Here is a 70970-nt window from a genome sequence, read left to right on the forward strand (position 1 = left end):
CTAAGCGCGAGAATACTATTATTATCGACCTAGACGAGCTTACGAGGGCTAAAGATATAAAGAAGGTGTATCGTACGTAGTATAAGGCAGCGGAGAGCAAGCTAGTAGAGACCGAGACCAAGCTCGTAGTAGCCGAGAAGCGTATTACTAAGCTTAAGGAGTAAGAGAAGGACCGTAGCCGGTCTAAGGAAAAGTAAGACCTACTACCTTAGGGAACCGAGTCTAAAGAGTTACTAGAGCGTCCGTAAAATAGAGGCAAACCTAATAAGAAGAAGTCGGACCCGGATTTATCGGACTTATTAGACGACGAGAACGACGGTAATAAGGGCCGTAAGAATAGCCGTAAGGACGGTAGTCGTAAGGGTAGGAAGAATCGCCCGAGTACCGACTTAGATAGTAACCCTATCTCCGTATATACGACTTACGACGCCGATATAACTACTAGTATCAAGTCCTCTAACGAGCTAAAGGCCCCTACTAAGTTCGACCTAAAGAGCGACGATATTAAGTTCTAAGAGTAGTAGCGTACTACCGAAGCTAAGCTCTAAGCCTCGAAGTACCGTACTATAAAGGACTCCCTTTAGAACGTCTAGAGCTAGTTAAAGAACGGTATAGAGACCTATATCGACTTAAAGATCCCTAGTCCTACTAAGTCTATAGAAGGCACGACTACTTAGTACGCTTCTATAGATAAGATAATAGAAGATCTAGCCCGGCGCTACGGTGCTCGTAATGCCTATATTAATGCTATAACTAAGCTTAATAGTCTATAGTAGGGTAATAAGGAGAAGTTTAGTAACTTCTACCTATCCTTCCGTAAGTACGCCGATATCGTTAACCTTAATAACGGCGCGAAGAAAAAGAAACTCGAGAAGGACTTCCTACTTAGTAAGTTGAACTCGCGCTACGACAACCGTATTATAAACGAGGACATAGTCAACATGACCCTTAAGCAAGTCGTGTCTACGCTATATAACTACGAGGACAAGTTTAAGGCGTTCGACCTTAAGTACGGTAAGACCGGTAATAGTAATAAGACCTAAGGTAATAAGAAGACTACTAAGGGTAACGACGATAAGAAGGATACGGCTTCGAGTAGTAGCGGTAATAACACTAACCCGAACGCTAAGACTAAGTAGGCTAATCGACCTTAGGCATTTTAATATATCTAACCTTTAGATACTACTCGCGCCTAGGAATGTATCGATCAGAATCGGTACTTAAAATACGAATAAGAAGGTTACCGCCGTGTCGATACCGATTAGTACCCCCTTCGAGATGTCGCCCGCCGCCTATTTACGCTAGGCTATAACCTAAGTAATAACCGCCGTAACGGTAGTAATAGTAGTAACGCCTATAATACCGGCGGCGCGGGAAACGCCTAGTCCACTCCGTAAGCGTAATACGTAGTAGACCGTACGAGTTAGAGTTACGAGAAAACGAGAAAAAGTATAAATATAAATATAGGCCTCCTAAGGGAGGTAAGGTTTTAAGTATATCGGTATACTCCCTACTAGCTATAAACTACTCTATAGATAAACATAATCCGGTAATAGCTTCTTATCTAGTTATACTATATATAGATAGATAGATAGATTTGTCATTCCCCTGTTCTAGGACCCTATCCGGCCTATGCAGGTATATATCTATTGTTATGTACAAAGGGAAACCCGAATAGGTGAAAACCCTTCCCGCCCCCGACTACTCCTTGTCTAGATTAGCTTTCCCTCTGAACGTACGTAGTCCATGTCACTACCCCGTTAGCCCCCGCTCCTAGCCGGTCTCGTCGCGCTGCGTCGTGTCCTCTCTTCCTGCACTGCTCCTACTAGGCGGTACTGTTCTAGCCAGCCCTTCTCTAGTATCCAGTTCGTAATGCGCCGTAGGTCTTCAGCGTTGTTAAGAAGTGCCCCAATCGTCCGGTTCCTCGCCTTTGCCATCCACTCCCCCCTTCCTAGCGACCACCTCGGACAGACGAGGAGTGCGTGCCGTACGTTCTGGGAGCGATAGCCGCAGGGGCAGCTAGTATTCGTGTATCCTGGGACCTTCCTCCATGATAGGTACCCCTGGAGGCCGATGTGTTCGCTTCGCAGTTGGGTTGCTATGCTACTCTGTGCCCTCGTAAGGCGGTAGTGGATGAGCTTCGGGGGGTGCTTGACCGCGGATTTTGTAGCTGACCATTCCTTAGGTTGTCCCGCTGGCTGTTATACTATATATAGTGAATAGAAAGATCCCTACTCAAACCCTTTATAATAATAGTACTAACTCTACGTACTTTAATATCGACTTTACGTATAAGAACAACCTTAATATAATATAGCTACCTAATCCGTTAGGGCTAATATTAGTAGATAGCCGACCTACTAGTCACCTTATTACTTATAGAACAACGGCATAGATTTAGATCGGTAACTACGTAGAGACTAGGTCTAGCTACTACGTATTACTAGAATACAATATAGTCCTCGGCCGTCCCTAGTATAACGAGCATTAACCTACGTTCTACTATACGTTAGGAACTATAACCCTATTCTTACTATATTGTCGACAGAACTATATACTCGGAACTGAACTAGTATACGTATAGTCTATTAGCAATAAGAGTATTATACTAAGAGGCGTTCTTTAGACCGAGATACTAGTACTAGAGAGTTCGCGACCTTAAGCTCTATCTAATTACGCTAAACCCTACGTAGAGGATAAAGACGAACCTATAGTAGTATAGGAGACGTATACGACGAAGGTAGTAATACGACATACCGTCGATACCTACGATAAACCGGAACCGTCTTACTACGTCCGCTAGCTACTACCCGCCGATAGGGTTAAAATACTTAAGCGCCTAGCGCGCCGAACGAAGAAAGAACTAAAGGTCGAGACTGAGCCGGAGATCGACATTAAGCCTATTAATATAGAAGCACTTCGGCGTATAAGCCGGAGGAAGAGCTATAAAGTATATATAATATAGATGTTTAACCCGAAAGAAAATCCTAATAAGTAAGTCGCGCGCGACGCGCTATCCGCGTATATACTAAAGGCTTTTGGTATAAGAGCGAAGCTAGTACTAGGAGGTAGCGCGGCGATATTAGTAGATACTAATACTTAAGAAAATATAGATAGATAGAAGGAGCCCCGGGGTAACTATACCTAGCGGTAACTTAACGCCTCTACTATATTAGCTAACGACTATTAACGTTTTATAAACGGTAAGGACAAAGACTAGGATCCTATCTCTTTATTACTAGTAGAGTTTAGGGAAATAGCTACGCTATTTAGCCGTAAGGAAGTAGATAAGGTCCTACCGCGACGGCCTAGTATAGACTATAAGATCAAGCTAAAGAATAGTTAGACACCGCCATTTCGAAGACTATACTCCTTCTCTATACAAGAGAACGAGGTGATTAAGAAGTAGATCGACGACTAACTTGAGAAAGGTTTTATTTAGAGAAGCGTATTACTAGTAGTAGTACCTATTCTAATCGTTAAAAAGCCGGGTAGAGGGCTACGAGTATACGTAGACTATGTAGCTCTAAACGCGCTTACGACGAAAAGTCGCTACCCGATTCTACTATTTTAAGAGACCTTAGATCGTATTACTAGCGCGCAATAGTTTACTAAACTAGATGTTATCGCTACGTTTAATCGTATCCGTAATGTAGTAGAAGACGAGTAGAAAACGGCCTTTACTACTAGATATAGGTAGTTTAAGTACGTAGTTATGCCTTTTAGACTATATAATGTACTAGGAACGTTTTAGTCATTTATAAACGATATACTAAGGGAGTTTCTAGATGACTTCGTATTATATTACCTTAATAACGTACTTGTCTTTAGTAAGACAAGAGAAGAGTATGTCTAATATATCCTAAAGATTCTACGAAAGCTAGATACCGCCGGGCTCTAGTTAGATATTAACAAATACGAGTTCTTTAGACACGAGACTACTTATCTAGGTGTTATTATCACAAATGAGGGCATTAAGATAGACCTAGCTAAGATTGAATACGTTAAGAATTGGCCTATACCCGCGAATTTTACCGACATCTTGTCGTTTATAGGGTTTACTAACTTCTACCGTAGGTTTATTAAGGAGTTTAGTAAGATCTACTTACCTATAACGAAGCTTACGAGGAAGAATGTCCTATAGGACTAGTCTCTAGTATATTAATAGGCGTTCGAGGCGTTAAAGTAAGTATTTATTAATACGCCTACCTTAAAACACTTCTACCTAGGGCGAGAGACTATTCTAGAAATAGATACCTTAGATTACGTAATACTAGTAGTACTCTTATAACGTAACGAGCGAAGAGTATTACATCCTATTACTTATATATCTAAGAAGATAGATCCCTAGTAATATAACTACGATATCTACGATAAGGAGCTCCTAGCTATTATAGAAGCTTTTAAGGAATAGTAACCGGAGCTAACTATTAACGAATACGGCACCGACGATTATAAGAATCTACTAGACCCGGAATCTAAGGACAAGTAGACGCTTATATACTCCGATTATAAGAACCTCGAATAGTTTATAAGCACGAAGCAATTGAACCGTAGACAAGCTCGCTAGGCCGAGTTTCTCTCGTAGTTCTTCTTTAAAATCGTCTATAGGCTAGGAGTTTAAGGTACTAAGCTAGACAGCTTAACCCGACGTTTATAGGACTTACCGAAGCCTAGAGACCTAGATAACCTACGAAACTAATAGTAGTATTAGGTATTACTAGGCCTAGATCGTATCCTAAACCTATTATCTACTAGAGTGTTATCGGTATATATCAATAACGTTATAACCCCGCTTACGACCGCTATTCGAGGACTCTATAGGTAACTAGAGGCTAAGGAAGCCGTTTAATAGCTAGAACGAGATAATCTATATACCTTACTTAGGAAGCACCGTATCAATAACCGTTATATAGCCCTAGTCGGAGGTATAATATACATTAAGAATATATATAGTAGTTATAGCCTATTCGTTCCTCTAGAGTTAGAAGACAATCTAGATAAAGGTGAAATCCCGGTACGTACTCGTATCGTATAGGCTTTCTACGACTATATAGATAGATATTTCATTAAGCTGTTGTAGTGCCCTTTGGCCTATATAGCTATGCTATCTTGTTTTCGTATATATAGAGGGGAAACCGTGTTAGTAAAAACCCCTCCTCCTTCCCGCCTGTCTTTTCCTCCTAGTTATTGTCTTAATTTTCCCTTATTAGGGGTACGCTAGTGTCATAGGCCTACCCTAATGACTACCCTATCTGCCACCCCCTAGCTTCCGCCTCTTATCTATCCACTCCTCCGTCTCGCTAGCGAGGCTAAACTACTAGAGGTATCCCTACTATAGTATCTACCGAGAGATTCGGCGAATGTTACCTTTGTCCCTAATGATTGACTTGTAGTCTCTCCTTCCCGCTTAGTGCCTCTAATTTCCCCTACCTCTCGCCCACTACGGGCATCGTAGGAGTATATGTTCTAGGTTTTGCGATAGGTAGCTATACTAGTAGGCTGGGCTATAGATGTCTAGTACGCGTCTTCTAAATAGGTAGGCCCTTAACCTAATGTGTTCGGACCTGATTTGGATCGCTATACTTGCCTCGGCCCTTGTTAGGTCCCTATATAGCTGGTAATTGTGTCTCTAGAAGGCTCGGAGCGCTATCGGGCCTATTGTCTTAGAAGGCTTCTTTTTCCAGTCCTACTCCTATAGGTAGCTCGCTATCTGTTCCGCTAGGCTTTGGGTCTTAGCCTTGCTCCCGCCGGCCTAGCGAGTCCTACGCTCCTCCTCTTTTCGTGCTAGCCATTCGGTGCTTGTCTATATAGCCGTAAAGGTAGTAAGGTCATCCTCTTTTTGGCTTGTCCTATGTCCGGCCCCTCTCCGGTAGTAGCTTTCTATCTTATTCTTTGCCTCCTAGATCATAGTTTGTACTAGGTAACCTGTCGTCCTTGCCGCGTATTGAATTCTTATTCCCCGGATGTACTGGCCGATTAGTAGTGTTCCTGTCTCCATTTCTACCGTGCTTATTAACGTTGTCTTGTATACGCCTAGTACCCTACGTAGGTTGCCTACCTATGTCCTGTTTAGGGGTTGCTCTATCCGTTTCGGGATCGGCTTACCTACGCCTCCTGTTCCCTAAATCTGTGCCCCGGATAGTATAGCTAGTCTGACGATCGCCTTATACATTACTCTTGCCTTGTCGAATGTTGCTCCCTATATAGATGCCGTAAGTCTCTTTATCGAGGCTTCGTTGACTTATGCTCGACTCTAGGCTTTCTTAACCTATATATTCTAGCTTAGCTTCGGGTCGAGCTAGATCCCTAGTACTCGTAGCTCCGCTAATAGCTTTGTCTCGTAGCCTTAGATTCTTACCGCCGCCTTTATATTATAGTGTGTTCTCGCTTTACTAAAGTGTATAAGTTGGTACTTTTTAGGGGCGAACTAGGCACTATACTTCTTTACCTACTCCTCGCATTTCTTGTGCCTATCTTCGAGGAGGCGACAGTTCTCTTCTGTCGAGTCTAACTAGGCTAGGATGTTTATGTCGTCTACGAACCCCGATGCTAAGGTTTACGGAGAGGTGAGTAGGGGGATTAGATTAGACATAAATATCAGAAATAGGATAGGGGAGAGAGTAGATCCCTAAGGTATTCTAGTCTCTGCCTTTACCAAGTCGGACGTGTACCTTTCTAGGACTAGGTATGTCGTCCGTTCCTAGAGAAAGGAGTAGACGAACGTCGTTGCCTACTAGGGGATGCCTTTCTACTGTAGGATATATATTAGCCTTTAGTATAAGACGTTATCGAAGGCTCCTACAATGTCGAGGGATAGTAAGGACGCCGCTCGGTTCCTACCGTAGTGCCAGAGGGTCTGAATTTACTCCGTAATTAGCTCTATTACTATTAGTGTCGATCGCTAGCTTCTTCCCCCTATCTGTATTACTAGGAGTACGTAGTTGTCCTCGGCTAGCTACGTAAGTCTCTAGGCTACTATCTTTTCTAGGACCTTCCCTATCGTGTTTAGAAGTGCGATTGGTCTGTACGACTTGGGCTAAGTATAGTCCTCTTTCTATAGCTTACGTAGCACTACTATCATAGACTCTCTATACGGCTTCGGGTGATACCCTAGCCGTAGGCACGCGGTAAACAGGTTTGCTAGGCTCGGCGCGATCTCTTCTCTATACTCTTTTAGTAGTATGTTTGGTATCCTGTCTAGGCCTAGGGCTTTCCGTCCTTTTAGCTTACTTATAACTCCTATTACTATATTAGAGCTAACCGCCTAATCTATGTCTAGGGGTTCCGGGTATATGCTCGGGTCGATATCCGTAAGGTCTGCCTCTACTTACGTCGAAAAGAAATGGTCGGCTAATGCTTTTGCCTTGCCCCGGGGCGTAGCCTAGGCAATCCCTTCGCGGTCTACGATTAGGGGGAAGTGAGGGGTTTGCTGCTCTTTAGGTAGTCGTGCCTATTTAGCAAGTCTCTACATCTGTTCCGGTAAGAAAGGAATCGTATTTAGCAAGCTAGCTACGAGATAAGGTGACAAGTCTTAACCGCGCTTTCCTACTTATCTAGCACTACCGTATAGCCTCGTTTCGAGAGGTTAGCCCGGAGCAAAAGCTTCCCTCTACGCCCTCCCTCCCTGTTTACTCCTTAAGCTAATATCCACCTCTATAGGCCTAAGCCCTTTAGTGCTCTCTATTGACCGACATACGTATCCGTCCTCTCGGGCTATACAGACAGTATCAGCCGTCGCTACTAGTATATACTACGCCCTAGGTTTTGACGCCCTTGGCGTTACCGTAGCCTATCTCTAGAAAGCGGCCGTCTATACCTCGTAGGTTTGCTCGGGGTATACACCACGCCGGGCAGCGTACTCCTTACGTTTCTACCTACTAACTAATATGAAGTTCCTTATTACCCTGCCCTCGATCCTCCCCGATTATAGAACTAATCCACTTGTATTATACGTCTTTTCCCCGTCCTAATAGCCGTCTTTTCCTTACTTAGGCTATCGTCTTTTCCTCGTTACAATCTACTATATCAGACTAGGTACGTTGTGTAGCGGGACAGGTAGTGCCTTAGGCAAAACCCTCGTTCCTATACCGGGTGTTTAATAGGCCCTTATAGGCTTCGTCGCGTGTCTACCTACCTACCGTATTGCCCGCTAGCAAACACTAGATTGTTTCGTAGTCCGCTCGACGCCGTTATATAGTCCGCTCAGTTGTTGTTCTATAGTCCGCTCGTCTAATGTTCGTCGCTTAGCCCGCTCGGTTTACGGTCTCCGGAGGTGAAAATTCTACACTTATACTAGAGGTGTCCTGTCGAGCGTATAGGCCACGGTTCCGCGCCCTTCTTATACGTAGAAAGAAGAGGGACTCGCTCCCGACACGAGTACACGCTCGTCGGATAGTTTTTATACCCGTTTTGCTAGTAGTCCTCTGTTCGCCGCGGCTTCGCCTACGTTACGCGCCCGTCGCGCCTACGACGCTCTAGCGTAAGAATACTTGGCTCTCTCGTAGCTAGACGAGAGGTTCGTAGCCGACACTACGTATAGGTGATTCTCGTCGTCGACCTTCTACGACTATATAGTAGCTAGTTACTTAGGGGACGAGAAGACGTATAAATTAGTAGCTCGTAACTATACCTAGCTAGGTATCGTACGATTTATTAAGAGCTATATACGTGCCTACCGCGCTTACCGTACGAACAAGAATACTAATATCTAGTACCTAGGGCTATTAAGACCGCTACTAGTACTATTTAGCGCTTAGAAGGATATCTCTATTAACTTTGTAGTCAAACTACCGAAGGGAATAAGCGTAGTCGACGGACAAACGTACGAGAATATTATGACCGTTATATACTGCTTAACTAAGGAGCGACACATTATTCCTATTACCTTGATAATAGTAGAGCATTACGTACTAGTATTCCTTAAGTACGTATTTAGTAGACATAGGCTCCCGAAGTCTATTATCTCGGATCGTAGTACGTAATAGGTTTCCGTATTCTAGCGTAGAATATACGCGCTACTTAGTATTAATCGAAAGCTATCTTTGTCGTTCTACCTAGAAATAGATAGACAGTTAGAGAACACGAATAAAGTAATAGAGCAATATCTACGTATCTTTATTAACTATACCTAGGACGACTAGCTAGATTAGACTTTATTAGCTAAGTTTATAGCAAACAATATAGTGTCCGTAATAATAGGCGTCTTACCGTTCTATACTAATACTAAGCGTAATCTAAGGTTCTCTAAGTTCGACTTAGACTTACCTATACTACTAATGCTATATAAATAGCGACAAGACGCCGAGTCCGCGGACAAGTTTACGACTAAGATATAAGAGATATACTAATACTTACGACAGTAAATAGCCTTAGTATAAGTAGTCTAAGCTAAGTACGTAAACTAGACGCGTATACCTATACTACGGTACGCCGAAGGCGACGAAGTATAGGTAAGCACTAAGAACTAGACGATAGAGAGACCTTCTCGTAAGATAGACGTAAAGTAGTCTAGACCGTACGTAATTACGGAGGTACTACCGGGTAATACTGATAAAGTAGAGCTCCTACCTACTTTAAATATCGATAATCGCTTCTACTTATACCTTCTTATACTAGTTTATCCGCCGGTTATAGGACAGACACAACCCGTACTACTACCGATCCGAATTATCGACGACGAATAATACGAAGCCGATCCCGCCGAACCTAAACAATAGGAAGTTAAGTAAATTCTAGACTATAAGAAGAGATAGCCGCGAGGACTAATACCGGTAGGAGGTAAATAGCTATATTAGGAATACTTAGTAAAGTATATTAGATATAATAAGCTATCCTATAAAGCTACGAACTAGGTTATTAAGACCGCCGCCGCCTCCGTAGCCGACTTTTACTATAACTACCCGAGAGCGACTAAGCTACCTAGTTTTTAACTACCTATAGACTAGATACCGAATAAGAATGCTATAGGTATACGTATAGCGCGCTAACTAGCAAAAGTAGCGATAACTCTAATACCGGTAGAACGAGGCCTCCGGGCTTATAAGAAAGAGAGCGATACGTATAGTCTAATAGATAATAAGGTGTTTACGAAGGTAATAGGAGATATAATAGATACGAAAGATATAAGAGGAGAGGAGAGTGCTCCGGAGCGTACTCTAAGAGGGGGGGGTAGTATTACCGTACCGGCGTATATTTACTTAAACCCGCGGGTACATACCTAGACCTCGGGCCCGCTAACTAATCCGACTAGCGGCTTAGCGCCCGTATATAACTCTCGCGCCCTCCGCTCCTCCCTTAGATAGAACATCTATTCGACTTGTACCTTACTCGACTACGTACTTATACCTACTTATAATAAGTAGTAAGTTAGAGGCGTTTCTCGCTTTCTAATTAGACGCGCTACTTTTGTCGCGTACGCGTACGCTACTACTAGTAATAGGGGTGTTTCTCGCCCTTACGCTATTAGCTAATAGGAGTCCGAGAAACACCTATTAATAATAGTACTAGGGCCGTACCGGTGAATAGTAGATACTTTGCCCTAGCTTCGTTATCGTCTATAGTATTAGTAGCTACTAGTAGCCGTGTTTTACGCCTACTAGCGCTTCTAGAGAGGTGTCCGTAAAGATAAAGCCGTTCGGTATTCGTTTCGAGATAAGGTAAGGCCGCTACTACGGGCTTCTTAGGCGTCTATTAGCCCGTTACCTCCTAATACGGCTATAGAGGGTACTAAGGTACGTAGGTCTACGCCTTCCTTAGCTATATTAAGTAGCTGAACGAAGTGCTTATACTTCTATAGTAGAAGTAGCTTAGTTAGCCCGTCTATAGGTATGTCGTTAGTACTAAGATACTTGATCTTAATGTCTCTACGCTAGTCTTGCTATCAGAGCTAGTAGTAGTAGATATTAACGTAGCGTAGCTTCGTATTAAGCTTTTGCCCTTATTAGTTAATAAGGCGGATAGTCTACGTATTATCGTAGTATAAGTAGGTACGCTAATTGAACTAAAGGTGTATCTTAGCGAAGACTCGTTCCTACTATATAAGCTCTAAGGCGGCTTATAAAAGCCCGAGTAGCTTAGCCTCTATTAAGGACTTAGTAATAGTGATTTGTTTAGATGCCTTATAATCTACTAGTTTACCGAACAGTGTAAAGACCTAGCTCTTTAAGCTAGTGCTATTATTATTTATACCGTAGGACGCGTCCGATACTCTAAAGAACTCGTAGTTACTACCAAGGTGTTCTAGTTAGCTATAAAGGCTAGTAATATATTTACTAGCGCTATATATAAAATAGAGGTTCTTAGTCTCTAGGAGATAGCGTAAGTACTAATCTATAAGCTTAAGGTATGTCTTAGTTAGCTTAGTCAGATACTACGATAGTATAGATAAGGAAAAGGCGATATTAGGCCGCGTATATATAGCGGCGAAGTTAAGGGATCCTATACGTTATTAGTACGTAAGGATAGCGATAGAGGTAGGTTAATAACCCTCTAGAACGGTCTAATTAAGGTGTTAATCTACTAGTACTATCGTTTTACGTACATTCGTAGATATACTAAATTTGGCGGCTAGCTTCTTAATATAGTCTTCTTAAGAGAGCTATAGTAAGCGCTTGTTTCTATCGCGCGTAACCTTAATTCCTAGGAACTAGAAGAGATTACCGAGCTCGTATATCTCGTACTTAGTAAGTAGCCGCTACTTAATATTAGTAGTATAGGCCTTATACTTACGGTAGTAGAGTATAACTAGGTCGTTAACGTAAAAGAAGAACATAACCCTATTATTATAGTAGATATATTCGGAGTCCGATAGGGATACTAGTCTAAAAGAGGCTAGCGTCTCGGTTAGGGAGTTATACTATAATAAAGGGGACTCCTTTAGACCGTAGAGGGCCTTAACTAGCTTAAGGGCGTGTCTATCGGATAGCCTATCGATTCTAGGAGGTAGTTATAGATATATAGTATATAGTAGGTCCTAGTTTAGGAAGGCGTTAATAATATCGAATTGTTCGGCTTTTAGGTCGAAGCTCGGGGCAATAGTATAGTAGAGGCGAAATATACTTACTAGTAGTATAGCGGCGTATATGTCTAAGTATATTCCTTATAAATCGCCTCTTACGTATAGCCTAGCCTTAAAGCTCTTTAGTATACCGTACTTGTCTAGTTTATATTTATATACCTACTTTAGCGGTAGTAGTAGCTAAAGTCCCTCCTCTTACTAAGTATCCTAATCTTTCTCTTCCTTTATTACCTATCTAAATGTGCCTATTATTAGGGCTTTAGTAAACTCCTTAGCTATAGCTTCGATCTACTATTAGGAGAAGCGGTGTTTTATAGCGGCTCGGTAGTTAGAAGGTTCGGGCGGAAGGTTATCGCGGTATATAGAGGTAGTAGTATTAATACGCCTTAGAGGGCTATTGCCTCTTCGTATAGGGCTTCGATCGCTTTTATCGCGATAGGCGCGTATTCTAGGTCGTATACCGGACATCTAGCCGATAATTATATTAGCGACTATAATCTAGTATAGTATATAGTAGAAGTAGGCCGTTTATAGGCGCTTTCTGTTCTCTATAACTATATAGTTAGACTCCTCTAGTGTGTAGAGCTCTAGCTCTAGGGGGGAGAGTAGTATATTAGACGCGTTATTTATTAACGCGTCTTCTAGTAGTGTGAATATAAATGGATATAGCTCGCGATTAGGGTCCGTATTACCTATAATCTCCTTACGGTCTTCTACGGTAAGGGTATCTATTATCTACTACTATAGGGTATCGTAGTAGTTAGTAGTGTTATATACTAACTACTATATATTGTCTTGAGTTACGTAATCTATTACGTACTCGATTTGCTAGTCTTTTTAGTTATATATTACTAATTCGAGGTGTTACGGCTAGTATAGTTCTTACTTAAGGAGCTTTTAGTAAGCGTCTCGAGGTTATTAGGTATACGGCTACTAAGCCTATTCTTCTACCCTCTCGGCCTATACTATGTCTTACTCTTAATAAGCGATATATAGGTCGTAGTATTGTTTAGGCTCTTTAGCCGGTTCCGCTATTACGATGTTCTCGATAGGGGTCGTGTACCCTACTATTAGGCGTAATAGGTTATAGAACGTGGTCTTATCAAAGAGGACGTCCTTAACTCGTATAACCCTATCTTTTGATAGGTCCTATACGCGGTAGATGTTAGTAGAGTCGTATCCTATAAGGTAGCCTATAAGCGCTCTCTCTTGGAGTTTCTCGCTCTTACTAGGCTGATCTAGTCTATAGATAAACACGTATATAAGGGAGCTATACACTACTATATAACCTACGTTCGGAATTCGTCCTCTTACTAATTCGAATAGGGTCTTCTAGCCCTTTGACTAGATAGGGGATCGCTAGAGGATGTATACCGCTACTATAGTACATTCTAGCTAAAGCTTTTCCGGGAATCGTACGTAGATACGAATGGTTCTACTTATAGTAATGATCAGAGCTCTAGCTCTTTCTACTAGGTCCTACGTAGGCGCGTATTCCGCGGTTACGTACTATTCAATCTTGTTATTATTAATGACTAAGAGAAACACCTTCCTAATAGCGGGCTCGTTATCGCTATAGAAGTATACGAACCTACGACTAATAAAGTTAAGAAAGCTTAGTAGGCTATTAAAGCAAGCTAACACCGATTACTAATCCCTATTCTTAATAGTAAACTAGAAGTATCTATAGGTATCTAGATCGTAGAAGTAGACGAGGTACCTATTACTGTTATAGGCGATAGTAAATTCTACCAAGTCTATAGCTATATAGCCGTATAGGGTCATTACCCTAATAGGCTAAGACCAATTATGAACCTTATAAGCTTTACTAAGCCTCTATACTCTATAATCTATAGTAAGGGGTATGCTTAGACTATCGTTAATAATTACCCCCTTAACTCTATACGGTAACTACGTAATACGTTTAGCGCTAATATAACTAAAGATCTAATACTACTAGCGGCTAGAGAGCTTTCGGTATTTAATAGAGGTCCTACTAGACGTAGCTATACCTTTAGTACCCCTAGTACTATTTATAACTACGAGAACGGTACGGTTACTATCCTCTTAAGTAGTTAGTAATACTACGCTATTAGTAGGTTTATCTCCGATATTTGTACCCCTACTAATAGTACTAATAAAGTGCGCGTTACGTATCTTTTTAGTGACCTTCGGTAATACTAGGCCCTCTTTTATAGGCTATTAGTAAATAATAGATAGATAGATAGATTTGTTATTCCCCTATTCTAGGGCCCTATTCGGCCTATATAGGTATATATCTACTGTTATATACAAAGGGAAACCCGAATAGGTAAAAACACTTCCCGCCCCCGACTTCTCCTTATCTAGATTAGCTTTCTCTCTAAACGTACGTAGTCTATATTACTACCCTGTTAGCCCCCGCTCCTAGCCGGTCTCGTCGCGCTACGCCGTATCCTCTCTTTCTATACTACTCCTACTAGGCGGTACTGTTCTAGCTAGCCCTTCTCTAGTATCTAGTTCGTAATACGCCGTAGGTCCTTAACGTTATTAAGAAGTGCCCTAATCGTCCGGTTTCTCGCCTTTACTATCTACTCCCCCCTTCCTAGCGACTACCTCGGATAGACGAGGAGTACGTACTATATATTCTAGGAGTAATCGCCGTAGCAGTAGCTAGTATTCGTATATTCTAGAACCTTCCTCTATAATAGATACCCCTAGAGGCCGATATGTTCGCTTTGTAGTTAGGTTACTATACTACTCTATACCCTCGTAAGGCGGTAGTAGATAAGCTTCGGGGGGTGCTTAACCGCGGATTTCGTAGCTAACTATTCCTTAGGTTGTCCCGCTAGCTAAGGGCGTCTACTATACCCTATACCCTAGTTGTTCTACCTCTCTTTCTATAGTTACTCTATAAACAATTTCTTACCTTCCTATCGTATTACTAGCTATTCGTCCCTTACCCGGTAGTTCGGCTCGTTTCCGGGTCGAATGCCCTTATACGCTAGTACTAATCTGCGGGCCCTTACGACTATACTAGCGATGACCTTCTATACTAGGTACTATACCGACTTACCTAAGTAGGAGGTCCGTAGTCCCTAGATATATAGGTCGATCGGCAGTATAGCGGTCTCGTACTTAAGTATCCTTATTAGTGTCGACTTATATACCCCGGTGACCTTACTTAGGCATTGGTTTTGGATCTTCGCTAACGGCGCGACGAGTCCCTTTAATAGGTAGGCCCTCTTGCCTAAGGACTATACTTAGCTACTATAGGTAAGGACTGGCCGTATAATAGCCGTATATAGAAGTCGTAACTACCGAAAGTCCTCCCCCTATATAGACGTAGTAAGCCTCTAGTATAATACTATATTCTGTTTAGCTTTCCGTAATATTGCCTATACGTACTTCCTCTACCGTAGCGCCGGGTCTACCTATAGTCCGAGGATCCTAAGCTAATTCGCCGGGTTAGTTATATACCCCTATATCTAGATAGAGGCTTGTATATTATAGAACCGTAGCCGGCGCGTAAAGTGTATTAGATTGTACTTTTCTAGGGCAAACCGAGCCCTATACCTCCTAGCCTAGTCCTTATAGATCCTATACTTCTCTTCTAGTAGCCTATAGTTCTCCTTAGTCGAGAAAGACTACGCTAGGATATTCGTATTGTCTACGAAGCCGCTCGTAGCGGTATTCTAGGATTCTAGGGCTAGGAGTAGCGTCCGTATAAAGAAGAGGAATAGGATAGGTACTAGCGTTAAGCCTTCCGCAATTCTAGTATAGACTACTTAAGATAGGCTTTTATACTAACCGACTAGGATCGACGTGCTACGGTTTTAGAGGTAGGACCGTACGAAGTTAATAAGCTACTTAGGGAGTCCTTTCGACCTTAGGATATAGAGTAGCCGCGGGTATAATACGTAGTCAAAGGCTCCCAATATATCTAGACTAAGTAAGGATGCTACCTTGTCCCTATTCTTATACTAGATCGCCTTTACCTAAGAGGTAATAAGTTCTATCGCGGATAGCGTCGATCGCTATAGGCACGTACCTATCTAGGTGTCTAGGAGTAGGGAGTATTCCTCTACTACCTCGGAGAGTCTCGTTATAACTAGCTTCTTAAGCGTCTTCCTAAGAGTATTAAGGAGCGTAATTAGGCGGTACGACTTTACCTACGTATAGTCTTCCTTTTACGGCTTACGTAGGACTACTATCGTCGATTGTTTAAATACTACCGGGTAGTATCCGGTCTATAGGCAGGCGTTAAAGATCGCTACGACTACTAGGGCTAGTTAATCTCTAAACTTCTTTAGTAGCTCGTTTAGGATCCTATCCGGCCCCGGGGCTTTCTTCGCCGGTAACTTCCTAAGTATAGCGGTAACTACTCCCTCGGACACCTCCTATTAGACCGCGATACTAGGGGCTAGGGGAGTAGAGCTGTTTATATCGCTTAGATTAGCCTCGACTAGGGGCGGGAAGAACTTACTAGCTAGTAGACGCGCCTTAGCCTCGGGGTCGCTAACCGGGCCACTAGGCGATTATAGCGCTAGGATAGAGAAGGAGGGGCCCTATATAGGGTCCTATCGGGCCTATTTCGCTAGCTTCTACATCCTCGCTAGCTTACTAGCGATTTCTTCTACTATAGCCCTCTAGCCGACTACTTTCTCCCTCCGTATTATAGCTTTCTTCTATTAGTATACCTCCCTATATACATTCTAGGCCTCCTCGCTATAGCTACTCGTCTATACCCGGCGGGCTCTCTATACTTCTCTTACTACCGTAGTATACTTCGGCGTCTAGTATAGTTTAGACTATGTCGTTAGTTAGGTAAGGGGAACGTAGAGTGAGGTCGCTTTTCTTATTTCGTCTATTAACCCTTAGACTACCTCGTCTATCTCGTCTTTACTATTGTATTACTACTACGCGATCTAGACTAGCCTCTTAGAGTTATCGAGGTACGCCTAGATGTTGGCCTAGTAGGCCTTTCCCTAGTTTAGCTTAGGGGTTCTCGCTAGTCTACGTTATATCTATATCGTAATAGAGATCCTAACTAGTATGTGGTCTAACGACGCCTCGAGTTTATGTTCGATCCTATAGTAGGTTACTATATAGTAGTGGCTATCCGAGATCTAGGAGAGGTCGATCGTGCCTTAGAGTCCCCTTCTCTTCTAGGTGCCTAGGTCCTTTAGGGTATTAAGGGCAATTACGTTACTCGCTATTAAGTCGAGTACTTCGTCGGCTATAGGGTGCGGCTATATAAGGCTTTCCTAGGAAGGGTAGTATATATTAAAGCCTCCTACTACGATGTGGTACCCTTGTCTCTTAAGCGTACTGTCTTAGTGTCTATAGACTCTAAGGTCGCGGCTCGACCTCGAGGCTAGCGGTTATATATATAGGTTATGTATCTAGGTACTACCTACGTAGAGGGAGGTAATATCACCCCCGCCTTCTTCGTCTATATAGTATACTACCTCCTAGTCGGATTCTAGTATGTCCTTACTAATATAGAAATATACGCGGGGTCTACCGTCGCCTCGTAGGTATACCGTATAGCCTAGTGACTTATAGGTCGTTAGTCTCTTATAGTACGTGTTAATCTATAGCTCCTAGATTACTAGGACGTAGTAGACGTACGGGTCCGCCTCGTATAGGAAATAGTTCTAGACTATATCCTTACTATAGTTAAGATTATACTAGATAATACTAAGCGTGTCGAGGCTAGTTATCGTTATCGACAATCATTTCCTCTATAATGTCCTATATCCTACTACCTTATACGTCCTAGTCTACGCCTATCGGCTATATACTAAAGGGGAGCCGGGCCTAGTTAGATTCCCTCGCCGTAGCTAGTAGAGTACGTAGCCTCCCGTACGCCCTAGGTTATACATCCTTTATATTATTCTCGGCCCTAGGGCGCTTATACCCGACCGCCGCTAGCTAGTTCCGGTATAGACTAGCCTTACGGTCGCTTTAGAATCTTAGGGCGACGGTTCTATTTAAAATTGCCTTGTTTTTTGCTAGTTTCCGCTATAGGCATTCCGCGCTATACGATAGGTAGTGCCCCGGACAGTTCGCGTACCGTCTCGTAGCCGATATATAGTCCCTAGATATATAGTCTCCTATATAGTTCGAGTAGGCCTACTTATTTATATACGTATAGGTTTATTGTCTATACTATTAGTATTTGAAGTATTAGAGGATACGGAAGGATAAGGAGTACTTTTCTACTATCTTAAGGCTATATTACTAGATTAGGCCTTGTTCTATTACTAGATCCGCCGCTTTCGCGTCTTATAGCTATACGATTAGCGCCGAGGCCTTCTTACCTTCTAGCCATTTCCTATAGAGCCAAGTCGCCTTCTAGATTAGAGAGTTAAGAGTGACCGGGTTGTCCTCTTAGAGAGTACGTAGGTGACCTTAGTTAGTTAGGTCGAACTCCTTAGGTATGTCGTAGACTAGGATCGTAAATTACTTCGTTAAGACCTTCGCTAATGCCGTAACCTTAGATACCTACTATAGCTATACCTCTAGGTGCCTCCTAGTAGTAGTAGAGCTAGTATAGATCTATAGAGTACCGTTAGACTATTAGTTCACTACGACTACCCCTAGTTAAATAATTCGTTAGGCGAGCTCCTTATTCGATAGCTTCGTAACTTCGGCCTAGTCTTCCTTTACTATAATACGGATCGTAACTACGTCGTACGTTAGGCGGGGGCCTAGTATCGAAGCCGCGACCGATACCTAGCTATAGGGGTGTTAATTCCGGGTAGCCTTATTAATCGCCTAAGACGTCGGCCTTATTTCTTATTGTCCTCGGTAATAAGATAGTATAAGCGCCGTATATAGCTAAGCGATTATCCCTATAGAGACTAGTATAGGAGCTAATCGTCAGTTTCTATACTTTTTACGTCCTCTATTAGTTACTACTAGTTGTCTTAGGAGAGCTTCGCCTATAGAGCCGTAGGCGCCGGTAGTGCCGTAGTCTAGGCTACTATTACCTAGGAGTTGCCTAATATAGCTAGGCACCTCCGCGGCGTTTAGAGCTAAAGAAATAGGGTGAAGAGAACTTTAAGCTGTCTAAATTAAATAAGGTGGAACTCCCGTAATTCTAGGTGTAGTGGCCTACTTTATAGATCGTTAGAATAGCCTTAATAAGAGCTCTCGAATGTGTCGTATTTAGCGATATAAGGCGAAAATCGGTCTTTCTTAAGTATTAGGTAGTCTATACCTTTAGATACTACTCGCGCCTAGGAATATTAAGCACCCGATATAGGAACGAGGGTTTTGCCTAAGACACTACCTATTCCGCTATATAACGTACCTAGTCTAATATAGTAGATTACGACGAGGAAAAGACGATAGCCTAAGTAAGGAAAAGACGGCTATTAGGACGGGGAAAAGACGTATAATACGAGTAGATTAGTTCTATAATCGGGGAGGATCGAGGGTAGGGTAATAAGGAACTTTATATTAGTTAGTAGGTAGAAACGTAAGGAGTACGCTACCCGGCGTAGTATATACCCCGAGCAAACCTACGAGGTATAGACGGCCGCTTTCTAGAGATAGGCTATAGTAACGCGAAGGGCGTCAAAACCTAGGGCGTAGTATATACTAGTAGCGACGGCTAATACTATCTATATAGCCCGAGAGGACGGATACGTATATCGGTTAATAGAGAGTACTAAAGGGCTAAGGCCTAGAGAGGTAGATATTGGCTTAAGGAGTAAATAGGGAGGGAGGGCGTAGAGGGAAGCTTTTGCTCCGGGCTAACCTCTCGAAACGAGGCTATACGGTAGTACTAGATAAGTAGGAAAGCGCGGTTAAGACATCTTACCTTATCTCGTAGCTAGCTTACTAAATACGATTCCTTCCCTACTAGATATATCGGGAGCCTTTGACTACGTATTATACCCGCGGCTACTCTATATCCTAAGGTCGAAAGGACTCCCTAAGTAGCTTTTTAACTTCGTACGGTCCTACCTCTAAAACCGTAGTACGTCGATCCTAGTCGGTCAGTATAAAAGCCTATCTTAAGTAGTCTATACTAGAATCCCGTAAGGCTTAACGCTAGTACCTATCCTATTCCTCTTCTTTATAGCGACGCTACTCCTAGCCCTAGAATCCTAGAACACCGCTACGCGCGGCTTCGTAGACGATACGAATATCCTAGCGTAGTCTTCCTCGACTAAGGAGAACTATAGGCTACTAGAAGAGAAGTATGAGATCTATAAGGACTAGGCTAGGAGGTATAGGGCTCGGTTTACCCTAGAAAAGTACAATCTAATACACTTTACGAGCCGGCTACGGTTCTATAATATATAAGCTTCTATCTAGATATAGGAGCATACGACTAACCCGGTAAATTAGCTTAGGATCCTCGAGCTATAGGTAGACCCGGCGCTACGGTAGAGGAAGTACGTATAGGCGATATTACGGAAAGCTAAACAGAATATAGTATTATACTAGAGGCTTACTACGTCTATATAGGGGGAGGACTTTCGGTAGTTACGACTTCTATATACGGCTATTATACGGCCAGTCCTTACCTATAGTAGCTAAGTGTAGTCCTTAGGCGAGAGGGCCTACCTATTAAAGGGACTCGTCGCGCCGTTAGCGAAGATCCAAAACCAATGCCTAAGGAAGGTCACCGGGGTATATAAGTCGACACTAATAAGGATACTTAAGTACGAGACCGCTATACCGCCGATCGACCTATATATCTAGGGACTACGGACCTCCTACTTAGGTAAGTCGGTATAGTACCTAGTATAGAAGGTCATCGCTAGTATAGTCGTAAGGGCCCGCAAATTAGTACTAGCGTATAAGGGCATTCGACCCGGAAACGAGCCGAACTACCGGGTAAGGGACAAATAGCTAGTAATATAATAGGAAGGTAAAAAATTGTTTATAGAGTAACTATAGAAGGAAAGGTAGAACAAGTAGGTTATAAGGTATAGTAGACGCCCTTAGCTAGCGGGACAACCTAAGGAATAGTTAGCTACTAAATCCGCGGTTAAGTACCCCCTAAAGCTTATCTACTATCGCCTTACGAGGGTATAGAGTAGTATAGTAACCTAACTATAAAGCGAACATATTGGCCTCTAGGGGTACCTATTATAGAGGAAGGTTCTAGAATATATAAATACTAGCTGCCCCTACGGCTATTACTCCTAGAACGTACGGTACGTACTCCTCGTCTATCCGAGGTAGTCGCTAGGAAGGGGGGAGTAGATAGTAAAGGCGAGGAACCGGACGATTAGGGTACTTCTTAACAACGTTAAGGACCTACGGCGTATTACGAACTAGATACTAGAGAAGGGCTAGCTAGAATAGTACCGCCTAGTAGGAGTAGTATAGGAAGAGAGGATATAGCGTAGCGCGACGAGACTAGCTAGGAGCGGGGGCTAACGGGGTAGTGATATAGACTACGTACGTTTAGAGGGAAAGCTAATCTAGATAAGGAGAAGTCGGGGGCGGGAAGGGTTTTCACCTATTTAGGTTTCCCTTTATATATAATAATAGATATATACCTATATAGACCGAATAGGGTCCTAGAATAGGGGAATAACAAATCTATCTATCTATATAGTACGATAGACGGACTATACCTAGAGCTAGGCTAAGTAATTAGTAATGTTACTAGGATATAAGGAGCTAGCGTTAGCCTTCTACTAGAGATACCGTAATAAACTAAAGCCTACCTTCGACGGCCTTAACGAGCCGGTAACCTAATATAGTATAGCGTTAGTCCTTAACCCGTATTCACTAACTCTATAAGACAACGGCTTCCTATCGGCTAAAGGGGAATTAGTAGCGCTACTTCCTATAAAGCTAGGCTATAGTTACTAATACTCCGCGACACGTACTATATATAATAGATAAGCTCTTAAAATAAGTAATAACTATTAGACTAGTAATAGTCTACTATACGCTTCGAGCACTAAACGTAGTAGTAACGTCGTAGGAGCTCCTTCTTTAAGGAGGGGGGGTACTGTTACGAGATAGCCCTTTTACTTACTTTACGTACTATCCCGCGACATATCGACGTTATCGGCCGTAACTCCGCGCGCTAGCGCCCTTCTAATTTCTTTATCTATTCGCCTTCCTTTAGACCCCTTAGATAGCTCGCGTAACTATATATATCTTTACCCGACTATACTATAGCCCCCTCGCCCGTAATAGATAGCGTATATCTACGTATAGTATTATTAGTATTAGTATAGATACGTTTTAGAAGAAGGAAAGGTATTCTAGGATTTCTTAGTCTAGAGACTAGTAAACCCTATTATATACTCTAGTTACATAACGCTTAATCTCCTATTCCTTAACTTAATAACCTATAATTCCTAATATTCAAAACCATTCACTATATAGTAATCGATAGGTTAATCTTACGCTTTCTTTTCTAACGCTACGGAGGTTAAGTTGGCGTAGCAATAGGTACTAGAGTTATTGATACTCTAGTAGTAGTAGTAGTAGTAGTAGACTCTCCTTCTATTAAGGAATTAGTTAGAGTATCTATAATAGTACGAGCCTTTTTTAGTTTCTTCTTCTCTCGGATCGTATTAAAGCAACTAGTAGTAGTAAAGTTCTAGAGACTATAATAAGTAGACTTTAGGTTAAAAGATAATATATACTACGACTCGCGTCGACTCGTAGCGGCCGGAGATACTAGAGAGCTCCGACTCGCTAGAGGCGACGACGGAATAATAGTTAAAGCTAGTAATACGATAGTAGGTACTAGCCGAGTACCTCGATAGAGATTCTTAGCTCTATAATCTTTATAGAACCTAGTAGAGTTATTATACTTATAACCGCCCTTAAGATAGTATTGAGTCTATAGCTTCTAAGAAGCTATACTACTAGAAGAGGAGGCTAAGGAGTATAGTAGGGCGAGCCTTACGAGTACGGCTACGAGTATATAGAGCGGGTAAGGGTAGATATATAAATAGATAGGACGATATTATAATACTATTACCTACTTCTAGTAGTTTATTAGCTACTTTAAATATAGCCCGAATATAATTAGTAGGCTATAGCTCGTTATTATCTCTTAGCTAATAAAACTCTATTAGTATACAACTCTTATTAAAGAAAGCTCGAGCTACTAGCCGTAAATAATTATAGGCCTATAGGTAGAGCTTCTCTCTACGGGGCGGAGAACTAGACTCGCTACCGTATAGCCGTGAAGGGAAGCCTCCGGCCTATAGTATTTCGTTTACCTAGAGTATTGTATTCTCGAGTAGGTACGCTTCGAGATCTACAACTTATATTAGTACTACGAGTACGGCGCGAGTTAAGCTTAGAGCTTTAAGCGCTCTACTTAACAAACTCTATTCTACGCCGACTAAGTATATATAGAGTAGCGGAGATTATTTACCGCTTTTTAGATATACTTATAGTAGCGGTATCTAGACTCGTAAAGTACCTATAGAGATTACTAACCAAACTAATCGACGTATTCCTTCTACTACTATAGAATCGGACTCTTAGTAGTTATATCCTTTTCCTTAAAGTTGGTACCTTTAAGCTATAGATATAAGAATAAGATTTCCGGTACGCTAGGGATATATAACTTAGTATTATAGTTACGAATAGAGTAGGAATTCTAAGACTCTATAAACTTATCTTCTATAATATATATTATCGGAGTACATACGGTAAGGAAGGCGATTTGATCTACTACCTCTATAGAGTTATATAGGTCCTCGTCCTTTATCTAGTTAAAGTAAGTACGCTATCGATTTAATACTACCCTTACCTATTTACCGTAGAGATATTCTATAGTATTGTTAGCCTTAGTAGTATAGAACTAGAAGGCGTTATTAAACGCTAGTACTTTACCGGCCTCTATCTTATATACCTAAGTATAGAGGTCGGCTAGTATAGAGGTTTTGATACCTATATTAGACCGGACTATTTAGGGTTACTATCTAGTTATAAATATAAAGTTGAAGTACTACGTAAAGGTTAAGAACTTCGTCTTTACGATAGTACTAATATATACCTATAAGACTATATAGAAGAATATATCGATAGCGATATATACCTATAAACTAAACTAGCGCTCGAACTTATATATAGCGTCGATAGATATTATATCTCTAGGACTAATTACTTTTAGACGAGTAGTAAACACTCTAGCCCGCTTTTACTAGGGCTAGCGAGATATAAACAGTAGAGCTACAAGCCTTAATACGATCTTATAAATACAATTCCTACGTAGAAAGGTTAGTAAGTATTGTAGCAAGTATAGTAGCGAGTATAGTAGTAAGTATAGTAGTAAGTATAGTAGTAAGTATAGTAGTAAGTATAGTAGTAAGTTTATCCTAAGTATTATCCTAAGTATTATCCTAAGTAGGTACGAGTCCTATAGCGAGTAGTAGCGAGTCCTATAGCGAGTCTTATAGCGAGTCCTATAGCGAGTCCTATAGCGAGTCCTATATCGAGTCTAGTAGCGACTCCTATAGCGAGTCCTATAGTAAGTCCGGTAGCGAGTCTACTTAGGAATATAGCTACTCTTTAGAGCTTTAATATATAGTTTATTACGTATATAATTTATCCGTATCTTAACTAAGTCCACCGGGCTAGATAGTCTAGCCGTTTAAGTATTATATTATTATCTAGAGTTACTAGTAAAAAACTCGACTACTATAATAGCGGTAGATTCGATTAGAGTATAGTATAGGGGATTCTTTTTATCTAGTCCTTTAGATATAGTGGAAATAGCCTATATATTCTTTTAATAGCCTCGTACCGGAGGATCTTAATATATAAGTAAAATACGGGTTATTTCGTTAATAATATTATCTTATAGCTACTCTATAGCCTACTAGTAAAATAGCTAAGTCGTAATACACCTCTTATCTCCGCTATTATAAGTAGATTATCTATAGCATTGGAGGAACTAAGCGTCGCTATAGGGTAATATTATTAATATATTATTTTTACTCTAGATAAATAACTTAGTACGATTTTTAACTCGTAAGGTACTTAGAGAACTACTGATATCTTCTTTTACTCTATAATAGATTTTACTACTTCGCTATATCTAGGTCTAGTCCCTAGTATTCCGATTATAGAAGAGCCTTACGAGTACTACCGTAAGTCGCCCGTATAATATAGCGAGTATACTACTTTTAGAATATATATACCTACTAATATAATAATACTATCTCTAGATATATCTAGCTAGTACTTTATACTTATAGCCCTATCTTCTACTATACAAGAGTACCTTATGTAGTATAGTCTTAATCGTAGTATTAACCTTATCTATATTCTCCCTCGATACCCTTCTATAGAGACCTATCTTATATTATAGCCTTATAAGCTAAACTTACGAGATAGTAAAACTATCTAGTTATAGTATAGCTACGGTCTTCTTATCTCCTATATCGTACTACTAGAATAACTCTATAATCCGACCTCTTAGTATAAGCTCTTTATCTCTTAAGTAGTTCCTTTTAGGGTAGCGTATAAGGTCTATCTAATATATTTAGCGCTCGTAGGTACGGGTTAGGATAGTAATGCTATAGTTCTACTATAAGGACCGGATAATATCTTCTTAAGTCTTGCCCTACTATATCTAGGTAGTAATCTCGTCTCGGTAGGGTTCTAGTAATAGTACTAGACGTAGTATAATAGAAACAATAATAATAACGATATAATACGCGCTACGAGTCTACCTACGAGTATAGCGGTAAGTCTATAGATGATAGATATAACTTTATAGATTAATAAAACCATAAAATGTTAAGAAAGTCGGCTTGGCGGAAAGTCACGCTTGGGCGATCGCCGTTGCTGGAGCGCCGGCCGAGCGCGTCACAAGCGCGAAGCTCAAGGTTCATTGATTGTTTGTCGGCGAACATGACATTTGTTCCACTCGTCGTCATAAACCACAATGTTCGCGGGCCCAGGCACACCCAAAGCGCGCTCAATACGCACTGCACCGTCGACCACACCAGTCGTGCCCGTGCCATCGTATCTCCTGGACACGGTGCAGTCCAACACTCCGTCGGGACCTCCGCCGGGAGGTCGATCGGCCTTCAACAGCTCCTACAATCCTGGCAAGAAGAACGCCGGTTATGGAGTGCCGGACGAGTCTGAGTACTATGAGGATGAAGACGAAGACGTGGAGGCCGAGGACGACGACCTGTTTGGGAGGCAGTCTCTCTTGAGCTCGCGTGGACCAGCCCACTCACTGCGAAGTTCAATAGGCGCATCGCAGTCGCGAGGCATCAAACGAGACCGCGGGGGACAGCCAAAGGAGACGCTGGAAAAGAAGCACGGCCCGGTCATGAGGTTCAACACCAGAGGGAAGAAAGCGGCCCAGCTGAAGGAACCAGACCATGTGATACTGGAGAGCGAGCGCATAGTCGACGACGTGAATGCGAGGATACAGCGACAGCCTGGCCAGCGTGATGCACTTCTTGCGGATGCCGCTTCACAACTGACAAAGCTGTGGAGCAAGGCCTCCAAGTCAGCCACCAAGCCCGGCGGCATTGGACCAGAGTCGAGTGATGGACTGACCAAGGCAAATTACCTCGCGAGTCTGTTGCTCCAGCTCTACTATCCGCATTCCACCAAGGCGACGCCCGCGACTCGGAACCCTCGATCGCTAACCACAACCGAACAAGCGCCCACAGCTGTGCCCGTACCGAAAGCGCTTCTCGAATGGCTCGAGACGTACCACGTGCCGTTCCCGGACGACTATGACTATGTGCGAGACTACAACCCAGCTCCATCTGCCCAGGAGTCGTTCTGGGACGTGGTGCTGGCGAACATCCTCCGCGGCAAACTCGGTCGTGCTGTAGGCTTGCTGAAAGATGCCGGCTGGGAGCACGCATACACGGCAGAAGAGGACCATGCATACGAGGGCTACAACGATCAGCAATTGGAATACATCGACGAGGCGGTCGACGACTGCGTCAGGGTGCTTGAGGCATGTCCTGGTCACAAATACGATGATTGGGATGTTCGGAGCCTGGATTGGACCACATACCGCCAGCGTGCTAATGCCATGTTCGAGAAGCTCGTTGTTCTAGCCGAAGGTGATGGCGAGCAAGAGGGGAACATGTTCGAGCGCAGTGTGCGAGGTGGAGGTCAGAGCCTTTCAAGCTCGGTGCGGAAAGCAGAAAGCAAGGTCCCTTATACCATATACGACAACTTGAAGGTTGTGTACGGGATTTTGTTGGGCTGCACTGAAGAGATACTGATGACAGCACAAGACTGGCTAGAAGGCTCACTGTACCTGACTATCTGGTGGGATGGCACGAGCGAAGAAGACATGGGCGCAAGTCTCAGCAGGAGTAGTATGCGAAGAAGCGCGATACAGTCAGATCGTTTGGTGGACGGGTTCCCTCTGGATGCATACCGACGGAGGTTAGCACGAGCTTTTGACGACATTACAAAAGACGTCGAGGAGCCAAACAAGAACGAGAAGAAGGATCCCGTCTTCGAGGTCGACACGCTGGACTCGATACAGCTCGGGCTTGGATGCGTGCTCGAAGGCAGCGTCACAGAAGCCGTGGAGCTACTTCGGACCTGGAGCATGCCAATCACCGTGTCAGTCGCAGAACTTGGTACCCTCGGCAGATGGATCCCTTGTGCACGACCAAGGAGTAGAGGTGGCTTCGAGTTTTCTAGGGACAATCTCTTAGGCATGTCCGCTCCTGGAGCGCCGCCACCGGATGACCTCGACCTAGATGAGCTTTTGAGCGAGTACGCAGATCTGTTATCCGCCAAGAGAGAGGTAAGAATCTTCGAGTCCTGTCGCACTGTACATACTGACACTTCCAGGTTGATGCGAAAGAAGGCTGGGAGCTCTCAGTCGCGGTGCTGAATCGACTTGATCAAGCACCGGCTGCAGAAGATAGGATTGGTGATCTGCTACAACGACTTGACTTAGCAGAAGAAGCTAGAGTTGGCAAGGTCTTGCAGGTCTGCGATGAGCTTGGTCAGGTCGAGCAGCGTCGACAAATCGCTGAGGTACGTTACATGTCCTTTTGTCAAACTCGAGATCAAGCTGACATGATTACAGCGCTTTGCAGACTCGCTCGATGAACAAGGCGTACAGGCAGCTGGCACAATACTGACGTACTACGCTCGAGCACAAGCAGATACGAAGCTGAAGGAGAGGATATCAACCCTGACAGCATCATGCCTAGCACAATCCGCTGCATTCCCACCGCAAAACGAGCTAGACGAGACTCTCGCCGCTCTCATCAGCAAAGACCGACCAGCAATGAAAGCGCTTGCCAAGGTTGACCTCGAGGCGGCCACTCTGCTATCGTCACAACTTAGCGGATACGCCACTCTTCGCAAGTACTACGATCTCCGCGACCAAGAGATCTACACCTCACAAGGCATCCCCGTCGACCACCCACTCCGATCCCTCGAGCGACGCCGAGCAGCCGCATCCGCCCTCTTCGCCATCATCACAAGCGCCGCAGACTGCATCTCCGGCGGTCTCTACGACCCAGAAGTAGAATCCGTCATTCCCGCCGACGGGATCCTAACTCTACTCGGCGAAGCCCTCCCCCTTCTCGGCCAGCAGCTGAGAATCTTCACCGAACAGCACGTCTACACCCTCCTCGCGATCGTCGAAGCCTTCCACGCAAGCCCTTCGCGGATACAGGAGAATGCCGATAGCTTACTCGCCACGACTCTGGATCTGTATAAAGAGGAGACGAGCACGGCGTCTGGGGTGTTCAAGAAAAAGAAGTCGAAGACGGATTTGAGTGCGAGTAGTAGTTGGGATATGATTGGCAGTGTCATGGCGCAGAGCCAGAGCGGGAAGGGCGTGAAGACTGAGCGCGCTTGGGATTGGAGACGGGGTCTTGTTGGGAGTGGGGAGGATGTTGACAGAGCTTTGGTCGTACGCTTGGTGCGAGAGGGACTTGTTAAGGAGGTTGCTGGTGGTTGGGGTGGGAGGCTGAATTGGTAGAGTTTCTAGAGAGATTCTCGACGAGACGTGAGGAACTCGCAGTCATGATATTGCGGACGCTCCACGGTTTGGCGAAGCTCTTGTCAGCATGGGGCAATTAATGGAATGATACAAGACCAGATCTGGTTCGGTAGATGATGAGTCTGATTCGCCGTTCGAAGCTCTACGGAATACTGTCGGCCACTCTGATTCTACAATGCAAGAAAGAAGGACAAATGCATGACCGAAGCCAATGCGACTACCCCTAGCACGAAGCACCAGTTGGCACACCCTCGCAATCACTGCTCTTCTCACCGCCAGTGATGCTGACGCCCGACCAAGTCCAATCGCTGCACGAAGCGCACAGGATGTAAACCTCCTCCGCATCATCCGCGACCGATCCAGTAACATCCGAAATCGTCAAGTCAGTGATCGGCACACCATCAGTAGGAGTACCAGTCGGCGAGCCGTTCTCGTAATCCTGCTGGATGACAATGCCGTACTTGGCAATGCTGCTGAGCGTAATTCCAGAGTATGTAACATTCTTGACCGAGCCCGTCGCGTCGTAAACAGTCTTGATCCTCACACCATTGTCCGAGTCCGAAATCGTGTTATCCGCAATGTAAACATTGGCAACATCGTTATCGCTGCGTCCACCGACAGATCCAATCGACAGACCATGTCCACCCGAGCAAGATCCGTCCGTGAAGGAAATGTCAGTACCGGAGTTGATGGCAAGGCAGTCATCCTGGTTCTTCACAGTCGCGCCGGAAATGTACACACCCGTCGACGAACCTACGTCAAAGGCATCGGTATTGTGACCCAGAGAATCGCCGTCCGAGTTCAACTCGTCGCCGGCCGAGTTATCGATCGTGACATCCTTAATCGACAAGTTCTCCGCACCGTTGACGGAGAAGCACTGCACTGGGTAATTCTGAATATTCAACGCCTCGATCGTCGAGTCAATGAGTTTGTGCACGTAGAAGAACTTCGGCTTGGTCTTGCCACCGTTCGAGCCCTCGCCGTCCCACCATTTGGCGCCGTTGCCGTCGATTACGTGGCCGGAGGCACCTGTGATGGTGATGTCGGTGCCGGAGAAGGAGATGATGGGGCCTTCCCATTCTTCGTACTCGACGGATGTGGTGCCTTGGAATTGGACTGTGGTGCCGTCGGTTAGGTCTGTCATGTCCAGAGTCTCGCCGGCTGGGATGGTGATGTCCTTGAGGACGATGTTGGTGCATGAGGCCTTGGAGGCGATGGCGGTGTCGGCGTCGGTGAAGGTGCAGCCGGAGTCGGCTGTTAGGGTGGCGGTCCCAGATTTGGATGAGCCTGAGGAGGCGATGGAGTTGCTGCTGCTGCTGCTCGAGGAGCTGCCAGTGGAGGCTGAGACCGCGGCGCTGGTGGAGTTTGAGCTCTTCTTGGTTGATGAGCTGGAGCTGTCATCGTCGTCGTCAGAAGAAGACTCCTTCTTGACCGAGACGACCGACCCAGTAACGATAGGTGCAGTCGGGTAGACCGCAGTGCCAGTTGGAACGATCGCGGAGCCAGTGCCCAGAGGAATGCTGCTGGGGCTCACACCGGTACCATAGCCTGGGACTGTGAAAGGGTACGACTTGGGCGAGTGCGTACCCTGGTGACCATGATGACCAGCGTGTGGACGCGCAACAGCAAACCCAGCGCCAGCGCCGAGAAGAAGTGCGGAAGTGATGACCTTCTGGTATACCATCTTGGAAAAGTATTCTTGGTAAAGAGTGTCTTAGCGCTAAGGCTTGGAAAGAATGACTGGGATCAGCACTGCTGTCCTGGAAGAATCAAAAGATCTTTTGGAAGTCTTGGAGGGAAGGGATGGCTACGGATCAGAGTGCTTGTGAGGACTTGGCTACTCTATACATCACGCACATGGCGTCCTCCCTTACAGCTCATGCTCAAAGTCTCGAACGGCAGGCGCGGGCGCGGGAACGCACGGGAGGCCCAACGACGGTATAGTTCGTCTCGTCCATATTGCCCGAACGAGAACTTGCAAATGAAGGAGGCTTCATCAGATGCGATGTACGCCCGGGAGTGGATATGTTTTGGTATGGCGTAGTCCATTGATTGACGGAAAGCTTTTCCCGATCGCTAGGCATACACAAGCATTGTGTCCAGACCGGTGACAGTGGGCGAGCCGAAGCTTGGTGCTGTAGTTTGCGACTGGTCGTGCGATATATATGAAACATCGGCTGCGAAGCTGAAGCAAGAGCATAGCTCAGTGTGATCCACATGCGGCGACAGGCATCTTTTCGGGATGGTCCGATAACGGCTATGCCGACTGCCGGACATTTAAGTGATCAAATATGGATTGAACACTGGCATGCCTAAGTAGTGCATCCGATCGCTCGTATGGACCTCGATTATAAAAACCAATCTTAAGCCGGCCTTGCCATCGGATGCCAGTGTGGTACGGCACTGTCAAAGTGTGCAAATCTCGTGATGTCTTCATCTTGTGCAGTGCCCGCATGGCTCGTTGCGTAAGAGCTGTCGCGGAACAAAGTCCACGTCAGCATAGATTGCTCAAAACTGCAAAGTGATTACAGTGGTGTACCACAAAGACGCATGTCACTTCACCTTCCAAAGAAGCTCGTGATCTTCGCGTTACCCTTGGTCGGCGTCTTCGCGATATGATTGTTCGACGTGGCACTTCGCGTCTTTGCAGTAGACTTCACAGGCGATGGTGTTGGTTGTTCCAGCTTTATCGCTTTCTTCACCGGGCTCTCTGCAGCCTTAAGAAGAGCATCATCGTCCACCTCATCGATTTCACGCTTGATCCCCTTCTCTACTTGCGCATTGGCAGCATCAACCATGTCCTGGTCTTCGAGCTCGGCGGTGTCTTGATTGATACTCTGTGACATCTCTTCCTCAGAGACACCATCCGGTTTGGGCAAGGGTGCGTTGTCTTCGGTGTTCTCGGCCTTCGTTGTGGTACCACGATTCTCCTCCGGGTCCTGCTTGATATCTGCACCTTCTGTTTTGACTTCTTCCGCCTTCTTCGCGACCTCGTTCTTGGCGGCTACATCTTTCGCCGTAGCCTTCTGGTTTCCAAAGAAGTTGGCAATGTTCTTCTTGTTCTCTTTGCTGTCGACTGGGATCACAAACGACGGGCTGTTGTTTCCAACCTTACCCACGCCTTTGTCCACCGGGTAACAGTCCAACTCTCCATCATATGGCTTCAACAGACTCTGAAGCTCCTTCGACCACCCGACATTGTTCGGGTCCAGCCACATCTTCATTGCCTCGCTACCAGGCTCGAGGATGACTGGCATTCGATCGTGCAAGAACTTTAGCTGCTTGTTGGAGTCCGTTGTAATGACAGTATATGTGTAGAGCTTCTCCTCGCTGCCTTCATACTGGACCATGTCCCATAGGCCCGCAAAGCACATCAACTGGCCGTCCTTGCGCTTGGTGAAATGAGGTATCTTCTCCTTGCCATTGTTCTTCTTCAACCACTCGTAGAAGCCCTCTGCGATAACGATACAGCGTTTCCGCTGCTTCATCGTATTCCACATGCCACGATTCTCGATCAAGCTGTCATCACGGCAGTTGATGGTCTTCATCTGGCTGCCATAATCCGGTGCTCTCTTCGTCCAGAACGGGATGAGACCCCACCGTGCTGCCTGCAGCTTGTACTTGGTCTCGCGTGTTGCTCGTCCGTCTACTGTTGGTTGCGATGGCACATTGGCCTCATTCGCCTTCTTTGGCGACGGACCTCCATCAGCATTACCGTTGTCTACGTTGTCGTCATTACTGCCAGCACCTCGGTCTGCAGTATTCGCCCTGTAGATCAGGCCATGATATCCAGGCGCGAAGTTGTACGTCTGTCGGATGCGATCATCCTCATCATCGGGGGCTTGCTCTGCCGGCATGTTCTGGTTTTCGAGATGCCGGCGTATCACCGAGGGAGCCATCGACAGCACGTAGCGTCCACACATCGTGCTCGTCCTACATTGTCGATGCAGTCATGGTAAAGAAGTGAGCTCATGAAACGCGACCTGACGCGCCACATCAATCAGTGACGCAATCGAGCCGCGAAATTGATGGACAGCCCTGGACCTCCATCAACTCCAATGCTCTGCCAGTGAACAAACATCAACATATACACAATGTCTGGCCGCCCTGTCCTATCTCTGCCCCTACGGCAAGCCTTCAGACAACTCCCGCGATCGTCCCGACGAATCCATAATGCCTCAGCACGCCCAACGTTCCAGCGCAGTCCAACCCAATGCCTCCACCAACGACGACATGCAGGCTCTTTCAGCGACAACGCGAAGAAACTCTTCCGCGATTCCCCTTTCTCCATCTCCATGGCCGCTATAGCAATACTCCTCGGAGCCGGCGGTGTAATGTACGCAAACTACATTTACCAATCCTACATCATCGCCTCGTTTCACAACTACCCCGAAGAAGTCGCCAAGAAGCTCCGCCGGGCAATATTTTACACGAATGTCGACCTCCAGCCACAGGAAGCGATAAAGTACTACCGTCAAGCATTACAAGTGGCGGACGAAGTAGGGATGGATCCCTTCAGCGACGAGATCATGGGTGTGAAGATTCAGGTCGCGAAGCTTATGGAGGACATTCAGCAGTGGCATAAGGCGATCGAGGTGCTGGAACGAGTACGAGCAGACAACTTCGCATGGCTTGCGCAACGCGGTGGGCTACCTGAGAACAAGAAGAAGAGGACGAACGTTTTGGCGAAGACGGTGGGCATCAGTGTAAAGCTGGGGGAGCTGTATGGAGCGCCTGCTATTTACGATCGGGAACTGGCGCAGGAAAGGTTGGTCTGGGCTGTGGAGACGGTTTTGAAAGAGCGCCAGCGAAGGCAGAGTCAGCAGGTGAATGAGGAGGAAGAGGGACCCTGGATGAACGATGAGGAGGTTGGTGCGGCGCTGGAGTCGCTTGCACATAGCTATGAGGCGAAGGACCAACACTACCTCGCGACACCACTCTTCCTCCAAGCATTGAGCCTCTACCCCAACAAAGATTGCCACCAAGTTATCCTCATGAACAACCTGGCCTCCAGCCTCGCACAGCAATCACCCCAAGCATCTCGCGAAGCTCAAGTACACGCAACGTCCCGCAACATAAATGAGCGACCTACAGGCCCGGCAGCATCGAAGGAGAGCATGATTGAGAATGCAAGAATATGGGCACAAAAGGCGCTGGATGTTGCAGCTGCTATCAAGCCTCCTGTTCGCAACGGGGAGTGTGATGTAGGATGCGCGGTGGCTTTGCACAATCTGGGAGAGTTCGCAGAGATGGGCAAGGATATCGATTTGGCGAAGCGAAAGTACCAAGAAGCAATTGGTCTGGCGCGAGCAATTGGTTTTCAGGAGGGCATTGAGCAGAGCTCCGCTCGACTGCGCGAGCTTGCTAAGGCAGGTTGAATTGGCACGCATCCTTGAAGATTCTCATGTCAACATGCGCTCCTTGCCGGTATGGTGTGGACCAGGGCCACTTCGAGCGACTGTGACTCTCCAAAGCAGCATTCGATTCTACGGCTCCGCTCCATGTCTTTGCAATCAGGATCGTGCCAATTCAGAAATCATGGCAATCGTGTCTATATCGATTCGAATCCGACAGCGTACAACTTCAGGAACATAAAATGCGGATCAGGCAAGTCATACCTGCAGTTTGGCTACTGGCAGTACGCACTGGTGAGACATATCTCTCCATCCACACATTGAGACTATGCCGGCAGCTCTGTGCATCAAGCGAGTCACGTCTTGCACATGGCGCATGTTCCGCATACAGTCCTGGGCATAGTTTTTACAACCCCTATTCTTCCACCTTTCCTCATTAGGAAGGATGTATCCACTGCTTGGCGTAGCTCACCACCTGGTGTGTCCTCCATTGTTGGCTATTACTGCCTCGCAGCGTTCTCGCATACTCTTGCATATACGTTGTATGTCCTCAGGTGTGAGCTTGGCCCATTCAATCTTGATAGCAGCTGTTACCTCATCTCGTGTTGTAGGAAAATGAGCACCTACCCTATGCTTAAGAAGAGCCCATAGATTCTCAATAGGGTTGAGATCTGGTGAATTGGCTGGCCATTCCATAAGGTGTAGGCCCTTTTCCTTAAATAGACTCACCGTTGCCTTCGCCTTGTGGATTGAGGCGTTGTCTTGCATAACAAAGCAGTCCTGCGAGCCTGTTGACACTCGCTGCTTCTCAATTGCCGTGTGGATAAGAGGGACAATCTGGCTACGATACACCTCACCGTCGACAGAGCCCTTCTCGAATATATGGACTTCTATAGGTCGATCTGCAGAGATACAGCCCTGCATCATACAGGCTGAGAACTTGCGGAAGCGTGCTGTAAGACAGTGTTCGTGATAAGCCTCATCTGCCCTGCGTGTCACATAGACCTGTCCGAATATTCCACACCTGAATGAAGCTTTATCTGTCTAAAGGACCTGAGCCCACTGCTCCACTGTCCATTTAATATGAGCCCTTGCCCATCGAAGCCGTGCCTCCTTGTGTTTCTCAGTCAACAACGGCTTGCGTGTTGCGACATATCGTGAGAAGCCCTCCCTCTTAAACGCAGCTCTTACTGTCCGGACGTCGCTGAAGATGCCCTCTATCGCGGCAATCTGTTCGTATCGCAGGCGGCGGCTGTTGGCATCAGTGGTGGCTCGATGGACAAGTCGCTGACGCTTGGAGGTGTTGATTACAGGTGGTGGGCCTCTCTTCTTCGGTGTGGAAGGTGGCACTCTTTCAAGCCGTGAGATTACTGAAGAGACAGAGCCTTTGTTAGTGTGAAGGGCGTCTGCAATCTGCTGCAGCGGCCAGTAGGGGCGTTTGTGAAGAGACCACATCTCGCCCTTCTCGAATTCGGTAAAGACGCGTCCCTTCGGCATGGTGGCGATAGATAGCGCGTGTGTGAGTGTGTGGATAATGAGATTGAAGGTAGCAACACCTTCTGAGATGGACATGGATAGCCGGAAGGGGTTAGCGTAAATACAGGGGTTGTAAAAACTATGCCCAGGACTGTAGTTCGCAAGCTGCAGTGCCGATGTCAGGCCGTTAGGCGCCAGGGTTGTGCGCTGCATGTCGGTGTGCATGAGGACGTGGAGGCATGACTTGGAGGTCGTCCTGGACTGAGATGGTCGCTCGTGAGGGTGTGGTACTTTAGGCTTGTAGGATGCCAACGAAGTCGTGGGGAGTGTCCATGGTGCGGCTGCATGTCTCGGGTGTTCGAGCTACTGGCAGGATTTGACCTCTCGTTGCGGGAGCGTTGGGGGTATTGGGGAGGCTCTTTGCCGTATGCAGGCATTCAACTGTGCTGGTTGTAAATGCCGTGGATGATAGGAAGACGATCAATCTTTGTTACTCCGAGGTCATGACGTTATGAAGATGGTCCTTGCCACTTCTTCCGTGGTATCTCAACATGTGGCTCGTCGTTATATGTGCAAGTTTGAAGTTCAAGTGCGGTGCTCCGATGTTGCACCGTGGAAAGGCATTGGCATGCACATGTGGTGACTTTGCATAGCGTAGGGTATCGGAGGATCTGATTACAAGTGCGAGAAGAGGCTCCCCTCCATGCTCGCGGCACAGCAATGCGTGGCTGCGGGAGGCGTTCGCAGCTGCTTTGTTGGTGTATCGGCGGGACGAAGAATTGGATCGGGTGGCGTGGTAGAAGTGGTATCGCATCAGCTGGGAGAGCTCTAGTTCTGCACATGACCGCAGCAAGCCAGTGTATGCCTCTCGTAGCAATACTGTGTCGATCGACCAGTCGTGCTGGCCGCGTACTTGGCTAGCATGCTGTGGTTGTCCTTGGTGCCGTGTCTTGAGATTGAAGCAACATTGCTGCTCGGCTGTAGGCTTTGGTGAGCAACGACGTGTCGTTTTCCCCGGTCATCAGAAAGCGGCGCCCTGGCTGCTAGTCATGATCTGGGCGATGTTGCTAGCTGTCCATGAAGCTGCAATGCAAAGTCATAAGAGGCGGGCGTGGGACGCAAGAGCTGCTGCTTGCTCGTGCAGTAGTAGTACATGTAGCTGCGGCGATATGATGGAGCATGATGATGATGATGATGATGGAGCCTCATGGAGGGCGGCGCGCTTCGTCGCTTGGGGAGTGCTCGGCTCACGAACTCTGCGGTGCTCGAGCTTTGATGATGGCCTGTTCGTCGTCTACGCTGCTTCTAGCGGGCTCTACCGCAAACCTTGGGCTGCGTGAATGTGTCGACTTCGTCTCATACATAGCGTTATACCGTTAGAGCTGTTCCACTCTGGCACGATGCCGTCCGTCGCATCTCATGTCCCGCGTTGATGATCGGAGCAGACTCCCTCATCCAAGGCACGAGTGCACTGCTGAGTGGCAGCGGGAGGGGCGGATGTGAGCATGCGGCATGTGCAGCAACGGGTCGGAAGGCAAGGGCTGGCCGCGTAGAACTAGTTCTATCGGCAGCTGGCTGTGTTTACTAGGCAGTTCCCATCCGGCCTGGCAGGCTGGCATCTATCCTGCATCTTCCGAAGAGTGTGGTTGGCTGGAGTGGAAGGCGAGTGACGCGACTAGCTGCCACTGCCACTGGCTGCTAGACGACCAGCATCCACAAGCCATCCAACCAGGATGGCCATACTTGAACTTCCCATCATCTTGCAAAAAGACGTCCCATTCTCCGTCGTTACTGACCTCTCCCACACTCACCACTCACCGCAGAGCTCCTAATTCTTATCCCACCACGCCATCCTTGACAAAGTGCTGCACTACATATCGACCCTTGTCGCACAAATCACTTTGCATGAAAACGACCCAAGGCACTGGGAACCGACTGTTGCATGCTCCTCAAAATGTAGTCGGCTGATTCGCACAGCAATTCCGAATTCATCACAAACGCCCACGCCCACGCCTTCCTAGTGCTTTCAGCCCAGCTCGGCATGGAATAGACGTTTGCTCCCATGTCAGTGTGAACGCCACCATCTTTATACTCACCCACAACGCTAATCTGAACCTAGATTTACATAACCTGACATCTTACTGCCTGCACCTGGAACATGTCGTCTTTGTTCGCCCTGCTATCACAGCAGACACCCAACTTGACCACAAGGAAAGGCCTGATTATCTTGGGCTTGCAGAACGACTTCGTATCGCCCACCGGAAAGCTCCCCGTCACCAACACTGGTTATCTGGACAGAATCCTCGCACTGGTACCGGCCTTTCGTGAGTTTGGCCATGTCATCTGGGTTCGCAGCGAGTTTGAGACTACCCGCCCGGTCAACGGTCTGGACACGCCCGGCGACACGGTGGTAGCAGGAGGCTCGGATGGCACCGAGGAAGAGGTCCCGGGCTCACCTGTCAGACGACCGTCCAAGAAGCAAAAGGTGAAAGTTTCACATCAAGGTGTGGTCGCAAGTACTGACAAGTACCAGTCCTCTCCGAGGTCGTCCAATACTTACTCGAAGCCAAAGATCGGCGAGGACGACGAAGAATTGTTCCTCAGTCGGACGGCAAGCCGCGAACCATGTTGCATTACCGGTAGCCGTGGTGCTGAGTACGCTGACCAGATACAGCCATTGATTCATCAAGGAAAGGACATGCATGTAGTGAAGAGCCACTACTCGGCCTTTGGCGGGACATCGCTGCTCATGAAGCTACGATCCAGACTGATCACCGAGCTGTTTATCTGTGGTAACATAACGAACCTGTCCGTGTACTCCACTGCAATGGACGCGGCCCGCTACGGCATGCACATCACTCTCGTAGATGATTGTCTTGGTTATCGCAAACAGGACCGACACGATCTTGCCATCAAGCAACTTCGTAACAACATGTCAGTAGAGACCGTGAGCAGTAGAAGAGTTCTCGACGAGCTTCGAAATCCGCCGGTAGGGCAGCAGTACGATGAAGAAGAAGAAAGCGAAGAAGAGGAAAGTGAGGCCGCAGAGTCTGAAGAGCTGGATATGTCGTCTCGGCCATCGAAAGTTGCAGACCCTGACGCTGCATTAGAGGCGGACAGTGATGACGACGATGAAGAGGTCTCACTACCTATCGTACGTCCACCCGAGCGGCAATTCGACCGTAGGCTCGAGTTCCGTTGGCGTAATGATTCTAAACACTCACTGAGTATAGCTGGAGGCCCGCGAGTCTTTAGCACTCAGCACTCGCAACTTGCGAGCTCTCGACCTGACGTCCAAAGCCACAGCCGGCAGCCGGCATCTCGAACCTTCCAAGGGCCAAAGAAGAACGACGTCAAACAGACGCCCCAGTCAACCTCCAGTGACCGCAGGCTAGGCAACATCGACTCACGTGAGTCACGAAAGTCTAAAAGATTGCCATGGCTCGACCTCATACGGAAGTCCTCAGACCAGGAGTCAGCGAATAAAACTTGCCCACTTCCAAAGCACCCTGGACTTCTTGCTCTTGCATCCACATGTTGCCTTTTAGACGCCACTGTTGCCGAATGGGAAGCTTTACGCCTGACGCAAGAAGAGAAAGACAGCATGGCCGAGCATATATCATACAGTAAACCATTCCTTGGCGCAGACAAGGCGGAAGAAAGCGCTGGCTCGAAGATGACCTACGATCTTCTACCTGAGGATATGGCCGAGAGAATCTTTGGCGAGCTGAAGGCAGAAGTGGATTGGCAATCTATGTATCACCACCAAGGCGCAGTACCACGCCTCGTCTGCTGTCAAGGGACTTTCGATCAAGACGGCTCCATGCCCGTCTACAGACACCCTTCCGATCAAACGATGCCCATTCAAGCCTGGACGCCTACTGTGGACAAAGTAAGGAGAGCCGCTGAGGCAAAAGTTGGGCATCGACTCAACCACGCTCTGATCCAGCTATACCGAAGCGGAAACGACTACATCTCGGAGCACTCAGACAAGACTCTGGACATCGCGCACGGCAGTAATATTGTGAACGTCTCCTTCGGTGCGCAGAGGACTATGCGTTTGAGGACGAAGCGGACGACAGAAGTTGGTAGCCAGAGGACGAACCATCCTGTACCAATGCCACATAACTCCATGATCACCATGTCTCTACGTACGAACGCAGAGTACTACCATGGGATCAAAGCAGACAAACGACCACAGGTAGAGTTGTCAGAAGCTGAGAAGGCGTACGATGGGCATCGGATCAGTCTGACATTCCGCAATATTGCAACCTTTCTGGACAGCGAGTCACGGCTGATATGGGGTCAAGGCGCGGTTGCGAAGACGAAGGATGAGGCACATCTTGTTACTACCGGTGACAAGGATGGCAGTGATATGATGCTAAAGGCTTTTGGGACAGAGAACAATACCACGAATGTGCCATGGATTGATATCTACGGCGAGGGATTTGATGTGCTGCATCTGAGGCCTTGAGGGCTTAGATGGGAGACATGTATTCTTGTATAGCTTGATTTTGCTCTATCAAGGTCATGCACTTGACTGTAGTGCTGACCCTTTCCCTTCTGTCGATATCATACCCTATGATCCGCGAATTCATGGCCTCCAGGTCAGCACTTTCCTCCTCTTGATCACATTCCTGTTTCCACTGCCTCCCTCGTTGGCACCCCATTTCCCACTGACCAACTTCGTCAAATCCCTTGTCCTACCAGACGACCGGCGTGGGCTGCTCCACTCGAACAACGTCGCATCGCTGTACGACGGCGAAGAATGTGCTTCTGTCGTCCCAGCCGCGGAATTGCTCGGGTCACTCAATGAGAGGGAGAGCGTCGGCTCCGAAGGCCCTATGCTGGTAGAGTGGCACGCTGCAATGCCGCTGCGAATGGAAGTGGCAATTGCAACTTGGCTGAAATGCCAAGTCGATCACTGCTTACTGCGCCGTCCTTTCGGCTTCTCACCGCTGACAATGGCTTTGAAGCCTTCTGCGATTGCTGTTGTGATGTCAGTCATGACGTGGCGATGTCTGGGTTTTGGAGAGAAGAGACGTACTTATCACAACAATCGCGACCAAATACTGCACCATTTGCGCGACCCAGCGCGCAGGCCACCACATTTTGTTCTCTGGATCGACATTGCCTGCGCCACGGATGAAAGCGCCGGATCGGGAGTCGCGGGACGGTTGCTGAGAGTCTGCCATTGTTGCGGGCATGGAATGAGTACATGTACCGGAGGATTGAAGCGTGCCTGACGGGAGAGCTCCTCTTTTTAAGCACGTTGGAGAGACCAAGGACTCCTACGCGGAAGGCTCGGAATGCTGAGTGGCAGTGTCGACTGTGCTGTGGTGAAGGCACAGCGCATCATCAAGCGCCACACTCGGATTCAGCTTTTGATCGGCGCATTGTTCGCATCTCGGTCCGATCGGATGGGCAAAGTGCCAGTTTCCTTCTGTTGTTTCATTCACTCACTTTCATTGCTACATGCTATCGTGTCATCTCACATGCTCGCGACAGATAGTGTCAGAGAATCGAGAATTGATGTATCCGCCTCTGATGGGTACTGCGGCCAACGTCCCTGGCTACGGGCAAAGGCCGACTTCGCTTCTGAATGAGGCAGGTGGCAGTGGTGTAGGAGGGGCATTGCACGCGACATCATTGCTGCTGAACTATCATACATGTACTCGCGTGTCGGCATCATCCTGACTTTTCCAGCAGATCGACTTTCTCTCTTTCTCGTGCCACAACTTTGCTTACCTTTCTAGTCTCACCACCACCAGCAAAGCACCACCCACAATGCCTCTGAACCCCTCCGCCCTCGCCCCAAGCGGCTTCGACTTCCTCTCCTTCTCATCCCGAAGATCAGTAGTCCACAGCACAAAAGGCATTGTAGCCTGTACACAGCCTCTGGCAGCAAGATGTGGTATCGAAATCCTCCAGAAGGGCGGCAACTGTGCAGACGCCGCCGTGGCAGTAGCAGCAGGTCTGAACTTGACAGAGCCAGGAAGCACAGGCATTGGTGGTGACATGTTCTGTCTGCTCTATAACGCGAAGACGAAGAAAGTGCATGCCATGAATGGATCGGGTAGAGCTGGTGGGAAGTGCACTCTGGAGACGATTAGAAAGAGTTTGGGATTGAAGGATGGGCAGTTCGGAGCTATACCGACTACGAGTGTGCATGCCGTGTCTGTGCCGGGTGCTGCGGCGGGTTGGGTTGATACTGTTGAGAAGTTCGGAAGCGGGAAGGTCACTCTTGCAGAAGTACTGGAACCTGCGGCGAAGATGGGCGAGGAAGGTTTCCCTGTTAGTGAGATCATGAGTAGCTATTGGCAGGAGAAGGAGGACGGCATTAAACAGGCTTCGCCTAACTTTGCCGAAATGCTGAAGAAGGACCCTCAAGCAAAGGATGGATGTAGAGCGCCACGGCCTGGCGAGATCATGAAGAACCCAACACTGGCCAACACCTTCCGCTTGGTAGGCAAGCAGGGCAAGGCAGGCTTCTATTCCGGCACTGTCGCAGAAGAGCTAGTCAAAGTCGTTCAAGACTTAGGCGGACACCTCACTCTCGATGATCTCAAGAACCACATGGATTTGGGTACGGAAGAGGTAGATGCGATCAGCCTGAAGTTCAAAGCCCAAGACATCGCCTCTTCCCATGGCAAGCACATGCACGACTACAGCTCCGAAGGCGTCGAGCTCTGGGAGCACCCGCCCAACGGTCAAGGTATCGTAGCTCTTATGGCATTGGGCATCATCGAAGAACTGGAAAAGTCCGGCAAGATCCAGAAATTCTCTCGCAAGGACCACAACTCAGCACCCTATATCCACGCCATTGTCGAAGCGCTCCGGATAGCTTTTGCGGACGGCAACTGGTTCATCGCCGATCCCAACGTCTCCAAGGTTCCGTCCAAGGACCTCATCTCGCCGGAATATCTCGCCGAGCGAGCAAAACTGTTCAACCCAGACAAATGCACGCCGCCCCTCGACCACGGATCTCCAGCTCACAGGTCCTCGGACACCGTCTACTTCGCTTGCACAGATAGCGAAGGCAACGGAATCTCGTTTATCAACTCCAACTATGCTGGTTTCGGCACCTGCATCATTCCCAAGGGATGCGGATTCACTCTGCAGAACCGCGCGGCTAACTTCGCATTACAGCCAGCTGATCACCCAAACCTCCTGGCTCCGAACAAGAGGCCTTACCACACCATCATCCCCGCCTTGATTACGAACGTCAGCGACCAGAGTCTGCACAGCGTCTACGGCGTAATGGGAGGCTTCATGCAACCGCAAGGTCACGTCCAAGTACTCATGAACCAACTCGTGTTCGGCTACAGTCCACAGGCAGCACTTGATGCGCCGAGGATATGCATCGGCGCTGGAATGCCAGATGCGGGAGATGTAATGGACCGGACTGTATATCTCGAGGATGGCATTTCAGATAAAGCAGTGGAGGGTTTGAAGAAGCTCGGACATAAGGTTGAGGTGGTGAAGGGTGGCAGTAGGAGTTTGTTCGGACGCGGACAGGTCATAAGGTGGCATAAGGATCCCGTCGAGGATCAAGGTGTTTGGAGTGCTGGCAGTGATCCTAGGGGCGATGGACATGCTGTGCCGTTGTGATGGGGAATGTCTGCTTTTCGTAGCTTTGCAGGCATGGGTGAAGCTTGTCCACGAGACTTGGTCTGTTCTCCTGAACATCACTTGCTTCTCGTCAAAGATCTTCCCAGGCTCGGCAGAAGCTCGTTCGCTGACCGAAAACCAGTGACAAGACTTTTTGAAGTGGGATTGATGCTTCCGGCCGGTGGTGCTACTGAATAATGAATTGCAGGTCTGGCATGTCTCGAGAGCGGACTCTCATGAAGAGGTTGGATAAAGAGACCTGCGATGGCCCATCTTCGTGACTCTGTTCCACCAGGATCGCAGCACCTACATAACGATGGAAGCCGTGAACAGGTCGTAGGACGTGTAGCTGCTTGGTAGACTGGAAGGCTACGATCTTGTCACCTGGCTGAAGTCCCACAAGGCCAACGCCGATAAAGTTCTCCTTAGCTCGAAAGCACAGACGTCCATGTAGCATTAAGCCAAGTGTGCATAGATGTGGAGTGGAAGCGGCGAAGTACCGCTCATCAAAGCCCTTTTCTACTTCAGTCGCCGGTGGCTCACTGTGCAGGTCACACGTCGGCGCTTCTTGTAGCATCTGCTTCCAATCCCAAGGACGAGGTTGCCACGAAGTGGTAGCGTCTGTCTTGTTTGCGTTAAAGAAACTGACAGCATCCTGGTATTTGGACAGATACTCGAGCACGGTCCGGCACAACAATACCGAATGGCCACAGTCTGCCGTTCGTGCCCAGTACTCTAATGCTGAGCTGTTGCTCGAACGCAAGCTTTCTTCGCCTGATGAAGGCACTGGTGATGCCTCAGCCGCGCGCCGGAACGCCGTTGCTAGGCATGTAGGAATTGGTTCGACAAGCTCAACTTCATCGATGACAGTGCCGGTCGTGGTCAGAATTGCAAGACTGGCATCCATGATTATATTTGATGGTCGGGCGGCACCTGGCTGGTCTGATCTCTCCCACAGCCTTTTGCTTGGTACTGGAAATGATAGAGGAGACTGTTTTGACAGGTCGACAACCCAACTTGGAAGATCGTTCACTTGATCGTGAGAGCGCAGCTCAAGCATGTCTAGACCGTCTTTCAGGCGCAATACGTACGCAGTCGTGTCCTTGTAGACCTCTGCAGCACTTTTCGTATAATCTGGCTTGAAGTCAGCGATGCCAGCAACCCTAAGTAAGCCATACAATGCGTATACCCCGTCGACGGGCACTGTTGTCTTGAAGCCTGATGAGTGTGAAAGTAGAAAGATAATGTGTCGACCTTGAGTGTTTGGCGTCTTGGCAGATTCTTGCTTTGCGTAACGATTGGTGGCTCCTCTCACTCTGTTCAGACGCGCCGCATAGTGTGCAGACTCACCAGTTCCTAGAGCCGAGAGCAGAGTGTACCAGGAGATGCTTTTCTTTCCACATATCACCATAGGCTGACTCGAAGACAAAGCAATCTCCTGCATGACCCATAGTCGGCGCCAGTAGGGCCGCTGCATGAGGTCAGTCACAGTTGACCAGCCTTCAGTTTCATAGTCCTCATGGCGGCCGCCAACATCGGATGGGTTCATAAGTGCTTTTCGACCAGCATACCAGGTCAGGAACTCGAGGGCGGATTCTCCGCTGTTGCGATTCTCTCCAAGCCACGCGCGTGTTCTGGTGGCTTTCTGGTAAATCTCATGCATCAGCGCGACTTGTGAGCTTCGCTCGGCTGTGTCTTGCTGATTGATGCACAACGCGTCGACCCACAGCGATCTCGGATGTTCCGTGCGCCTCATATGGCGGAGTGCGCTCTCCAGATTGCTTGTTACCTCGATATCGTAGCCATTGACTTTGATGTTTCTTTGCTCGGTGTGGTCGCTCCAGCAGTAGGACAGAGCATCGTGCTCTGGGCAGTCCCCCAGTGAGATAACGTGTAGTGAGCAGCACACAGTAGCATCGTGGTCGCCCCGAGTGGGTTCCAGGCGAAGTAGCCGGGTGGCATTTACCTGGATGGGAACTTCTGCATACACGGGATGCATCTTGAGGCTTGAAGTGTGTGTATGTGTGTGTGTGTGCCGATCATCGGGCCCGTGGCCTCAGAATCGACCCTGTAGCTCACGGTGGCTTCAGTAGCATGACAGAGGGCCTCAAGTCGGCGTCCATTGTGGTGTGCATGTAATGTGCACACGAGAAAACGCTGGAGCAGAGCGATTGAGACGGCTCCCTCGGTCTTGGGATGGATCATGGAGGTCAGGATGCACAAGCCGTGGCCCCTTTCGATCTAGCGCGATTCTGCAAGCTCGGTCTCGGTCTGCCCGATTTCGCTGGAGGAAATTGAGAGCTCGCTCCCAATCGCTCTTGTGATATTATTCACCTGCGACATCTCCTCTCCACCCACATCACAGCATCCAACATGGCCTCCAAGAATGCCTCCCGCGCCCTGCGCACATCGCTCCGCCAGCTCAAGGCTCCCCAGGTCCAGCAGCGATCGTTCGTGAGCGCCGTCAACGCCAGCAGACCCAGCCTCCAGCCAGCGCTCAAGGCCACACAATCTGCATTCGTGCAGCAGAGCAGAGGCAAGAAGACCGTCGACTTTGCCGGCGACAAGGAGGTCGTCTACGGTATGATATGCGACACTATGTGCGCCATACATGTGTTTCAATGGCTGACCGCAACTCCCAGAGCGCAATGACTGGCCGCGTGAGAGGCTCCTTGTATTCCTCCCAATGCCATTGTGACTCACATCACAGAGTCGCTGTTCAGGTCGCGTTAGGCTAACGTGCCACAGGAATACTTCAAGAACGACACTCTCGCCCTCATCGGTTACGGTTCGCAAGGTCACGGTCAAGGTCTCAACCTCCGTGACAACGGCCTGAACGTCATTGTTGGTGTACGAAAGGGCGGTGCCAGCTGGAAGGAGGCACAACAAGATGGCTGGGTTGAGGGCAAGAACCTCTTCGACATCGACGAGGCCATCGGCAAGGGTACCATCATCATGAATCTGCTCAGCGACGCTGCGCAGAGTGAGACATGGCCACACATCAAGCCAATGCTCACCAAGGGCAAGGTGCGCAAAAGAGTCCCATATGCTGCGATAAACATGACTGACACAATCAGACCCTCTACTTCTCTCACGGTTTCTCCCCAGTCTTCAAAGACCAGACCAAGGTTGAGCCACCAAAGGACATCGATGTCATCCTCGTCGCACCAAAGGGCTCCGGCCGCACTGTCCGCACCCTCTTCCGTGAGGGCCGCGGTATCAACAGCAGTGTCGCCGTCTTCCAGGACGTGACTGGTAAGGCTGAGGAGAAGGCATTCGCTCTCGGTGTGGCTGTCGGCTCCGGCTACATGTACAAGACAACCTTCGAGAAGGAGGTGCACAGCGATCTCTACGGTGAGCGTGGTTGCTTGATGGGCGGTATCCACGGCATGTTCCTTGCTCAGTACGAGGTTCTCCGTGAGAACGGCCACTCTCCATCTGAGGCTTTCAACGAGACTGTCGAGGAGGCCACCCAGTCGCTGTACCCCCTGATTGGCCAGAACGGCATGGACTACATGTACGCCGCATGCTCGACCACTGCTCGTCGTGGTGCCATCGACTGGAGCAAGCGCTTCAAGGACAGCCTCAAGCCAGTGTTTGAGGACCTCTACGACAGCGTCAAGACCGGCAAGGAGACTGCACGCACCATGGAGTATGCTGGCCGCAAGGACTACCGTGAGGCATTCGAGAAGGAGATGGAGGAGATCCGCAACCTTGAGATCTGGAGAGCCGGCAAGGCCGTCCGCAGCCTGAGACCCGAGAACAATTAAGGAGTCAGCTTCCGCATGACTCTAGCCATTGTCATCTCCTGACTAGACCTAGCCTCGGGAACGAGCGCAGTCTAGTCAGCCTCCTCCCCGAGCAGAGCGATCTGCTGCGGTTGTGTTGTTACATCTAGCTATACTCTACCTCTCGGCGTTTGACACAGGATCGGACGGAAGGAGAAAAGTCTGTAGAATAGTAGAAACCACTTCATGCCGCACCGCAGCGCGCAGTGCAGCTTCATTCACAAAGTTTTATTGGGTAGTAATTGCGCCTCGACGCCTTCGCTTCATCATATGCACGCCTTATTTTTCTCTCTGACACTTCCAGGCGGTTCTGTCGATCTAAACCACAAAGGACCTCCCAATAGCCAATCGTACCTGGTCTCTTGCGGAACATGCATCAATTCTTGCTCACCGCTGAACGCTCCGCTGGAATTCTCGCATGTTTACAAAGCAAATGACGGCCGGAAGCTCCTCTTCCAAGTGAGGTGGTCGTTGCTGCCTTTGCTGGAGGAAGAAGGGAAGTATGAACTCTGGAAAGCCCGAGTGGAATACTGCATTTGCAGAGTCCGAGTCACTGCGGCCTTAGTTGTAGTAAGGTCCTCCATGCTGGCCAGGCACGTGCTGTCCGTTGACGTAGTATGGGAGGCGTTCGTCCTGGGGCGGATCAGGGCCTGCAACGGATCTTTCTTGAGGTGGAGGAAAACTGCGAGGATGGTTAGCTGGGCCACAAAATTCGAGGTGGATGTGCAAAAGTACTTGGGAGGTCCGTCTAATGAGGTGGAAAGCACAGATGAGGTGCTCTCTTCGGAGCTCAGCGTTGCGGGAGTACCCCGCATGTAGCCGTGAGGATGTTGTTGCAGGCTTGGTTCGAGAGTGTTGAGAGGCGCTCGATGTACTGGTGGCGGTCCGGCACCGGGTACGGGCGTTGACATGTTGGTGGCCAACTCGCTAGGCATTGATCCCGTGCTATCTTCTGAGCTGAGTGAGTGATTGTGGACCAGATGGGCCGGTGGCGAAGGACGCCGAGGATGGTCGAAGATGGCATGAATAGGAGGAAGTCGTTGGTCAACCCCTGAAGCTGCCGTTGGCAAGCCGGGCACGTTCATGGCGGTCATGGCGGAAGGTGGCTGTTGCATGTTCATGGCGCCGTCCTTGATTGCGCGCAGCAGCATGAAGACATCGTCGTAGCTGCTGCTGCGGATGCGCTGGAAGATGTCTTGCGCTTCGGCTTCTGGACGATTTTGCACAAAGGCCATGAGCTCTCGGAGTTGATCACGTTCAGCCTCGAGGATCTGATTTCGACGACGCAGCGCAGACCAGCGGCTTTCGCCTTCCTCAGCCTCGTAGTGGCAGTCGGTGCGCAGATTCTGACAGCGGGAACATGTTGGCCTGGCAGTCTACAGTGAGCGAGTGTTGCATGATTACATATATTGTTGATGGGTGACGTGTTTGTCATACCTCAGGCCGTCACACTGTTCAGAAGGATTAGTATAGTGTCACGGCTCATCTGCACACACACAATACCCACTCGAGACTTCCTCCGTCGACAGGCTGAGCATGCGCTCTCGATCAGGGTGCGCTTAGCCCGTGAAGCGCCATGCGGACGATGAGGGCCGGGCGATGTGTTTCCAGCGCTGTCTTTTTCTCCGCTAGACGTTCGAGCTGCGAGCAGCGGCCGTCCGGTGCCGGACATCAGTTAATTGCCAGCTGGAGGTCGGCGCGCGCGTCTCATGGGTGGATGTTATTTTCAGTCGAGACAGCAGTGGTGATGCCCAGCGGTATGAGATGCTGCCAGACCGAATGGCATGGCTCGTGTGTCCCGGCTCTGATGTATCTTTTTCCCAGCCGTGGTGGTTTTGGGTCACGTCCGGACGATCGACGATGCAATCGGGCGGTCCAATCTCGTTTGGCGCGTTCGGCGCGTTTCGTGCGTAACCTAACGCAACTAAAGCAGGTCTTTTGTTCTCGTGACATATATAGCTATACTCTTTCTTATATTCTTCAATCCACTGGCCTATTGAATTAAGCTATTTCTCGATTTTACGCTTCTCTACCTTATATTTAGTTATCTTATACTTAGTAATACTTTCCTTCCTAATTATTAAACAGGTATAGTGTATATATACACGGAAGTCAGGACACGTGACAGGGAAGGAGGAAGGACCAATGTAGTATACGAAGGTATATAGTAGAATAGTGTTTAGTACTAAAGATATCTCTACTATCGGTATAGAGACTACGTCTCTTATACCTATATAGAGGGATATTACTCTAGTCCTAGTTCTGTTTCACTACGACTTATCGGTTTTACCTATATCTTATCCTACGACGGTAGTTCCTCCGATAGTCTCGTACTAACTAGCTAAGCGACTTTAGGTCCTCTAAGTCGCTCCTACTATTCGTACGGTATCTCGGTAGTATTACCGTACTATTATCTCGACTAGCTTAGTTTGTACTAAGTTAGTCTTAGTACCGTACGACATACCTACTAACCTATATTCGTAATACTCCTACTTAGGTCGTAAGGTAAGGAACGATTATTCCTACTATACTAGCTATAGCTATCGTATAAAGGTCTAGAACTAGGGACCGGCTTGCAGTTTAGTCAAACTATCTACTACTATCTCCTTAGTATAGTAGTACTCTACTTTGATCTTCCTCTACTACTAGAGGTACCTAATATAGTTATAGGTAACATTAATATACTTCAGAAGCCATACTGGACACCAGAGTGCACAGCCAAAGTCAAGGAGGCAAGGAGAGCAAGAAGGAGATGGGAGCAACGACGCACCCAAGCAAACTGGGAAGCCTATAATAACGCGTGCAAAGCAAAGAAGGCGCAGATCAGAAGAGACAAGACGCAGGAGTGGAGGTCAACTGTAGGGATGATCACAGAACACCCGGAACAAATCTGGAGACTAGTAGAATGGGCCAGGAAACCAGACGAGGAACGAAACTCCCCGCCCCAGTTTCCCTCAATACAGGACCAAGACGGGGAAACGCAAACCACTCCGATAGGGAAAGCGAAAGCATTCGCAGACCACTTCTTCGGGACTCAGGTAGAGGCAGACCTAAGCAACATCCTAGGAACACACATTCCTCCGCCAAGGGAGGCTAACTGGCAAGTGTCTGCTATAGAGATCGGAAACATTATCAAGAAACTGAAGGGCAACAAAGCCCCAGGCCCAGACAAGATCCCTAACTGTTACCTAAAAGCTAGCAGCAGCCTTATTACTCCAGTGCTTGCGCCAATCTTTACCCAGTGCATGAAGCAGGGGTATTGCCCAAAGGCCTTTAGGCAATCACTGACTTGCGTCCTAAGGAAACCCCAAAAGGAAGACTATACCAAGTTGAAGTCATACAGACCAATTGCGTTGCTGAACACACTAGGGAAGCTCCTAGAGAAGGTCGTGGCTATAAGGCTCACCGGAATAGTAGAAGAACACAACCTCCTCCCGGCAACGCAAATGGGGGGGAGACAAAAGAGATCTACCCTCACAGCAGTCGAACTGATCACAGAGCAAATCAGACACATCTGGCACTATGGCAACAACAAGGTAGCCTCACTGCTTTCACTAGACATATCAGGGGCTTTCGACAATGTGTCCCACGCAAGGCTCCTACACATCCTCAGAATGAAAAGCATCCCAGCCTGGATAGTACACTTTGTGCAGTCATTCCTTAAGGACAGAACAACCCAGATCCTCCTAGGGTCCTTCAAAGCCCCGTAGACCCCAATTGCGAACACGGGCATCCCACAGGGCTCTACACTCTCCCCAATTCTGTTCCTCCTCTTTATGGCCGACCTGACCCCACTCCTAGAAACAGCAAACACCTCAGCATCGGGGTTCGTGGATGACACAAATATCCTAGCGTGGTCGGGGTCCACAGAGGAAAACTGCGCACTCCTAGAGGAGAGACATAGACAATGCGAAAAGTGGGCAAGAGAGCATGGGGCAAAATTCGCACCGGACAAGTACCAACTTATCCATTTTAGCAAGGCAAAGACAAAACACAACTTGGCAGCACCAGTAAAAATCCAGGGGTTCGAGACCCATCCTACAAGGGAACTCAGAGTCCTTGGGATATGGCTAGACCCGAAACTCAGCTGGGGACCACAAGTGAAGAAGGCGCAAGCGAGAGCGGACACCAACAGACAATCAATCGAGAGACTCACTGCGTCAACCTGGGGGGCGACCTTCACAAAGGCCCAGACCATGTACAAGGCCATTGTCAAGCCCGCAATGCTATATGGAGCAGCAATTTGGGCAGCGGAAAAACACATCCCGAAGAGAATTGAGGACCCCCTCAACAGAGCGCAGGCAGCCTGCCTAAAGAGAGTACTAGGGGCATACAAGTCAACCCCTCACAGGACAATGGAAATGGAATCAGGTACAGCCCCCATCAGGGAGTACCTCCAGGGCATGAGGTGTCAATACGCAGAGAAGACATCAGCATACCCAGCCCAGGGAACCATCCAAGCAGCTACTCAAAGGATAAGAACCCAGTGGGAGAGGAGGAGAAGACCCAACCGGCCACACATGATCCCACAGAAGGAAGCAGACCTAAAAACATCACAGGAAATCCTAGCAGCCCTTGAACAGAGAGAAGCTCTGAGGGAGCAAGCTAACACAGGGGACAAAGGGAAAAAGAAGCAAAGCCAAGCAGAAAGGATCGCAGGTCACCTATGGGAAACGCGTTGGAACCAAAAACCGGTGAGGCCAGGAGCCCCACCAGCGGCCAGGACCTTCGGGAGGTATAACTACCTTATCTATAAAGACCTGAAGAGGGCGGAAGCAAGCATAGCTATCCAGATTCGCTCTGAGCACATTGGGCTGAGAGCATACTTGCACTAAAGAAGAGTCCCAGGATACGATTCCAAACGTTGCCCCTGTGGCTACCTATCCCAAAACCCGGAGCACATGGTGCTGAACTGTACTAAGTGGGTAAAAGGGAGAAGCCAGTGGAGGGCGAAGGCAAGAGACAGGCAATACCAGGCCATCATCCAGGACAGACAAGATATAAGGAGAGTGACAAGATGGATCCTTAACGAGGACTACCTAGAGCAATTCTCCCTAGCAGTAGAAACGGAAAGGTGGATAGAGAGGAGGGAGAGAGAGAGAAGAGCCGGGGAAACAGAAGGGAGAAAGGGAATCGAGAGGAGGACATCACCAGGGTTACGGGCAAGGTAGTCATAGGGTAACAACCATGACACTAGCGTACCCTGAAGGAAGGAGAACGAAAGGACAAGACAGGAAAGAACGAGGAGGGCAAAGACGAGGAGGTTTTCATCCGTTAATCGGGTTTCCTACCTACACAAATAGACCTAAATAGCGAGAGACCTGCATAGGCCATAGGGCACTAAAACAGGCGAATGAATAATCTATCTATCTATCTATATAGTAACCTACTATAGGATCGAACATAAACTCGAGGCGTCGTTAGACCACATACTAGTTAGGATCTCTATTACGATATAGATATAACGTATACTAGCGAGAACCCCTAAGCTAAACTAGGGAAAGGCCTACTAGGCTAATATCTAGGCGTATCTCGATAACTCTAAGAGGCTAGTCTAGATCGCGTAGTAGTAATACAATAGTAAAGACGAGATAGACGAGGTAGTCTAAGGGTTAATAGACGAAATAAGAAAAGCGACCTTACTTTACGTTCCGCTTACCTAACTAACGATATAGTCTAAACTATACTAGACGCTAAAGTATACTACGGTAGTAAGAGAAGTAAGGAGAGCCCGCCGGGTATAGACGAGTAGCTATAGCGAGGAGGCCTAGAACGTATATAGGGAGGTATACTAATAGAAGAAAGCTATAATACGGAGGGAGAAAGTAGTCGGCTAGAGGGCTATAGTAGAAGAAATCGCCGGTAAGCTAGCGAGGATATAGAAGCTAGCGAAATAGGCCCGATAGGACCCTATATAGGGCCCCTCCTTCTCTATCCTAGCGCTATAATCGCCTAGTGGCCCGGTTAGCGACCCCGAGGCTAAGGCGCGTCTACTAGCTAGTAAGTTCTTCCCGCCCCTAGTCGAGGCTAATCTAAGCGATATAAACAGCTCTACTCCCCTAGCCCCTAGTATCGCGGTCTAATAGGAGGTGTCCGAGGGAGAAGTTACCGCTATACTTAGGAAGTTACCGGCGAAGAAAGCCCCGGGGCCGGATAGGATCCTAAACGAGCTACTAAAGAAGTATAGAGATTAACTAGCCCTAGTAGTCGTAGAGATCTTTAACGCCTGCCTATAGACCGGATACTACCCGGTAGTATTTAAACAATCGACGATAGTAGTCCTACGTAAGCCGTAAAAGGAAGACTATACGTAGGTAAAGTCGTACCGCCTAATTACGCTCCTTAATACTCTTAGGAAGACGCTTAAGAAGCTAGTTATAACGAGACTCTCCGAGGTAGTAGAGGAATACTCCCTACTCCCGGACACCTAGATAGGTACGTGCCTATAGCGATCGACGCTATCCGCGATAGAACTTATTACCTCTTAGGTAAAGGCGATCTAGTATAAGAATAGGGACAAGGTAGCATCCTTACTTAGTCTAGATATATCGGGAGCCTTTGACTACGTGTTATACCCGCGGCTACTCTATATCCTAAGGTCGAAAGGACTCTCTAAGTAGCTTATTAACTTCGTACGGTCCTACCTCTAAAACCGTAGTACGTCGATCCTAGTCGGTTAGTATAAAAGCCTATCTTAAGTAGTCTATACTAGAATCGCGGAAGGCTTAACGCTAGTACCTATCCTATTCCTCTTCTTTATACGGACGCTACTCCTAGCCCTAGAATCCTAGAATACCGCTACGAGCGGCTTCGTAGACAATACGAATATCCTAGCGTAGTCTTTCTCGACTTAGGAGAACTATAGGCTACTAGAAGAGAAGTATAAGATCTACGAGGACTAGGCTAGGAGGTATAGGGCTCGGTTTGCCCTAGAAAAGTACAATCTAATACACTTTACGCGCCGGCTACGGTTCTATAATATACAAGCCTCTATCTAGATATAGAGGTATATAACTAACCCGGCGAATTAGCTTAGGATCCTCGGACTATAGGTAGACCCGGCGCTACGGTAGAGGAAGTACGTATAGGCAATATTACGGAAAGCTAAACAGAATATAGTATTATACTAGAGGCTCACTACGTCTATATAGGGGGAGGACTTTCGGTAGTTACGACTTCTATATACGGCTATTATACGGCCAGTCCTTACCTATAGTAGCTAAGTATAGTCCTTAGGCGAGAGGGCCTACCTATTAAAGGGACTCGTCGCGCCGTTAGCGAAGATTCAAAACCAATGCCTAAGGAAGGTTACCGGGGTATATAAGTCGACACTAATAAGGATACTTAAGTACGAGACCGCTATACCGCCGATCGACCTATATATCTAGGGACTACGGACCTCCTACTTAGGTAAGTCGGTATAGTACCTAGTATAGAAGGTCATCGCTAGTATAGTTGTAAGGGCCCGTAAATTAGTACTAGCGTATAAGGGTATTCGACCCGGAAACGAGTCGAACTACCGGGTAAGGGACGAATAGCTAGTAATACGATAGGAAGGTAAGAAATTGTTTATAGAGTAACTATAGAAAGAGAGGTAGAACAACTAGGGTATAGGGTATAGTAGACGCCCTTAGCTAGCGGGATAACCTAAGGAATAGTTAGCTACGAAATCCGCGGTTAAGTACCCCCCGAAGCTTATCTACTACCGCCTTACGAGGGTATAGAGTAGTATAGTAACCTAACTACGAAGCGAACATATCGGCCTCTAGGGGTATCTATTATAGAGGAAGGTTCTAGAATATACGAATACTAGCTACCGCTACGGCGATTACTCCTAGAATATACGGTACGTACTCCTCGTCTATCCGAGGTAGTCGCTACGAACGGGGGAGTAGATAGTAAAGGCGAGAAACCGGACGATTAGGGCACTTCTTAATAACGTTAAGGACCTACGGCGTATTACGAACTAGATACTAGAGAAGGGCTAGCTAGAACAGTACCGCCTAGTAGGAGTAGTATAGAAAGAGAGGATATGGCGTAGCGCGACGAGACCGGCTAGGAGCGGGGGCTAATAGGGTAGTAATATAGACTACGTACGTTTAGAGAGAAAGCTAATCTAGATAAGGAGAAGTCGGGGGCGGGAAGGGTTTTTACCTATTTGGGTTTCCCTTTGTATATAACAGTAGATATATACCTATATAGGCCGAATAGGGCCCTAGAATAGGGGAATAACAAATCTATCTTTCTATCTATTATTTACTAATAGCCTATAAAAGAGGGCCTAGTATTACCGAAGGTCACTAAAAAGATACGTAACGCGCACTTTATTAGTACTATTAGTAGGGGTACAAATATCGGAGATAAACCTACTAATAGCGTAGTATCGCTAACTACTTAAGAGGATAGTAACCGTACCGTTCTCGTAGTTATAAATAGTACTAGGGGTACTAAAGGTATAGCTACGTCTAGTAGGACCTCTATTAAATACCGAAAGCTCTCTAGCCGCTAGTAGTATTAAATCTTTAGTTATATTAGCGCTAAACGTATTACGTAGTTACCGTATAGAGTTAAGGGGGTGATTATTAACGATAGTCTAAGCGTACCCCTTACTATATATTATAGAGTATAGAGGCTTAGTAAAGCTTATAAGGTATATAATCGGTCTTAGCCTATTAGGGTAATGACCCTATACGGCTATATAGCTATAGACTTAGTAGAATTTACTATCGCCTATAACAGTAATAGGTACCTTGTCTACTTCTACGATCTAGATTCCTATAGATACTTCTAGTTTACTATTAAGAATAGGGATTAGTAATTGGTATTAGCTTGCTTTAATAGCCTACTAAGCTTTCTTAACTTTATTAGTCGTAGGTTCGTATACTTCTATAGCAATAACGAGCCCGCTATTAGGAAGGTGTTTCTCTTAGTCATTAATAATAACAAGATTGAATAGTACGTAACCGCGGCATACGCGCCTACGTAGGACCTAGTAGAAAGAGCTAGAGCTCTGATCATTACTATAAGTAGAACCATTCGTATCTACGTACGATTGCCGGAAAAGCTTTAGCTAGAATGTACTATAGTAGCGGTATATATCCTCTAGCGATCCCCTATCTAGTTAAAGGGCTAGAAGACCCTATTCGAATTAGTAATAGGACGAATTCCGAACGTAGGTTATATAGTAGTGTATAGCTCCCTTATATACGTGTTTATCTATAGACTAGATTAGCCTAGTAGAGCGAGAAACTCTAAGAGAGAGCGCTTATAGGCTACCTTATATAATACGACTCTACTAATATCTACCGCGTATAGGGCCTATTAAAAGATAGGGCTATACGAGTTAAGGACGTCCTCTTTAATAAGACTACGTTCTATAACCTATTACGCCTAATAGTAGGGTATACGACCCCTATCGAGAACATCGTAATAGCGGAACCGGCTAAAGAGCCTAAACAATACTACGACCTATATATCGCTTATTAAGAGTAAGACATAGTATAGGCCGAGAGGGTAGAAGAATAGGCTTAGTAGCCGTATACCTAATAACCTCGAGACGCTTACTAAAAGCTCCTTAGGTAAGAACTATACTAGCCGTAACACCTCGAATTAGTAATATATAACTAAAAAGACTAGCAAATCGAGTACGTAATAGATCACGTAACTTAAGACAATATATAGTAGTTAGTATATAACACTACTAACTACTACGACACCCTATAGTAGTAGATAATAGATACCCTTACCGTAGAAGACCGTAAGGAGATTATAGGTAATACGGACCCTAATCGCGAGCTATATCCATTTATATTCACACTACTAGAAGACGCGTTAATAAATAACGCGTCTAATATACTACTCTCCCCCCTAGAGCTAGAGCTCTACACACTAGAGGAGTCTAACTATATAGTTATAGAGAACAGAAAGCGCCTATAAACGGCCTACTTCTACTATATAGATAGATAGATAGATTTGTCATTCCCCTGTTCTAGGACCCTATCCGGCCTATGCAGGTATATATCTATTGTTATGTACAAAGGGAAACCCGAATAGGTGAAAACCCTTCCCGCCCCCGACTACTCCTTGTCTAGATTAGCTTTCCCTCTGAACGTACGTAGTCCATGTCACTACCCCGTTAGCCCCCGCTCCTAGCCGGTCTCGTCGCGCTGCGTCGTGTCCTCTCTTCCTGAACTGCTCCTACTAGGCGGTACTGTTCTAGCCAGCCCTTCTCTAGTATCCAGTTCGTAATGCGCCGTAGGTCTTCAGCGTTGTTAAGAAGTGCCCCAATCGTCCGGTTCCTCGCCTTTGCCATCCACTCCCCCCTTCCTAGCGACCACCTCGGACAGACGAGGAGTGCGTGCCGTACGTTCTGGGAGCGATAGCCGCAGGGGCAGCTAGTATTCGTGTATCCTGGAACCTTCCTCCATGATAGGTACCCCTGGAGGCCGATGTGTTCGCTTCGCAGTTGGGTTGCTATGCTACTCTGTGCCCTCGTAAGGCGGTAGTGGATGAGCTTCGGGGGGTGCTTGACCGCGGATTTTGTAGCTGACCATTCCTTAGGTTGTCCCGCTGGCTGAGGGCGTCCACTATGCCCTACAACCTGGTTGTTCCACCTCTCTTTCCATAGTTGCTCTACAAACGATTTCTCACCTTCCCATTGTGTTGCTAGCTGTTCGTCCCTTGCCCGGTAGTTCGGCTCGTTTCCGGGTCGAATGCCCTTGTGCGCTGGTACTGATTCGCGGGCCCTTGCGACTGCACTGGCGATGACCTTCTGTACTGGGTACTGTGCCGACTTGCCTAAGTAGGAGGTCCGTAGTCCCTGGATGTATAGGTCGATCGGCGGTATAGCGGTCTCGTGCTCAAGCATCCTCGTTGGTGTCGACTTATATGCCCCGGTGACCTTCCTTAGGCATTGGTTTTGGATCTTCGCTAGCGGCGCGACGAGTCCCTTCGATGGGCAGGCCCTCTCGCCTAAGGACCACACTTGGCTGCCATAGGTAAGGACTGGCCGTACAATAGCCGTATATAGAAGTCGTGACTGCCGGAAGTCCGCCCCCCATGTGGACGCAGTGAGCCTCTGGCATGATGCCATATTCTGTTCAGCTTTCCGTAATATTGCCTGTACGTGCTTCCTCCACCGTAGCGCCGGGTCCACCCATAGTCCGAGGATCCTGAGCTGATTTGCCGGGTTAGTCGTGTGCCCCTGTATCTGGATAGAAGCTTGCATATTGTGGAACCGTGGCCGGCGCGTAAAGTGTATCAGATTGTACTTTTCTGGGGCAAACCGAGCCCCGTGCCTCCTAGCCCAGTCCTCGCAGATCTTGTGCTTCTCTTCTAGTAGCCTACAGTTCTCCTCAGTCGAGGAAGACCACGCTAGGATGTTTGTGTCGTCTACGAAGCCGCTCGCAGCGGTGTTCTGGGATTCTAGGGCTGGGAGCAGCGTCGCCATAAAGAAGAGGAACAGAATAGGTGCTAGCGTTGAGCCTTGCGGGATTCCAGTGTGGACTGCTTGAAATGGGCTTCTGTACTGGCCGACCAGGATCGACGTACTGCGGTTTTGGAGGTAGGACCGTACGAAGTTGACAAGCCACTCAGGGAGTCCTTTCGACCTTAGGATGTAGAGAAGCCGCGGGTGTGACACGTAGTCGAAGGCTCCCGATATGTCTAGGCTAAGTAAGGAAGCCACCTTGTCCCTATTCTTATACCAGATGGCCTTTACCTGAGAGGTGATAAGTTCCATCGCGGATAGCGTCGATCGCTGTGGGCGCGCACCCATCTGGGTGTCCGGGAGTAGGGAGTGTTCCTCTGCCGCCTCGGAGAGTCTCGTTGCAACCAGCTTCTCAAGCGCCTTCCCAAGAGTGTTAAGGAGCGCAATTGGGCGGTACGACTTCACCTGCGTATAGTCTTCCTTCTGCGGCTTGCGTAGGACCACTGTCGTCGATTGTTTAAAAGCTATCGGGTGGTATCCGGTCTGTAGGCAGGCGTTGAAGATCGCTGCAACTGCTGGGGCTAGTTGATCTCTACACTTCTTTAGTAGCTCGTTTGGGATCCCATCCGGCCCCGGGGCTTTCTTCGCCGGCAACTTCCTCAGCACAGCGGTAACTTCTCCCTCGGACACCTCCTGTTGGACCGCGATGCTAGGGGCTAGGGGAGTAGAGCTGTTTATGTCGCTTAGATCAGCCTCGACTGGGGGTGGGAAGAACTTGCTAGCCAGTAGACGCGCCTTGGCCTCGGGGTCGCTAACCGGGCCACTAGGCGATTGTAGCGCTGGGATAGAGAAGGAGGGGCCCTGTGTAGGGTCCTGTCGGGCCCATTTCGCTAGCTTCCACATCCTCTCTGGCTTGCCGGCGATTTCTTCCACTGTGGCCCTCCAGCCGACTGCTTTCTCCCTCCGTATTATGGCTTTCTTCTGTTGGCATGCCTCCCTGTATACGTTCCAGGCCTCCTCGCTATGGCTGCTCGTCCACACCCGGCGGGCTCTCCTTGCTTCTCTTACTACCGCAGTGCACTCCGGCGTCCAGTATGGTTTGGACCATGTCGTTGGTTGGGCAAGCGGAACGTGAAGTGAGGTCGCTTTTCTTATTTCGTCTGTCAACCCCTGGACTGCTTCGTCTATCTCGTCTTTACTGTTGTATTGCTGCTGCGCAATCTGGACTAGCCTCTTGGAGTCATCGAGGTACGCCTGGATGTTGGCCCAGTGGGCCTTTCCCCAGTTTGGCTTAGGGGTTCTCGCTGGTGTGCGTTGTATCTGTGTCGCAATAGAGGTCCTGACTGGCATGTGGTCTGACGACGCCTCGAGTTCATGTTCGATCCCACAGTAGGTTACCGTGTGGTAGTGGCTATCTGAGATCCAGGAGAGGTCGATCGTGCCTTGGAGTCCCCCTCTCTTCCAGGTGCCCAGGTCCTTCGGGGTATTGAGGGCAATTGCGTTGCTCGCCATCAAGTCGAGTACTTCGTCGGCTATAGGGTGCGGCTGCATAAGGCTTTCCCAGGAAGGGTGGTGTATGTTGAAGTCTCCTACTACGATGTGGCACCCTTGTCTCTTGAGCGCACTGTCTAGGTGTCTGCAGACCCCTAGGTCGCGGCTAGACCTCGAGGCTGGCGGTTGCATGTATAGGTTGTGTATCCAGGTACTACCCACGTGGAGGGAGGTAATATCGCCCCCGCCTTCTTCGTCTGCGTAGTACACTACCTCCCAGTCGGATTCCAGTATGTCCTTGCTGACATAGAAGCACGTGCGGGGTCTGCCGTCGCCTCGTAGGCATGTCGTGTAGCCTGGTGACTTGCAGGTCGTTGGTCTCTTATGGTGCGGGTTAATCCATGGCTCCTGGATTGCAAGGACGTGGTGGACGCGCGGGTCCGCCTCGTGTAGGAAATGGTTCTGGACTATATCCTTGCTATGGTTGACGTTATACTGGATGATGCTAAGCGTGTCGAGGCTAGTCATCGGCATCGACAATCATTTCCTCTGTATCGTCCTGTGTCCTACTGCCCTGTGCGTCCTGGTCTACGCCTGTCGGCTGTGTACTAAAGGGGAGCCGGGCCTGGTTAGATTCCCTCGCCGCAGCTAGCAGAGCACGTGGCCTCCCGTACGCCCTAGGCTGCGCATCCTTTACATCGTTCTCGGCCCTAGGGCGCTTGTGCCCGACCGCCGCTAGTTGGTTCCGGTGTGGGCTAGCCTCACGGTCGCCGTAGAATCTTGGGGCGACGGTTCTGTTTGTGATTGCCTTGTTTTTCGCTAGTTTCCGCTGTGGGCATTCCGCACTATACGATGGGTGGTGCCCCGGACAGTTCGCGCACCGTCTCGTAGTCGATGTACAGTCCCTAGACATATGGTCTCCTGCACAGTTCGAGCAGGCCTGCTTGTTTGTGCACGTGTAGGTTTGGTGTCCATACTGTTGGCATTTGAAGCATTGGAGGACACGAAAGGATGAGGAGTGCTTTTCTACTGTCTTGAGGCTGTATTGCCAGACCAGGCCTTGTTCTATCGCTAGATCCGCCGATTTCGCGTCTTGTAGCCATACTATTAGCGCCGAGGCCTTCTTGCCTTCTGGCCATTTCCTATGGAGCCAAGTCGCCTTCTGGATTGGAGAGTTAAGAGTGACCGGGTTGTCCTCTTGGAGAGCGCGTAGGTGACCCTGGTTGGTTGGGTCAAACTCCTTAGGCATGTCGTGGACTAGGATCGTGAATTGTTTCGTTGAGACCTTCGCTGATGCCGCAACCTTAGATGCCCACTGTGGCTGTGCCTCTAGGTGCCTCCTAGCAGTAGCAGAGCTAGTATAGATCTGTAGAGTGCCGTTGGACTGTTGGTTCACTGCGACCACCCCTGGTTGGTTGATTCGTTGGGCGAGCTCCTTGTTCGATAGCTTCGCAACTTCGGCCTGGTCTTCCTTTGCTACAATGCGGATCGTAACTGCATCGTACGTTGGGCGGGGGCCTGGTATCGATGCCGCGACCGATGCCCAGCTATGGGGGTGTTGATTCCGGGTGGCCTTGCTAATCGCCTGGGACGTCGTCCTCATTTCTTGTTGCCCTCGGTGATACGACAGTACAAGCGCCGTGCGTAGCTGAGTGATCATTACCTGTAGAGACCGGTAAGGGAGCTGATCGTTAGTTTCCATGCTTTTTGCGTCCTCTATAAGTTGCTGCCAGTTGTCTTGGGGGGGCTTCGCCTGTAGGGCCGTAGGCGCCGTTAGTGCCGTAGCCTGGGCTGCCATTGCCTAGGAGTTGCCTAATGTAGCTAGGCACCTCCGCGGCGTTTGGAGCTGAAGAAACAGGGTGAAGAGAGCTTCAAGCTGTCCAGATTGAATGAGGTAGAACTCCCTCAGTCCTAGGGGCAGTGGCCTGCTTTTTATATCGTTGGAATGGCCTTGATAAGAGCTTTCGAATGTGTCGTGTTTTGGCGCAGAGATCGATGATTCCCTTTGATCTTTAAGAGAATATACGAATGTTATTATAGGTCACACTTCCTTTATACGTAAACATAACATTCTAATATATAACGTCGAACTATATATACTTAGACTCGGCGATAGGTCGTAAGTACCTACGATTATTACTAAGGCCGCGGATATTAAGCTAAATCTTACTAGTTATTTAGAACGTATTTAATGCTTCGTATCCGATACTACGTACGATATACTACTAGGCCTTATATAGTACGCTAAGTATATACTCTATAAAGATTAGCGTAGGTCTATAATTTCTTTTAATAACCCTTATTAAGATGTAGCATCTTAAAGTGAGTTAATAATTAGGAAGTAATCTAGTAGCCTAAGGCATCTATAATGACTCAGCTTATAGGGAGATACCTTCTCTCCCCTTTAGCTTAGATAGATATCTAACACAATCAATATATTGGTTCCTAATATATTGCTACATACTCGTGCTATTAGTTAGTTAAAGATTGATCTCTTACTCTACTCCGCTACTATCTACCCGTACCTATTTAATAGGTTATAAGCCCGGGTTTATATAGGAATAAGAGCAACCTATATCAGTATAGGTTACTTATATCCCTTAATATCGTAGTAGAAAACATCTAGGAATTAGAAGTCTACCCCGTGTATCCTATTAAGGAGCTTAGTTCGATACTAAGTAATAGGTAACCTAGACAAGGACTCTATACGGCTTACTTAAAGCCAATACCTTGAAGATACTCTATAGGCAGAACTGTATCGAGATACTATTAAGAAGGACTTCAAGTAAGTCATTTGAAGCTCTACTAGGAGAGATAGACCTGTGTTCTAGCCCCGAGACCTTATACCGCTCCTTCTTTACTTTAATCCACACCTACGAACTTTCTTATTCTATGCTAGAAGCCTTAGTAGGATCTAAGCCACCACTTTAGAACATACACACCTTGTTTCATTATATCCAATTTATTATAGATTTATACTAAGAGAAGACAGAGGAGAAGGGAGGCAAAATCCCAATTATTAGGAGGGACAATTAGAAGAGATAGTTTAACCTTTAGAGATATAAGATAGAGAGCTAATTAGCATTCTTTACAATTGATGACCTAATAGAAGTGTCTTTTAATAACATTAAGGGCAAGACTCTAAAACTCTAAGAAGAGGCTATAACTAAAGAGATCCTTAATACGCTAATATAGACAAGACATAATATAGTATACAACTTTAGTATCCTTAGTAGGATTATAGAAGAAGATGAATTTGAGCTTAAGGGCTTATATAAATCTAGAAGAGCTGCTAAGAAGTAGGTATATCTCTAGAACACGTATAGCGAGGTGCTACCAACCTATATATATAAGCTTATAAAGCAATTTGTAACCTTTAAGATAAGTAAAGAGTTCACTATTAGATCTATATAGACACACCTAGTTTCTCTTAGAAAAAGGATTACTAATGTTCACCTAGAGGGTCAGCATTATAGGAAAGCTAATATAAGGATGACCTAGCTCTTAAGCTCACTACTACCTAAGTACTATATAGCTAGGGATACTATTATAGCTCAGCTAAAGATAGATTATAAAAGGACCTTAAAGATCCTTAAAGCTTAAGAAGCTAGGTTAGATCCCTCTAAGGCTAAGTATAGTATAGCAGCCACCTAGGTCAAGCCCTTAGGTCTAGTAAGACCACTCTCCTACCTTCTCTATAAGAAGGATCATCTAATTAAGGACTGCCCTAGTCTGCCTAAGGTAAGAAAGGTCCTTAGATCTTATTCCTAACCACTATCTTCCTAGAATATAATATATGTTAAGAAGAAGAGAACTCTACTACCTACTTTAAGGAGGACACTAAGAGAGAAGTCCTCTATAGAAGAACTTAAGGAAATGGTGAGGAAACTTAGCTCTGACATACTATCACTCTAGAAGAACTAGGCCTAGTCTTATACCTCTAAAGTAAAGAAGACTAGAAAAGGTTTTTCTGCCTAAGAGTCACGTGACTTATGCAGCTCATCCCTAGAGACAATGTCTAATAATAATAAGTATAATAAAGTGGCTTACTTAACTATAGAAGTCTAAGGCAAGTTCCCCTTGTTAGAGTAGTTACTTAACTCCTATACTTTATCCTATATAACTGAATAAAGCTACCTCTTTAGATCTATAACTCCCTTGATAAGGAAGAAATTGATCAAAGTAGGAGGCGGGTTTTTATTAGCTACTTATATTAGGAATGTAGAGATGAGTAGGAGAGCTAGTAGAAAAGTTGTTTTAGAAGATGTCCTACTTATACCTAAGCTAGGAGTGAACCTGGTTTTATAGAACTAGTTTAGCAAGCAGTTTGGTGTACAACCTCTATCACTTTCTCTTGTTTTCCCCTCTAGTAAGACTGTTGTCTAGACAAAGCTCCTTAGAGGGGTTCTATTTATTAATAAGATTTCTCCTCTCCTACAAGAACGGGTATATTACTTATTATGTGCACCACTTATAGAGAATGCCTTTGTGACTACTTAATTAGAGACCGACCTAAAGTAGTAGGAGCTTTAGTATAGAAGATTTGTACACTTTAGGAAGAATTTGCTCTAGAATCTTTATAAGGTAACAGACTTAAAAGAACCTATTCCTATCCCTAAGGATAGCTTTCACTAGTGTAGAGTATAATCAATAGAAAAGATAAAGAAGTACAAAGGCAAAGTTATAGAGAGAAGACCTAAAAGACTTGCCCTTGTATCTATTGACATATATAGCCTACTACTAATCTTAAGACTAGGATTCAAATACTAGCTTAAGATTGTTAACAACTTCTCTAGGAAGAAGTGGACCTTTCCTCTTAGGAAAAGAGAAGATGCTCTAGTTGCTCTCTAGAACTAGAAGATCAAAGCAGAGAGGAAATCATTAGCGTAGCTAAAAGTAGTAAGACTTGATAATATAAAAGAACTTATTGTATTAGTAAAGCAGTAGGAGAAGGATTTAGGGATTAGGCTCGAGCCGACTAAGGTATACAACTCTCTATAGAATGGACTAGTTAAGAGGTCAATATAAACCTTAGAGGACTCTATAAGGGCAATGCTTAAAGAGGCTAAAATGCCGGTTGAATTTTGGCCTAAAGCACTAGAGGCCTAAACTTATATAAGGAACAAACTGCTAAATAGCCTAGATTACGATAGGTTCAAGGTTTTACTAGATAAGGCTTTTGATAGTATCAAACCGACCATTAACTATTTAAAAGTTTAAGTACTTTTATATACCGCTTGATAGACTCATCGATCTCTGCGCCAAAACACGACACATTCGAAAGCTCTTATCAAGGCCATTCCAACGATATAAAAAGCAGGCCACTGCCCCTAGGACTGAGGGAGTTCTACCTTATTCAATCTGGACAGCTTGAAGATCTCTTCACCCTGTTTCTTCAGCTCCAAACGCCGCGGAGGTGCCTAGCTACATTAGGCAACTCCTAGGCAATAGTAGCCCAGGCTACGGTACTAACGGCGCCTACGGCCCTATAGGCGAAGCCCCCCTAAGACAACTAGTAGCAACTTATAGAGGACGCAAAAAGTATAGAAACTAACGATCAGCTCCCTTACCGGTCTCTATAGGTAATGATCACTCAGCTACGCACGGCGCTTGTACTGTCGTATCACCGAGGGCAACAAGAAATGAGGACGACGTCCTAGGCGATTAGCAAGGCCACCCGGAATCAACACCCCTATAGCTAGGCATCGGTCGCGGCATCGATACTAGGCCCCCGCCCAACGCACGATACAGTTACGATCCGCATTATAGCAAAGGAAGACCAGGCCGAAGTTGCGAAGCTATCGAACAAGGAGCTCGCCTAACGAATCAACTAACCAGGGGTGGTCGTAGTGAACCAACAGTCTAACGGTACTCTACAGATCTATACTAGCTCTACTACTGCTAGGAGGTACCTAGAGGCATAGCCATAGTGGGCATCTAAGGTTACGGCATTAGCGAAGGTCTTAACGAAACAATTCACGATCCTAGTCCACGACATGCCTAAGGAGTTTGACCCAACTAACTAGGGTCACCTACGCGCTCTCTAAGAGGACAACCCGGTCACTCTTAACTCTCTAATCCAGAAGGCGACTTGGCTCTATAGGAAATGGCCAGAAGGCAAGAAGGCCTCGGCGCTAATAGTATAGCTACAAGACGCGAAAGCGGCGGATCTAGCGATAGAACAAGGCCTGGTCTAGCAATATAGCCTCAAGACAGTAGAAAAGCACTCCTTATCCTTTCGTGTCCTCCAATACTTCAAATGCTAACAGTATAGACACCAAACCTACACGTGCACAAACAAGTAGGCCTGCTCGAACTGTACAGGAGACTATATGTCTAGGGACTGTACATCGACTACGAGACGGTGCGCGAACTGTCCGGGGCACTACCTATCGTATAGTACGGAATGCCTATAGCGGAAACTAGCGAAAAACAAGGCAATCACAAACAGAACCGTCGCCCTAAGATTCTACGGCGACCGTGAGGCTAGCCCACACCGGAACTAACTAGCGGCGGTCGGGCACAAGCGCCCTAGGGCCGAGAACGATGTAAAGGATGCGCAGCCTAGGGCGTACGGGAGGCCACGTGCTCTGCTAGCTACGGCGAGGGAATCTAACCAGGCCCGGCTCCCCTTTAGTACACAGCCGATAGGCGTAGACTAGGACGCACAGGGCAGTAGGACACAGGACGATACAGAGGAAATGATTGTCGATGCCGATGACTAGCCTCGACACGCTTAGCATCATCCAGTATAACGTCAACTATAGTAAGGATATAGTCCAGAACCATTTCCTACACGAGGCGGACCCGCGCGTCCACTATATCCTTGCAATCTAGGAGCCATAGATTAACCCGCACCATAAGAGACCAACGACCTGCAAGTCACCAGGCTACACGACATGCCTACGAGGCGACGGCAGACCCCGTACGTGCTTCTATGTCAGCAAGGACATACTAGAATCCGACTGGGAGGTAGTGTACTACGCAGACGAAGAAGGCGGGGGCGATATTACCTCCCTCCACGTGGGTAGCACCTGGATACACAACCTATACATACAACCGCTAGCCTCGAGGTCTAGCCGCGACCTAGGGGTCTGCAGACACCTAGACAGTGCGCTCAAGAGACAAGGGTGCCATATCGTAGTAGGAGACTTCAACATACACCACCCTTCCTAGGAAAGCCTTATGCAGCCGCACCCTATAGCCGACGAAGTACTCGACTTGATGGCGAGCAACGCAATTGCCCTTAATACCCCGAAGGACCTGGGCACCTAGAAGAGAGGGGGACTCTAAGGCACGATCGACCTCTCCTAGATCTCAGATAGCCACTACTATACGGTAACCTACTATAGGATCGAACATGAACTCGAGGCGTCGTCAGACCACATGCCAGTCAGGACCTCTATTGCGACATAGATACAACGCATACCAGCGAGAACCCCTAAGCCAAACTGGGGAAAGGCCCACTGGGCTAACATCTAGGCGTACCTCGATGACTCCAAGAGGCTAGTCCAGATCGCGTAGCAGCAATACAACAGTAAAGACGAGATAGACGAAGCAGTCTAGGGGTTGACAGACGAAATAAGAAAAGCGACCTCACTTCACGTTCCGCTTGCCTAACCAAGGACATGGTCCAAACCATACTGGACGCCGGAGTGCACTACGGTAGTAAGAGAAGCAAGGAGAGCCCGCCGGGTGTGGACGAGCAGCCATAGCGAGGAGGCCTAGAACGTATACAGGGAGGCATGCCAACAGAAGAAAGCCATAATACGGAGGGAGAAAGCAGTCGGCTAGAGGGCCACAGTAGAAGAAATCGCCGGCAAGCTAGAGAGGATGTGGAAGCTAGCGAAATGGGCCCGACAGGACCCTTCACAGGGCCCCTCCTTCTCTATCCCAGCGCTACAATCGCCTAGTGGCCCGGTTAGCGACCCCGAGGCCAAGGCGCGTCTACTGGCTAGCAAGTTCTTCCCACCCCTAGTCGAGGCTAATCTAAGCGACATAAACAGCTCTACTCCCCTAGCCCCTAGCATCGCGGTCCAATAGGAGGTGTCCGAGGGAGAAGTTACCGCTGTGCTGAGGAAGTTGCCGGCGAAGAAAGCCCCGGGGCCGGATGGGATCCCAAACGAGCTACTAAGGAAGTGTAGAGATCAACTAGCCCTAGCAGTTGCAGCGATCTTTAACGCCTGCCTACAGACCGGATACCACCCGATAGCTTTTAAACAATCGACGACAGTGGTCCTACGTAAGCCGTAGAAGGAAGACTATACGTAGGTGAAGTCGTACCGCCCAATTGCGCTCCTTAACACTCTTAGGAAGGCGCTTGAGAAGCTGGTTGTAACGAGACTCTCCGAGGCGGCAGAGGAACACTCCCTACTCCCGGACACCTAGATGGGTGCGCGCCCATAGCGATCGACGCTATCCGCGATAGAACTTATCACCTCTCAGGTAAAGGCCATCTGGTATAAGAATAGGGACAAGGTGGCTTCCTTACTTAGCCTAGACATATCGGGAGCCTTCGACTACGTGTCACACCCGCGGCTTCTCTACATCCTAAGGTCGAAAGGACTCCCTGAGTGGCTTGTCAACTTCGTACGGTCCTACCTCCAAAACCGTAGTACGTCGATCCTAGTCGGCCAGTACAGAAGCCCATTTCAAGCAGTCTACACTAGAATCCCGCAAGGCTTAACGCTAGCACCTATTCTGTTCCTCTTCTTTATAGCGACGCTGCTCCCAGCCCTAGAATCCCAGAACACCGCTGCGAGCGGCTTCGTAGACGACACAAACATCCTAGCGTAGTCTTCCTCGACTGAGGAGAACTGTAGGCTACTAGAAGAGAAGCACAAGATCTGCGAGGACTAGGCTAGGAGGCACGGGGCTCGGTTTGCCCTAGAAAAGTACAATCTGATACACTTTACGCGCCGGCCACGGTTCCATAATATGCAAGCTTCTATCCAGATACAGGGGCACACGACTAACCCGGCAAATCAGCTCAGGATCCTCGGACTATAGGTAGACCCGGCGCTACGGTAGAGGAAGCACGTACAGGCAATATTACGGAAAGCTGAACAGAATATAGCATCATGCCAGAGGCTCACTACGTCCACATAGGGGGCGGACTTCCGGCAGTCACGACTTCTATATACGGCTATTGTACGGCCAGTCCTTACCTATAGTAGCCAAGTGTGGTCCTTAGGCGAGAGGGCCTGCCTATCGAAGGGACTCGTCGCGCCGCTAGCGAAGATCCAAAACCAATGCCTAAGGAAGGTCACCGGGGCATATAAGTCGATACTAACGAGGATGCTTAAGCACGAGACCGCTATACCGCCGATCGACCTATACATCTAGGGACTACGGACCTCCTACTTAGGCAAGTCGGCATAGTACCTAGTACAGAAGGTCATCGCTAGTGCAGTCGTAAGGGCCCGCGAATCAGTACTAGCGCATAAGGGCATTCGACCCGGAAACGAGCCGAACTACCGGGCAAGGGACGAACAGCTAGCAACACAATAGGAAGGTGAGAAATCGTTTGTAGAGCAACTATAGAAAGAGAGGTGGAACAACTAGGTTGTAGGGCATAGTGGACGCCCTTAGCCAGCGGGACAACCTAAGGAATAGTCAGCTACAAAATCCGCGGTCAAGCACCCCCCGAAGCTCATCCACTACCGCCTTACGAGGGCACAGAGTAGCATAGCAACCCAACTGCGAAGCGAATACATCGGCCTCTAGGGGTACCTATCATAGAGGAAGGTTCGAGGATACACGAATACTAGCTGCCCCTACGGCTATCGCTCCTAGAACGTACGGCACGCACTCCTCGTCTGTCCGAGGTGGTCGCTAGGAAGGGGGGAGTGGATGGCAAAGGCGAGGAACCGGACGATTGGGGCACTTCTTAACAACGCTGAAGACCTACGGCGCATTACGAACTGGATACTAGAGAAGGGCTGGCTAGAACAGTACCGCCTAGTAGGAGCAGTGCAGGAAGAGAGGACACGACGTAGCGCGACGAGACCGGCTAGGAGCGGGGGCTAACGGGGTAGTAATATGGACTACGTACGTTCAGAGGGAAAGCTAATCTAGACAAGGAGTAGTCGGGGGCGGGAAGGGTTTTCACCTATTCGGGTTTCCCTTTGTACATAACAATAGATATATACCTGCATAGGCCGGATAGGGTCCTAGAACAGGGGAATGACAAATCTATCTATCTATTTAAAAGTTTAGGGATATAAAGCTGTTGTCTATATAGACACAAGATCCTAACCTTAATAGGCAAGAAGTAACAAGCTAATAAATAGGGGTAAAGAAGTAGTGTTTATTAGGTATGTTAAAAACATAGCTAAAGCCTAGCTCTTTTAGGAACTAGACATAAGAGCTATTAAACAACACATATATGTAGACTTCTTTAAGGACTAGCCTAGAGGTGATATAGGTCTCAATGTTCTAATATTGAATCTACTAAGCAGTATACTAGCTAGGAAGCCCTTAGGAAGGCCGAGGAAGAACGTATCCTTAGGACAATCTACCTACTATTTAGGCGTCTATTAGAGCACCCCCGAAATAGATCAGCCAATTGAGAGCCCTAAAGTCGCTTAGCCGAGAAAGCTGTTTATATAACTTCCCTAACCTCCGGAGAACGTAGGGGAATTTCAGAAAATCGATCAGCTAATTAAGAGAAGCTCCCTAGATCCCTAGGAAATAGACGTTACTAGGTTATAAGTGACGGTCTCTAAATCATCCCTAAGAAAGAGAAAGGCTGACTATAATTTTAAGGAGTATGACATGAAATAGAAAGCCCTAAAATCTATAGTCCCGAAGCCCGAACTAACTACTAAAGTAGGAGAAGTTACGGACCTCTTAG

At 47.5% G+C, this 70970-nt stretch overlaps 10 protein-coding genes across 10 annotated transcripts; 5 read left to right on the forward strand and 5 right to left on the reverse strand.

Annotated features, from left to right (window-relative positions):
- Nucleotides 1-25901: 25901 nt before the first annotated feature.
- CLAFUR5_12152 (Nucleoporin NUP85) lies at nucleotides 25902-28946 on the forward strand (the record flags this gene model as incomplete). The annotated part of the gene is made up of 3 exons (XM_047911300.1): nucleotides 25902-27752; nucleotides 27800-27988; nucleotides 28041-28946. The coding sequence occupies 3 exons, from the start codon at nucleotides 25902-25904 to the stop codon at nucleotides 28944-28946; spliced, it is 2946 nt and encodes a 981-aa protein (XP_047767183.1).
- Nucleotides 28947-29190: 244 nt separating this feature from the next.
- CLAFUR5_12153 (Endopolygalacturonase 1) lies at nucleotides 29191-30651 on the reverse strand (the record flags this gene model as incomplete). The annotated part of the gene is made up of 1 exon (XM_047911301.1): nucleotides 29191-30651. One exon carries the CDS (start codon nucleotides 30649-30651, stop codon nucleotides 29191-29193), a length of 1461 nt encoding a protein of 486 aa, XP_047767182.1.
- An 874-nt stretch (nucleotides 30652-31525) lies between these two features.
- On the reverse strand, nucleotides 31526-32890 carry CLAFUR5_12154 (Abasic site processing protein; the record flags this gene model as incomplete). Its single annotated transcript, XM_047911302.1, has 1 exon — nucleotides 31526-32890. The coding sequence occupies one exon, from the start codon at nucleotides 32888-32890 to the stop codon at nucleotides 31526-31528; it is 1365 nt and encodes a 454-aa protein (XP_047767181.1).
- Nucleotides 32891-33061: 171 nt separating this feature from the next.
- CLAFUR5_12155 (TPR repeat-containing protein) lies at nucleotides 33062-34345 on the forward strand (the record flags this gene model as incomplete). Its single annotated transcript, XM_047911303.1, has 1 exon — nucleotides 33062-34345. The coding sequence occupies one exon, from the start codon at nucleotides 33062-33064 to the stop codon at nucleotides 34343-34345; it is 1284 nt and encodes a 427-aa protein (XP_047767180.1).
- Nucleotides 34346-37955: 3610 nt separating this feature from the next.
- Nucleotides 37956-40271, forward strand: CLAFUR5_12156 (DNA oxidative demethylase ALKBH2; the record flags this gene model as incomplete). The annotated part of the gene is made up of 2 exons (XM_047911304.1): nucleotides 37956-38282; nucleotides 38331-40271. 2 exons carry the CDS (start codon nucleotides 37956-37958, stop codon nucleotides 40269-40271), a joined length of 2268 nt encoding a protein of 755 aa, XP_047767179.1.
- Nucleotides 40272-40718: 447 nt separating this feature from the next.
- CLAFUR5_12157 (uncharacterized protein) lies at nucleotides 40719-41004 on the reverse strand (the record flags this gene model as incomplete). Its single annotated transcript, XM_047911305.1, has 2 exons — nucleotides 40719-40786; nucleotides 40845-41004. 2 exons carry the CDS (start codon nucleotides 41002-41004, stop codon nucleotides 40719-40721), a joined length of 228 nt encoding a protein of 75 aa, XP_047767178.1.
- A 580-nt stretch (nucleotides 41005-41584) lies between these two features.
- CLAFUR5_12158 (Glutathione hydrolase-like YwrD proenzyme) lies at nucleotides 41585-43408 on the forward strand (the record flags this gene model as incomplete). Its single annotated transcript, XM_047911306.1, has 1 exon — nucleotides 41585-43408. One exon carries the CDS (start codon nucleotides 41585-41587, stop codon nucleotides 43406-43408), a length of 1824 nt encoding a protein of 607 aa, XP_047767177.1.
- Nucleotides 43409-43595: 187 nt separating this feature from the next.
- On the reverse strand, nucleotides 43596-45407 carry CLAFUR5_12159 (Heterokaryon incompatibility protein 6, OR allele; the record flags this gene model as incomplete). Its single annotated transcript, XM_047911307.1, has 1 exon — nucleotides 43596-45407. The coding sequence occupies one exon, from the start codon at nucleotides 45405-45407 to the stop codon at nucleotides 43596-43598; it is 1812 nt and encodes a 603-aa protein (XP_047767176.1).
- A 374-nt stretch (nucleotides 45408-45781) lies between these two features.
- On the forward strand, nucleotides 45782-47178 carry CLAFUR5_12160 (Ketol-acid reductoisomerase, mitochondrial; the record flags this gene model as incomplete). The annotated part of the gene is made up of 4 exons (XM_047911308.1): nucleotides 45782-45989; nucleotides 46051-46082; nucleotides 46157-46435; nucleotides 46486-47178. The coding sequence occupies 4 exons, from the start codon at nucleotides 45782-45784 to the stop codon at nucleotides 47176-47178; spliced, it is 1212 nt and encodes a 403-aa protein (XP_047767578.1).
- Nucleotides 47179-47757: 579 nt separating this feature from the next.
- CLAFUR5_12161 (Nitrogen assimilation transcription factor nit-4) lies at nucleotides 47758-48868 on the reverse strand (the record flags this gene model as incomplete). Its single annotated transcript, XM_047911309.1, has 4 exons — nucleotides 47758-47878; nucleotides 47932-48564; nucleotides 48634-48647; nucleotides 48704-48868. 4 exons carry the CDS (start codon nucleotides 48866-48868, stop codon nucleotides 47758-47760), a joined length of 933 nt encoding a protein of 310 aa, XP_047767579.1.
- Between the last annotated feature and the right edge of the window lie 22102 nt (nucleotides 48869-70970).

Source organism: Fulvia fulva, chromosome 10 (assembly GCF_020509005.1).
Source record: "Fulvia fulva chromosome 10, complete sequence".
Taxonomy (NCBI): domain Eukaryota; kingdom Fungi; phylum Ascomycota; class Dothideomycetes; order Mycosphaerellales; family Mycosphaerellaceae; genus Fulvia; species Fulvia fulva.